Here is a 56,691-nt window from a genome sequence, read left to right on the forward strand (position 1 = left end):
CCAAAAGTTGTTTTGCGAAAAGGAGACTGACGAGGAAACCCGGAGGAGTCCGCCCAAATATGTGGAGAGAAGACCCCACCGCGGGCGCCCCCTGGTGGATAAAAGGGCCGCTCGGAGAGCCGCTCTGCTCTCGAGACGGACACAAACGGGGCACAAAACACTACACTGAGACCGTTCTGAGGGACAGGCTTCCGTAAAAAAAGCCAAGGGCGGACCAGGGTTTTCAAAACCGCCGCGCCGGGGGCGGGACCAACCAGGACTTTAAGTCAGCTGGGCGGCCTGGCGCCCACACACCGGCCGGAAGGAGCTGCCCGGAAGCGGGAGCGGCGCCGGCGAGATGACGCAAGAAGGGTCGCGCAGAGGGTGACGTGTGGCGTAGAAGACGCGGACAGCCTGCGCCTGTCAGCCCCCCCGGGGTTTGTAGCAGAGGAGGAGCGGGCGCCATGGCGGTTCTGCTAGAGACCACTTTGGGCGACGTCGTCATCGACTTGTACACCGAGGAGCGGCCGCGTGGTGAGGCTTGAGCCCTACTCATCTGTCGCCGGGGCCCCCGAGCTTGTCCCCCTACTTTCCTTTCTCTGCGCAGTCCAGGGCAGAGATTGACTGGAACTCGAGCTTCTGGGCTGCTGGTGCCCACGACTGGGCTATTTTATTAACCGGCCTTGGCTAGAAAAGTTTTTGTGACGAGAATTGTTTGAGCCTTGGCAGCCCTTCTCCCCTCTCTTTTGCTGGCCAGTCCGGTGGAAGGTGCTTGCCTTTGGGGCGTGTGTGTGTGATTTGAGCTGCACATACAATACCCGTAGCTTTTGTGCCTTTATTGTGTTTACTCGTGAGAGGAACACAGCAACGTTGCTTGGTGTGTAATCGGTTAAATCTTGATGAAGGCAGTTAGGGTGTGATTGAAGCAGCGAATGTGGGCATCACACCTGGGTGGAGGAGGAAGAGGTTGTCTGGAGTGTGGACTGAGCCTTCGAGGCACTGGGCTAAGTCCTGGGCTTGACTTCTTGCCCCTGAGGGTCTGATTTTCCATCGGGGGAAATAGACACAGGAACCCATTTTAGTTTTATATGTGTTATGGTAGAAGAATGTATAAGTTGCCATGGAAACCAGAGGAGGGCGTCTTCTTTGGTGGGGGTGGGAAGAAGCAAAGCTTCTATAGAACACTTGAACTAGTCCTTTCAAAGATGAATGGGAATGAGGGTTTTCTTAGCTTGGACTCTTTGTTTGGAATTTTCTGGAAACGGCAAGTAGTTTGGTGTGGCTGGAAGGACTGGTATGAGTCGTGGAACGGTAAACTCGAGTGTGGTCGGATACGCTTAGGTCAGGTCGTGAATAGTCTTGAGTGCCCTACTGATGATCAGAGTCCTTGAAGACTTTAAAAGCAGTATTGAGGCATGGCATACTTGTTTTGAGAAGATAATAGGCAGTAGTGTGGAGAAAGTATCAGAATCAGGAAGAAACTTACACTAGAAGAGATTAGTTACAAACAGGGTCCTATTCACATGGAATGCAGAACCTATCAAAGAAGGTGAAATAAGTCGCAATATTGTACAATAACTACCTCCTGCTGTGCTCCACTTTCCACCGCATGCAGTTATTCCTCCCTCTTCTCCACCTGGTAGAAACACTGCAAACTCTCCGGTACCATTTTTACCAATCTTTTGCTGTTCCTTCTAACCAGTATTCCTCTCCACTCTTGTCCTTCTGGCAAACTTACTGCTTTTTATCTAAATCTCAGATCAAGCGTCATCTCTTCTTTGAAGCTCTCCCTCCTTTCTTTTTTTTTTTTTTTTTTTTTGAGACAGAGTCTCGCTCTGTCGCCCAGGCTGGAGTGCAGTGGCCGGATCTCAGCTCACTGCAAGCTCCGCCTCCTGGGTTCACGCCATTCTCCTGCCTCAGCCTCCCACGTAGCTGGGACTACAGGCGCCCGCCACCACGCCCGGCTAGTTTTTTGTATTTTTTAGTAGAGACGGGGTTTCACCGTGTTAGCCAGGATGGACTCGATCTCCTGACCTCGTGATCCGCCCGTCTCGGCCTCCCAAAGTGCTGGGATTACAGACTTGAGCCACCGCGTCCGGCCGCTCTCCCTCCTTTCTAAGCAGAGTTACCTGAGGTTTCCTCTGCTCTGTCTTAGGTCTTTTATAAACCACATGACACGTTTTATTTTAACATTTACCTATTATCCTGGAGTTGTTTACAAGTCGTGTCCTCTCTCAAGAATGTAAACTCCACTGAGAGCAGAAACTATACCATAATTATCATCTCTATATCCTGAGTACCTAGTACAATGTCTGCTACTTTTAGGGCACACACTAGGGGTTCATTATAATGACTAATGGATATAAATGTATTGTATTAGTTAGGACCCTTTGTCCAAGTGACAGAAACCCAACTCAAACTGGCTTAAACAAAGAAAATAATTGGTTGCCTCATAATACTGGGGTAAGCTTAGTTTTAAGGGTGGTTGAATCCAGTGTTTCAAATAATATTTAGGGAATTTTGTTTTTTATCCATTGATTTTGCTTTTCTTTGAGTTCCTTTGACGCTCTGTCCATGTAGAACAGCACCTGGCAAAATGAATGGGCCTCTTTCCCCAGAGCTGTGAGGAAATAAAGGCGGGGGATAGAGCTACCCCACCCAATTAACAAGCAGTGGTTCTGCAAAGATAAGCGCGTAACACCAAAACATAAGTCCACCCCCTGTACATATTTGTAAGCATATGACTGGAGATCTGCTTACGTGTGTACCTGCTATATTTATACTCACTTATCAATCTATGATCAACATATCCAGACTTACCTACCTTCCTTCCATTCTTTCTTCCTTTTCTTTTTTAACTTATTATTATAGAAAATTTAAAACACAGATGTAGAGAGAATCATGTAAATGGACTCTCATGTCCACATGACCAGCTTTGTTTAACAGCTGTGAACACATAGCAAATCTTTCTTCATTTATAATACACCCACTTCCAGTGCATCTGTTTAATCTGTAATTACTTCAGTACGTATTTCTAAAATGTAAGGTCTCTTTAAAAAAACAAAAAAATGGAACTATGAGCTTAAGTACCACATAAGTGACAGGTTAAAAAAAGAAAAAAAAATTTGACAGGGAAAAGGGAAAAATACTAAAAAAAAGAGAAAAAGTTGTAAAAAAAAGGATAAAAAAACAGAACCACAAATCTCATCACACTTTGAAAAAACTAGCAATAAGTTTTTAGTATCATTTAAACTCATAAACTTTAAAAAAATTTAAATTAGGACCCAAAGTCCATATATTGGTTAAAATGTCGCATATATGTTTAATCTATTGGTTCTCCCCTTTTTTTTTTCTTGAAAAAAATATGAGAATAAATCTGGGTGCTTTGTCTTGTAGAATTTCTCTTGTTTTGGGTTTGACTGATTATTTACTGGGTGCGTTAACATATTCCTGTGTCCCCTCTGTTTCCTATAAATTGTTCTTTAGCTTCAGAGCCTTGGTTAGATTCCAGTTTAAGGTTTTTGGCAAGAATATTTCACATGAGATAGTGTGTTCTTTCAGCTGCATCACATTCAGGAGGCACTTGATATCTGGTTGACTCTTTCTGTGATGTTAAAATTGATCAGTGGGTTAAGGCCTTGTTGCCCTTGTAAATTGTTCCCATCAGATTTTGATGAAAGACCTAAAGATTTTGGCAGCCATTGATGATCATTGCCTAAATCCATTATTTTTGTTTTCTAGTAAAAGGACCACTCCTATATGTTAAACAGGAAGCCCAGAAATATATTCAAGAAAAACAACTGCAAGACTGATATTCAGCACTCTTGAACAGCTCAGCCCCATCTTATCACTCCAGTCTGTTAATCCTGTATTACTCTGTAATACCAGACTATTACAGAACTTTGGTCTTTTGGACCTCCCCTAAAACATTTAAATTTCCATTTCCAGACCTTTTCATAGTCTTCCAAACCTAAAATGCTCACCCTTCACTCTCTGCTAGTCCAGTTCTTTTAATGCTTGCCTTAACCTTCCCTGAGGTTTTCTAATTTCCCTAGCCAGAAACAATCTTTTGAACTTTTGTGGAATTTTTAAAACTACTTTTAACCATTTTACTATGTAAGTGGCACACATGTTATTAATTAGATATGCCCAGTATGTAACTACTTGTGTTCAGATGTAAGGACCCTAATTTAATGTAAGCTTTTTGAGGGCAGGAATTGCCTCATACATCTTACAAAAGTCTGCCTGCTTTCTAACTTAGTGCCTTAAGAACTTGTTAATGTGTCTTTCCATGACTAGACTGTGAACTTTTTGAGAGCAGGGACCACAGTTTAATGGCATTTGTGGTGGCAGTGTCAGGCATCTAGAAGGTACTCAGTAAATGTTTATTGGATAAGCAGATTAATTTATATGAGAAAGATTGTTCATAAGTGTATGGATTTTTTTTTTTTTTTTTTTTGAGACGGAGTCTGGCTCTGCCGCCCAGGCTGGAGTGCAGTGGCCGGATCTCAGCTCACTGCAAGCTCCGCCTCCCGGGTTCACGCCATTCTCCTGCCTCAGCCTCCCGAGTAGCTGGGACTACAGGCGCCCGCCACCTCGCCCGGCTAGTTTTTTTGTATTTTTTAATAGAGACGGGGTTTCACCGTGTTAGCCAGGATGGTCTCGATCTCCTGACCTCGTGATCCGCCCGTCTCGGCCTCCCAAAGTGCTGGAATTACAGGCTTGAGCCACCGCGCCCGGCCAAGTGTATGGATTTTTATAAAGGGCTGTTTATTATTAAAGAAATGACCTGGGATGTTTGACTTTTTCCTAATTGATATAATCTGTATCCATTTTTATATATTTTGCTAGATCCTTTCCTATTACAATATGCTCTTTAAGTGTTCTTTTTTCTCGTAATAAAATCAATCCATCAGTAAATTATTGCTTATCACAGATAAGTGTCAGTTTTCTGTATTAGCCCAGGTGCCCCAAAAGTCCTATAAAAGAAAGAAAAAGGTAATTAAAAATGTTTTTTTTTCCCCCTAGACGTATTGCCCTTTTATTTCATTTTATTTTGAGACGGAGTCTCACTCTGTTGCCCAGGCCGGAGTGCAGTGGTGTGATCTTGGCTCACTGCAACCTCCAACTCCTGGGTTCAAGTGATTCTCCTGCCTCAGCTTCCCTAGTAGCTGGGATTATAAGTGCCCACCACCATGCCTGGCTAATTTTTTTGGTATTTTTAGTTGAGATAGGGTTTCACCATATTGGCCAGGCTGGTCTTAGACTCCTGAACTCAAGTGGTCCACCCACCTCGGCCTCCCAAAGTGCTGGGATTGCAGGTGTGAGCCACGGCGCCCGGCCTACTGCCCTTTTTTATAGCTTTGGATGTTTGACTTTTGTTTTCTTTTAATGGTAATTTAGAAATTACATTTTACTGTGGTTTTACTTATTTAAAAATGTATTTGAGGATTACTGTGATAAATTTGGTATTTACTTTTCTTTCAGCCTGCTTGAATTTCTTGAAATTGTGCAAAATAAAATATTACAATTATTGCCTTATTCACAATGTACAGGTGAGTTGGTAGATATTAGTCTTTTCCTTTGTTATTGGAACTATCTAACAAACTCTGTGAATTAACAAAGAATCCTACATATTACAGAGGGATTTTATCATACAAACTGGCGATCCTACAGGGACTGGCCGTGGAGGAGAGTCTATTTTTGGGTAAGTTGTTTTATTTATTTATTTATTACCTCTGGAAGGGCAGAACAAATTCTTTTGTTCTTAAATGAGGAAAAATATAATTGCTTATGCTTCAATCTGCATTTTAAAATATGGTTTAAATTTAGATTTTTCCCCCAAGTTCCCTAAATGTCTAGAAAAAAAGTAATATTTTGAATCCTGTTGGCATTTCTGTAAAGAAGTAATTGGTAACCCTGTGTGTTACTAGTACTTCTGTATTTCATTTTGAGAGTACTTACATTTTATAACCTTGTATGTTTTTTCAGCCAACTGTATGGTGATCAAGCAAGCTTTTTTGAGGCAGAAAAAGTCCCAAGAATTAAGCACAAGAAGAAAGGCACAGTGTCCATGGTGAATAATGGCAGTGATCAACATGGATCTCAGGTTAGGAAATGAGTAAGAATATGAGGTTTGCGTAGAAGTGAAGGACTGGAAGGAGCCCACAGAGTTATTTTTTAAACTATCCAGTAAGACTTAGAGGGTTTCAGTCAGAAATATTTGTTAAGGAAAAAAATGCACTTTTTCTATATTAAAAAAATATTATTCTTTTTTTTTGTTGTTGTTGAGACGGAGTCTCGCTCTGCCACCCAGGCTGGAGTGCAGTGGCTGGATCTCAGCTCACTGCAAGCTCCGCCTCCAGGGTTCACGCCATTCTCCTGCCTTAGCCTCCGCAGTAGCTGGGACTACAGGCGCCCGCCACCTCGCCCGGCTAGTTTTTTTGTATTTTTTAGTAGAGACGGGGTTTCACAGTGTTAGCCAGGATGGTCTCGATCTCCTGACCTCGTGATCCGCCCGTCTCGGCCTCCCAAAGTGCTGGGATTACAGGCTTGAGCCACCGCGCCCGGCCTTAAAAAAATATTATTCTTTTAAATATAAAGCATTCCCATTGTGAAGAATTGAGAAAATGCAGAAAAGTACAAAGAAAAACATTACCTACACCTCCACCGTCCATGATTATCACTGTCCACATTTGTGGCTCGTTTTTCAGTATTTCTTTTTATTTTATTTATTTATTTATTTATTTATTTTATGAGATGGAGTCTCACTCTGTCGCCCATGCTGGAGTGTGATGGCACGATCTCAGCTCACTGCAACCTCTGCCTCCCGGGTTCAAGCAATTCTCCTGCCTTGGCCTCCCGAGTAGCTGGGATTACATGCGCCTGCCACAACACCTGGCTAATTTTTGTATTTAGTAGAGGCGGGATTTCACCATATTAGCCACGATGATCTCAATCACTTAACCTCATAGTCCACTCGCCTTGGCCTCCCAAAGTGCTGGGATCACAGGCGTGAGCCACCGCACCCGGCTATTTTTCAGTATTTCTTACTTTTTAAAAATATTATGTAGAGTACCTTCTATTCATTGCCTTGTTTAATTCTCCCAACAACCCTGTTAGAGTAGGTACTTTTATTTTCTACTATATGCACATGAATTTGAGTTACGACTTGTCCAAGTATTTTATTTTATTTATTTATTTTGAGACAGAGTCTCGCTCTGTCAGCAAGGCTGGAGTGCAGTGGCGCCATCTCGGCTCACTGCAACCTCCGCCTCTCAGGTTCAAGCAATTCTCCTGCCTCAGCCTCCCTAGTAGCTGGGATTACAGGTGCCTGCCACCACGCCCAGGTACTTTTTGTATTTTTAGTAGAGATGGGGTTTTGCCACGTTGGCTAGGCTGGTCTCAAACTCCTGACCCCGGATGATCCACCTGCCTCGGCTTCCCAAAATGCTGGGATTACAGGTGTGAGCCACCGTGGCCAACCAAAAAGTACTTTATTACTAAAAAATACTTCTGATCATGTGAGTCTTCAGTAACTCATGATCTTTTCACTGGTGAAGGGTCTTGCTTTGATATTGATGGCTGTTGACTAATCAGGGTGGTGATTGCTGAAGGTTGGTGTGACTGTGACAGCTTCTTAAAATAAGACAACTGACTGGCACGGTGGCATACATCTGTAATCCCAGTACTTTGCAGGGGCAAGGCAGGCAGATCAGTTGAGCTCAGGATTTCGAGACCAGTCTAGGAAACATGGTGAAAACCTCATCTCCCCAAAAAAATACAAAAATTAACTGGGCATAGTGGTATATAGCTGTAGTTCCTGCTTCTTGGGAAGCTAAGGTGGGAGGATCACTTGAGCCCGGGAGGTCAAGGGTGCTATGAGCTGTGATTGCACCACTGCACTCCAGCTTGGGTGACAGTGAGACCTTGTCTTGCAAATAAATAAATAAGACACAGAAGTTTGCCATGTTGATGGACTCTTCCTTTCATGAAACATTTCTGTGTATCATACAATGCTGTTTGATAGCATTTAGTAGAATTCTTTTAAGATTGAAGTCAATCCTCTCAAACCCTGCTACTACTGTATCAGCCAAGTTTATGTAATATCCTAAATCTTTTGTTGTCGTTTCAACAATGATCATAGCATCTTCACCAGGAGAAGATTCCATCTCAGTAAATCACTTGACTGGGTGTGGTGGCTTAGGCCTGTAATCCCAGCACTTTGGGAGGCTGAAGCCGGCACATCACCTGAGGTCAGGAGTTTGAGACCAGCCTTACCAATATAGTGAAACTCCGTCTCTACTGAAAATACAAAAATTAGCTGGGTGTGGTGGCAGGTGCCAGTAGTCCCAGCTACTTGGGAGGCTGAGACAGGAGAATTGCTTGAACCTGGGAGGCGTGGGTTGCAGTGAGCCGACATCGCACCACTGCACTCCAGCCTGAGCAATGCGGCAAGTCTGTCTCAAAGAAAGAAAAAAAGGGAAAAAAACCACTCTGTTTGCTTATCCTTAAGAAGCAGCTCCATATCTGATTGGGTTTCATCATGAGATTGCAGCATTCAGTCCCATCTTCAGGCTCTACTTCTAATTCTCATTCTCTTGCAATTTCTACCACATTTGCAGTTACTTCCTTCACTGAAGTCTTGAGCCACTCAAAGTCATCCATGAGGGTTGGAATCAACTTCTTCTCAACTTCTGTTAATATTGGTATTTTGACCTCCTTCCACAAATCACGAATGTTCTTAATGACACCGAGAATGGTGAATCTTTTTCAGAAGGTTTTCAATCTACTTGCCCATATCCATCAGAGGAATCACCATCTATGGCAGCTATAGCCTTACAAAATGTGTTTTTTTATTTTTATTTTTATTTTTAGAGATGGGGCCTCACTACATTGCTCAAGTGATCCTTCTGCCTCAGCCTCCTGAGTAGCTGGGACTATAGGTACACGCCACATGCCAGGCTGTATTTCTTAAATAATAATACTTGAAAGTTGAAATTACTCTTTGATCCTGGCTCCTTAAGGACTGTTATATTAGCAGGCATGAAAGCAGAATTTTTATTTTTTGAGACAGTCTCACTCTGTCACCCAGGCTGGAGTACAGTGGTGCAGTCTTACCTCACTGCAACCTCTGCCTCCCTGGTTCAAACAATTCTCTTGCCTCAGCCTCCTGAATAGTTGGGATTATAGGCATGTACCACCATGCCTGGCTAATTTTTTATATTTATAATAGAGATGGGTTTTCACCATGTTGACCATGTGGGCCAGGCTGGTCTTGAACTGCTGGCCTCAAGTGGTCCGCCTGTGTCAGCCTCCCAAAGTGCTGGGTTTACAGGTGTGAGCCACTGTGCACAGCTGAAAACAATATTAATTTCCTTTTGTACGTCATATCCATCAGAGCTCCTGGGTGACCCAGAGTATTGTCAATGAGCAGTAACATTTTAAAAGGATTTCTTATTAAAAGTGCAGTAATATTAAAAAGGATCTTTGTTCTGAGCAGCAGGTCTCAACAGTGATCTTAAAATATTTGATAAAACCTGCTGTAAACAGATGTGCTGTCATCCAAGCTTTGTTGTTTCATTTCTAGAGCACAGGCAGAATAGATTTAGCATCATTGTTAAGGGCCCCAGGATTTTTGATATAGTCAACGAGCATTGGTTTCTTTTTTTTTTTTTGAGACGGAGTCTGGCTCTGTCGCCCAGGGTGGAGTGCAGTGGCCGGATCTCAGCTCACTGCAAGCTCCGCCTCCCGGGTTTACGCCATTCTTCTGCCTCAGCCTCCCGAGTAGCTGGGACTACAGGCGCCAGCCACCTCGCCCGGCTAGTTTTTGTATTTTTAGTAGAGACGGGGTTTCACTGCGTTAGCCAGGATGGTCTCGATCTCCTGACCTCATGATCCGCCCGTCTCGGCCTCCCAAAGTGCTGGGATTACAGGCTTGAGCCACCGCGCCCGGCCCATTGGTTTCAACTTAAAGTCACTAGCCTGTAACAGAAGAGTCAGCTTGTCCTTTGAAGCTAGGTGTTGACTTTTCCTCTGTAGCTATGAAAGTCCTAAGTGGCATCATCTTCCAATATAAGGCTGTTTCATCTACATGGAAAATTTGTTATTTCATGTAGTCATCTTCATCAGTGATCTTAGCTAGATCTTCCAGATAACTTGCTGCATGCTGCAGCTTCTTTTTTTATTTTTATTTTTTGTGACAGGGTCTCACTCTGTCACCCAGGCTGGATTGCAGTGGCGTGATCTTGACTCTCTGCAACCATCGCCTCCCAGGTTCAAGCAATTCTCCTCCCTCAGCCTCCTGAGTAGCTGGGATTACAGGTGCACACCACCGTGCCTGGCTAACTTTTGCGTTTTTAGTAGAGGCGGAGTTTCAACATGTTGGTCAGGCTGGTCTTGAACTCCTGACCTTGTGATCCACCTGCCTCGGCCTCCCAAAGTGCTGGGATTACAGGCATGAACCACTGCACCTGGCCACTTGCTGTAGCTTCTGTGTCAGCACTTGCCGCATCACCTTGCACTTTTAAATTATGGAGACAGCTTCTTTCCTTAAACTTCTCTTTTTTTTTTTTTTTTTTTTGAGACGGAATAATCCACTGCACCTGACCTCTTTCCTTAAACTTCATGAACTAACCTCTGCTAGCTTCAGACTTTCTTCTGCAGCTGCCTCCCTCTCTCAGCCTTTATAGAATTGAAGAAAGTTAGGGCTTGTTTGAAATTAGACTTTAGCTTAGGGGATCGTTGTGGCTGGTTTGACTTATGTAGATTATTAAAACTTTTCTTCATATCATCATTTAGCCTGTTTCATTTTCTTATCATTCATGGAATAGCACTTCTAATTTTCTTCAAGAACTTTTCCTTTGCATTTACAACTCAGCTATTGTTTGTTACAAGAGGCCTAGCTTTCGGCTTATCTTGGCTTTCAACATGCCTTTCTCACTATGCTTAGTCCTTTTTAGCTTTTGATTTAAAGTGAGAGATGTGCCACTCTTCCTTTTACTTGAACATGTATAGAGTTAATTGGCCTAATTTCAATATTGTTGTGTCTCGGGGAATAGGAGCACTGAGAGGGAGAAAGATGGAAATGGCTGGTTTTTGGATTAGTCAGAACACATACAACATTTATGGATTAAGTTCACCATCTTATATGGGCACAGTTTGTGGTGCCCCAAAACAATTACAGTAGTAAGATCAAAGATTACAGATCGTAATAACAGATATAATAGTAATGAAAAAGTTTGAAATCTTGTGAGAATTACCAAAACATGAGCCAGAAACATGAAGTGAGCATATGCTGTTGGGAAAATGGCACCAGTAGACTTAATACACGGTTGCCAGAAATCCTTAATTGTAAAAAATGCAGTATCTGCAAAGCGCAATAAGATGAGGTATGCCAGTATAAGCTTTGTACTTTTTACTTAGTTCTAGTAACAAGTGTCTAAGAATTGGTGCAGTAAATGTGGACTCTTAACTTTTGTGTATTTTTTTGTCAGTCTCTAACTGATTTCAGTTTGAGTTATGTATTATTTTTATGGTATTTATTATGTGTCCTTCTGTATAGTTTCTTATCACTACAGGAGAAAATCTAGATTACCTTGATGGTGTCCATACAGTGTTTGGTGAGGTGACAGAAGGCATGGACATAATTAAGAAAATTAATGAGACCTTTGTTGACAAGGACTTTGTACCATATCAGGATATCAGGTGTGGTTACAATTTACTATCTGAATGTACTAGAATGTTTTAATATTGAGATGTTTGACACGTAGTGGTACGGATAGGAACGGTATGCATAGGATTGGTTTGTGGATAATTCTAATCCCAAAAGTTGAATTAATATAAGACTGTAAGAATCTTTATAATAAAAAGGACCTTCTGTACTTTTATACTTGTACTAATTATTTATTTATAATTATGTTTGGAGGAATTACTTATTTTTATTTATTTATTTATTTATTTTTTGAGATGGAGTCCCCCTCTTGTCACCCAGGCTGGAGTGCAGTGGCATGATCTTGACTCACTGCAAGCTCTGCCTCCCAGGTTCACACCATTCTCCTGCCTCAGCCTCCTGAGTAGCTAGGACTACAGGCATCCGCCACCATGCACAGCTAATTTTTTGTATTTTTAGTAGAGATGGGGTTTCACTGTGTTAGCCAGGATGGTCTTGATCTCCTGACCTCGTGATCCACCCACCTCGGCCTCCCAAAGTGCTGGGATTACAGGCGTGAGCCTCTGTACCTAGCTGGAGGAATTATTAGTGCTTTAATTTAATTTCTTAATTGAGAAATAGGGCAAAAATACTAAGATTTAGACAGTTATATTAGTTTACATCTTAAAGTAATGCAGGGTAATAAATATGGTATCACTCAATGTAAAACAGCAACACTCACTGTGAAAGTATATCTAGGTTAGTAATATCCATGTGCAATATGGGTTTTTTTTGGCCTTAGAGATAATCAAATAATTTGTTGTAATCTATTAAAATAAATTATGGATTCTGAAATAACTTAAATATAACATTTTATTTGGATTTATTTTGTAAGGATAAACCATACAGTGATTTTAGATGATCCATTTGATGACCCTCCTGACTTATTAATCCCTGATCGATCTCCAGAACCTACAAGGGAACAATTAGATGTAAGTAAAGCCCTCTTGTGATTAAATGTACATTCATATTAATGTATGTACATTTGTATGGATTTATCTTTTTCATCTATTAATTTTTTCAGAATTATTATCTTGCCTAATTGTATTAGAACAAGTTGAGTTCTTTTTCTTTTCCACAGAGATACTCATTTTTCCAGCTGTCTTCTCATTTCCCTAATTTCCTTTCTTCAGTTTCTTTTCTACTGAGACAACCTTAGCTCTAGAAGCTTACATGAACAACTTGGGAAAGTGTTTTTCTTATCATCTAACTCTAGGAGTTTTCGAGGCCAAATTAAACTATTATCTTATGAGGTAACTTTTCAACTGGGGATACTCTGGAGCCAGGCTAGAACCCAGAAATTTCTGTGAAACAGCACAGACTTTTCCCCCATATGTTTTAAGGTTTATGTGGCTTCCTCAAAGCTGAATTTGTCTTTATGGTTGGGATTGGTGATTAATTCTGAAATCATTTCTCTTCATTCAGCAGTTAGAATTGGAAAATAAATAGTGTCCATATAAGTATTTATTTGTATTTATTTATTTTTTTGAGATGGAGTCTCGCTCTGTCGCCCAGGCTGGAGTGTGTGGTGGCATCTCAGCTCATTGCAGCCTCTTCCTTCCTTGTTCCAGCAATTCTCGTGCCTCAGCCTCTTGAGTTACTGGGATTATAGGCGCATGCCACCATGCCTGGCTAATTTTTGTATTTTTAGTAGAGACAAGGTTTCACTGTGTTGGCCAGGCTGGTCTCGAACTCCTGACCTCAAGTGATCCAACCGCCTCGGCCTCCCAAAGTGCTGGGATTACAGGCATGAGCCACCATGCCTGGCCTATTTTGATTTTAACAGAAGCCCACTTTGGCTTATATTTTAGAATTGATATAAATCAATTTTTGAAGGTTCATAAGTTTGTCTCAGTTGCTGTTCAGTTAATTATTTTAAAGTTTTTTTTAGAGACAGGATCTCACTCTGTCACCCAGCTGGAGTGCGATGGTGTGATTGTAGCCCCCTGCAACCTTGATCAGTTACTGTTTTAGCATGTTTGATATACCTAAGAATAAAGTATGTCTTCTATGTTTCTCAGATTTTTTTTATTCTTGAAATATATACGTCAGTAACTTCTGTCTTACAGAGTGGTCGAATAGGAGCAGATGAAGAAATTGATGATTTCAAAGGAAGATCAGCTGAGGAAGTAGAAGAAATAAAGGCAGAAAAAGAGGCTAAAACTCAGGCTATACTTTTAGAGATGGTAAGATAATTATCTTTGTTCAAATTGTTCTGTAATATATCTAATAATACTTATTGAGTATTTATTTCTGGCTCTTCGGTGGTCTTAAAGTACTAAAAATTGAGTTATGATTTTTTTCTAGTTTAAATTTGATACGGCATAATAATACATGTGAAAATAAATTTGCCTCTACTGTCAATATAGTGCTAAGTTCCTTTTTAAACAGTGGAAAATGGATCTCTGACTTATTAATTGAATTTCAGTTGTTTAATATTCATCTCATTTTTAAAGAGTGGGCTGAATTTTATGTATATTAAAGAATAGTTCTTCATTGTACCACTCAAGATTAAACAGAATGCTAGTTGTAGGGCAAAATAATAGGTAGACACTGAGCGCTCTAAAATATACTGTTTCTCTGTATTACTAACAATGTGAAGTCATTTGGGGAATAATAATTCAGTAGATGATTAATTGACCTACTTGGTGTTATTTTCCGTTTCTTTTTTTTTTTTTTTGAGACGGAATCTTGCTTTGTCGCCCAGGCTGGAGGGCAGTGGCATCATCTCGACTCACTGCAAGCTCCACCTCCTGGGTTCATGCCATTCTCCTGCCTCAGCCTCCTAAGTAGCTGGGACTACAGACACCCACCACCATGCCCGGCTAATTTTTTTGTATTTTTAGTAGAGACGGAGTTTCACTGTGTTAGCCAGGATGGTCTCGATCCCCTGACCTCGTGATCCACCTGCTTCAGCCTCCCAGAGTGCTGGGATTACAGGCTTGAACCATTGGGCCCGGCCTATTTCTTGTTTTTGTAGAATAGGCATACCTGTCGTATCATAAATAATAAATATTTGAATGAATGGATAACAAAGTTACTGTTTTATATAATAGAACTTTCAGATTTGTAGTCTGTTTTAACATTTATTTAATTATTATTTTATAGAGATAAGGTCTCACTCTGTTGCTCAGGCTGGAGTACAGTGGTGTATGATCATAGCCGGCTGCAGCCTCCAACTCCTCAGCTCAAGCAATGCCCCTGCCTCAACCTCCTGAGTTGCTGAGACCACAGTTGCACACCACCATGCCCTGCTAATTTAAACATTTTTTGTAGAGACAGGATCTCCCTATGTTGGCCCGGCTTAAGCTTATATTACCATCAGCTGTCTAAATGAACAAATAGTAAAGGCTATATAGTTCAAGAAAACTTTGCTGAAATTTAAAAAATTAATTGAAAATACACATTTAAATGAGCACACTGTGTATCTCACAGTATTGACCCTGAACACCCAACACCAAGACAAATTCTAAGAGAATTACTACACTTGAAAGATACGTTGAGCAACTGGGCAGAAAGAATAAGTTACTTATAAGGAAATGAATTTAGATTGTTATCAGACTTTTCAACAGCAACACTTTGGAAGTTTATGCCAGAAGAAAATGCATTAACGTACTTTTTAAAACTTTTTGTTTTCAGATCATTTCAAATTTATGGAAAAAAGTACATAGAACTTCTATATACCTTTTACCCACATTCACCAGTTTTTAACATACTGCTACATCTGTTTTATGATTCTCTCTTTTTCTCTCTCTCTCATTATACAAGCACATAAAGACATTTTTTTTCTGGCCTATTTGACAGTGGGTTGCCTGTTATTTCCCTTTACCTCTTAATCAGTGTGTATTTCCTAAGAGCAACAGTATTCAATGTGTGTAACAATATGTACTTATTCACAATGTAGTTATCAAAATCAGAAAATTTAGAAGTGAGAGAAATTACAGTTTATAGGGCTGGGCGCGGTGGCTCATGCCTGTAATCCCAGCACTTTGGGAGGCTGAGGCAGGTGGATCATGAGGTCAGGAGTTCGAGACCAGCCTGACCAACATGGTGAAACTCTATCTCTACTAAAAATGCAAAAATTAGCTGGGCATGGAGGCGCGCACCTGTAATCCCAGATACTCAGGAGACTGAGGCAAGAGAATCGCTTGAACCCAGGAGGCGGAGCTTGCAGTGAGCCAAGATCGTGCCATTGCACTACATCCTGGGCTCTGTCTCAAAAAAAAAAAAAGAAAATGAAAAAGGAAATTACAGTTTATATTCCAGTTTTGCTAGTTGTTTTAACAATATATTTTATAATTGTTTCCTCCTCCAGACTAGAATCCAGCTCATGACTTATCATCTGTTGCATTTATCTTATAGAATATTTTCCTACATTATCAGTGCCTCATGGATTCCTTTTTTGGTTTTGTTTTTAATAAATAGACAATTTATATAACAATTTTAGGATTATAGAAAAATTGAACAGAAAATACAGAGAGTTTCTATGTACTCCCACCCTCTTTCCCCAGTCTTGCATTATTGTGATACATTTATTAACAATTGATGAGCCAATATTGATACATTATTAGCTAAAATCCATGGTTTACCTTAGAATTCAAGCTTTGTGTTGTACATTCTGTGGAACTGACAAATGTACGATAGCATATATCTACCCTTACAGGATCACACAGGGTAGTTTCGCTAAGAAATCCCCTGGGCTCCACCTGTTCATCCCCACCCCCAACACCCAGTTCTTGGCAACTACTGATGTTTTTACTGTCTATACAGTTTTGGCATTTTCAAGATGTCATATAGTTGGAATTATAGCGTATGTAGCCTTTTCAGACTGTCTTCTTTTACTTAGCAATATGCATTTAAGGTTCCACTGTGCATTTTTTCTTTCTTCCCTTTCTCCTTCCCTTTCCCTTTCTTCTTTCCCTTTTTCTTTTCCTTTCTTTTCTTTCCCTCCTATTTTTTTTGAGATGGAGTCTCACTCATGTCACCAGTCTGGAGTGCAGTGGTGCGATCTTGGCTCACTGCAACCTCCGCCTCCCGGGTTTAAGAGATTCTCCTGCCTCAGCCACCTGAGAAGCTGGGACTACAGGCACGCGCCACCACGCCTGGCTAATTTTTTGTATTTTTAGTAGAGACGAGGTTTCACCATGTTAGCCAGGATGGTCTCGATCTCTTGACCTCATGATCTGCCCGCCTTGGCCTCCCAAATTGTTGGGATTACAGGTATGAGCCATTGCGCCCGGCCCTTTTTTTTTTCAATTTGAGACAGGTTCTCGGCTCTGTTGCACTGTCAGTGGCACAATAAAGGCTCATTGCACCCTGACCTCCCGGGCTCAAGTAATCCTCCTACCTCAGCCTCACAGGTAACTGGGACCACAGGTGTGTTCTACCATGCCTGGCTAATTTTATTTTTTGTAGAGACAGAGTCTCACTATGTTGCCGAGCCTGGGATTTCATTCCTTTTTTTTTTTTTTTTTTTTTTTTGAGACAAGGTCTCACTCTGTCACCCAGACTGGAGTGCGGTAGTGCTATCATAGCTCACTATAATCTTGAACTTCTGAGCTTGAGCAGTTTTCCTGCCTCAGCCTCTTGAGTAGCTGGGACTATAGGCACACGCCACCACACCTAGCTAATTTTTAATTTTTTTTGTAGAGATGGAGTCTTACCCATGTTGCTCAGGCTGATCCCAAACTCGTGGGTTCAAGTGATCCTCCTGCCTTGGCCTCCCAAAGTGTCACAGGCGTGAGCCACCATGCATGGCTGATAGCTCATTTCTTTTAATTGCTAAGTAATATTTCATTGTATGGATGTATCACAGCTTGTTTATTTTTTACCTATTGAAAGATACCTTGGTTGCTTCCGAGTTTTGGCAATTGTGAATAAAGCTGCTGTAAACATTTGCGTGCAGATTTTTGTGTAGGCATAAAGTTTCAATGCATTTGGGTAAATACCTAGGAGTTCAGATGCTAGATTGCATGGTTTAGCTTTGTAAGAAACTGCCAAACTGTCTTCTAAAGTGGCTTTACATTTTACATTCCTACCAGCAATAAATGAGAGTGCCTTTTGCCTCACATTCTTGCCAGCATTTGCTGATGGTATTGTTTTGGATTTCAGTCACTCTAAAAGGTGATCTTGTGTCCTTTGATTTTATTAACATGTTTCATCTTCTGTTTTCTAAGAACATCAGTTTCTCTTACTTTATTTGTATTTGTTTGTAATATACTGATAATTCAGCTAGTGTTTTGTAAAATTAATTTTGAACCTCATAGCTTTTATGAATGTTTTAAATTTCCTAGTAGTATTTTAAAGTTAGCTTTGACTAAGTACTATAGCAAGTTCTTTTTTGACTCATTAACTTTTTTTTCCTCATTTGTGCTTCCTTTCTGCCATTATAGGTGCTTTGGAGGAGTTTTACTAATTTGCTCTTCTCCTTCTGTGTTTTGATACTCTTTTCTTTTTTCTTTTTTAGAGGTAGGGTCTTACTCTGTTTCCTAGGCTGGAGTGCAGTGGTGTGATCATAGCTCACTGCTGCCTCAAAAACTCTGGGACCCAAGCAGTCCACCAACCTGAATAGCTAGGACTACTCACACTGCCATGCCTGGCTAATTTTTAAATTTACTATAGAGACAAGGTCTTACTGTGTTGCCTGGGCTGGTCTCAAACTCCTGGCTTCAAGTGATCCTCCTACCTCAGCCTCCCAAAGTGTTGGGATTACAGGTGTGAGCTATCATGCCTGGCTGTGATAGTTCTTATTGTACATAATGTTGTCTTTTGATATACTTCAGAAACATTGAGATTTTACTGGCTCTGTCGCTTCTTACTGTTTTTTATTTTCAAGATTTTGGGGGGAAGAGTGTGTTTATCCAAGAGGAGACACTTTATAAGTGATCTTGTCAGAAATAATATCTGAGAAAGTGTTTGAATATATGTATAAAGGAATGTTTTGCCCCATCTAAATGTGATAGAGTTGCATACATATATGTTAAAACTCTGATGATATGCAAGGAAATGACTAAAAAGGAACACCAAAAAGCAGGGTATTCATTGTCTCTGATGAGGAGGCAGAGAGATAATGGGATCAGGTGACATTTTAGTTCTTAAGCTAGGTGGTAGCATCATAGTGGTTTTTATTTTTATGCTTTATAACTTACATGTTCTTTACATAAATTCTTTTTTTTTTTTTTTTTTTTTTTTTTTTTTTTTTGAGACGGAGTCTCGCTCTGCCGCCCAGGCTGGAGTGCAGTGGCCGGATCTCAGCTCACTGCAACCTCCGCCTCCCGGGTTCACGCCATTCTCCTGCCTCAGCCTCCCAAGTAGCTGGGACTACAGGCGCCCGCCACCTCGCCCGCTAATTTTTTTGTATTTTTAGTAGAGACGGGGTTTCACCGTGTTAGCCAGGATGGTCTCGATCTCCTGACCTCGTGATCCGCCCGTCTCGGCCTCCCAAAGTGCTGGGATTACAGGCTTGAGCCACCGCGCCCGGCAACATAAATTCTTATCCTTTAAAAAATATATATCAAATACTTGAAAAAAGAAGAAGTAGGGGTAAAATTGGGCTTTGAAGCCAGATAAATCTAGGTTCAAATCCCAGCTCTGTGGTTTACCATTGTGTGGCCTTGGGCAAGTTACTTGTTTAACCTTTTAAATTTCACTTTACTTGTCTTTATTTTATTTGTTTTATTTATTTATTTGATGGAGTCCTGCTCTGTCACCCAGGCTGGGGTAAAGTGACATTAGCTCACTGTAACCTCCGCCTCCTGGGTTCAAGCGATTCTACTGCCTCAGTGTCCCAAGTAGTTAGGAAATACAGGTGCACACCACCATGCCCGTCTAATTTTTGTATTTTTAGTAGAGATGGGGTTTCACCATGTTGACCAGGCTGGTCTTGAACTGCTGACCTCAAGTATCTGCCCCCCTTGGCCTCCCAAAGTGCTGGGATTACAGGCGTGAGCTACCATGCCCGTCTACTTTACTTGTCTTTAAAATGGAAATTGCAGGATTGTTTTAAGAATTAGCGTAATAGACATGAAGCCCCAAGCACTGTTCACACAAAGTATGAGTTATTTAAATATTAGCTGTTACTGTTAATATTACTGTTAAGAATAGGAACAGTGTAGTTCAAATTTTGAAATCTTTTTGGATTTCTTTTCCAGAGCCTGCAGTTTATGATATAAATTCAGATGTTTTAAGGAAATCAGCATTGTGGGATTGGATAGGATTTAGAATGGAAACTAAATAGGAATTGATTTATGTTTTTGTTTGTTTATAATTTAGGTGGGAGACCTACCTGATGCAGATATTAAACCTCCAGAAAATGTACTGTTTGTGTGTAAATTGAACCCAGTGACCACAGATGAGGATCTGGAAATAATATTCTCTAGATTTGGGCCAATAAGAAGGTAATCCTTAGAATTAGTGAAAGAGATATTTGGAAAAACTAGGTATTAGTTGGTGGTTTTCTAATGACATATTTTGATGATTCTGTGAATTCTAGGTGAATTTTGTACTGGTAAATTTTTACAGGTGCGTCTGGACAGTAGGGAAGAAAAGTATGTATGTGTGTGTATACATACACACATACAGGGAAGAAAAGTATATATGTGCATACATACATACACATACACATACAGATAAATAATTGAATCTTCCACTCCCAACACATTTTTATTCTAAAACAGGAAATGAATGGAACAATTTAAATCTAGTTCTGTAAGACTTTCAACAGCCTTCTTTAATATTTAAAATATTTGTCTCATTCAACTCCTGGAATTATCAGCAATTTATGTCAAAATTAATTTAAGTTTTCTAAAATTTTTATTTTGGTTCGTTTTCCCTGCATTAATGAAAAAGTTTGTGAAGCTAGTATTTCTGTGAGGAAGGGGACTATTTTGTAATTGATTAAGAAGTATTATATTTAGGGTTTCCTTTCGTTTCAGGGATTTTGTTTTTGTTTTTGTTGTTTTTTTTGAGACGGAATCTTGCTCTGTTGCCCAGGCTGGAGTACAGTGACGTGATCTCAGCTCACTGCAACCTCCGCCTCCCAGGTTCAGGCTTCTTCTGCCTTGGCCTCCTGAGTAGCTGGGACTACAGGTGTGCGCCACCACGCCCAGCTAGTTTTTGTATTTTTAGTAGAGACAGGGTTTCACCATATTGGTCAGGCTAGTCTGGAACTCCTGACCTTGTGATCCATCCGCATTGGCCTCCCAAAGTGCTGGGATTACAGGCGTGAGCCACTGCACCTGGCCTCGTTTCAGGTTTTTAAAATGAGACTTATGACACTTGGGGAAAGGGACAAGCCAGGTGCTTTGAACTCCAGCTTACTGGCCTTTTCACTTGGTTATTATGGTATATTAGTTGTGTAATTAACATTGTGCTTACAGTGTTAAATTTGAGCTTGATTTATATTAAAATTCAAAAATTTCAAAGCTTAAACTTACTAAACATTTATATGTGCATGAGTATGCATACATTATTCTACAGTAATATTAGATATTCTATAATTCGTCTGTATTTGGACTAGAAAAGTGTTGTGATTTTAAAAGTTTTTAGCAGTAGGTTACTTTTGCCAAAGGAAAATTAAATATTTTTATTCTTCCTTCAGTGCTTAAGGGAATTTAGGACTGTAGGCCTACATGGGGCACTTAGAGTAGAATTTAGATAATTTAATTACTGCTCTGGTGAACTATTTTAAAAAAAGAATTGTTATTAAATGAATTTAGAAAAATAATCTATGAATTTAACTTTGCCTTGTAATAACTGACTTATTTCTTCTTCAGTTTTGAAGAGTGAGAGTGAATGCTTTCTTCCCTTTTTTTTTTTTGAGTCACTTTTAAATACTTTGTTTCAGTTGCGAAGTTATCCGGGACTGGAAGACAGGAGAGTCCCTCTGTTATGCTTTTATTGAATTTGAAAAGGTATGTCATAATACATACATAAGTTTGGTATTTATTTGCTTTGCTATAGTATTAAAATGTGAAAAATTATATAGCTTTTTCTAGTTTCTAGAATTGCCCTTTCTTTTGGCACTCCCCAAAGTTTATTGTATCCATATAGGGGATAAGTTCAACATCTGTTGATGTTAACGTATGTACTTTTACTTTAGGTTGAGGTGCAATCTGCATGAAAGTATGTTTAGAACTTTTTTTTTTTTTTTTTTTTTGAGACAGGGTCTCACTCTGTCACCAGGCTGGAGTGCAGTGGCGCAATCTCGGCTCACTGCAACCTCCGCCTCCTGGTTTAGGAGTAGCTGGGATTACAGGTGCCCACCACCACAACCTCCTAATTTTTTGGTATTTTTAGTAGAGATGGGGTTTCACCATATTGGCCAGGCTGGTCTTGAACTCCTCACCTCAAGCGCTCCACCCGCCTCGGCCTCCCAAAATGTTGGGATTAGAGGCATGAGCCACCGTGCCCAGCCAATCTTAGAACTTTTTAAGTTCTAAGTAAAGCCCTTCAGAGACTCTTAATAATTTTTCACTGTTACTTAAGTGGAGATAAAATTGCATAATAGAAAGAGAACTGAACTGGGTGTTAAGATTTAGATATTAATCCATCTTTTGTCACTAGCCAGCTATTGTATGATATTTGGCAGTTTAGTTAACTCTTCTTTCTAGGTCTTACCTTCTTATAAATGAAACTTGGATACTAGATTAGATGGTCCCTTCTAGAGCTGTAATAATGATAGCTTATGTTGCTCAAATATTTACTTTAAGCTAGGCATTATGTTACTTTTGCTGCGTTTAATCCTCACAGTTATGTAAGATAGGGACCATCCCCTTTTCCAAATAAGTTAACTGAGACACATGATGCTAATGTGACTTGTTCAAAGTCACACACCTAGTGAATGAATGTCATAGCTGGGATTTGAACTCAGATATGTCTGACTCTGCTCCCATTGAGTTTACACTATGCTATGGCATGCTTTTTTTTAATGCAACTTTGGACTCATGTATTCAATAGTAGCTCATTCTAAGTTTTAATTATTACAAAGCATTTATGGGATACCTTTTATGTATTCACACACAGCAGTAAGGCCTAGGGATACAAGATGAATCATGGAGGGTTGAGGAAGATAGACACATAAAGTTATATGTAGACACTGTGTCAGATATACCAGAAATGATACTTGAAAGGAACATTGGTGCCAGGAGAAAGACCTTTACCTTTGGTTTGCTGTGAAAACTTGTAGACCTGCACTAGCATTCATTCTATCATTGACACTATACAGTCTATTATTTGTTTGCTGACAAAATTTCACTTCATTGTAGCACATAGACTAATGACTGCCCATGTTTTCAGTTTTTTGCAACTATGCCATTTTCTTTGTTTTTTCCTTTTTGTTTTTTTGAAACAAGAGTTTCACTTTGTCACCTAGGCTGGAGTGCAGTCGCATGATCTCAGCTCACTGCAACCTCCGCCTCCCAGTTTCAAGCAATTCTCCTGCCTCAGCATCCCAAGTAGCTGGGATTACAGGTGCTTGCCACCACACCTGGCTCATTTTTGTATTTTTAGTAGATACTGGGTTTCATGATTTTGGCTAGGCTGGTCTTGAACTCCTGACCTCAAGTGATCCACCTGCCTTGGCCCCCCAAAGTGCTGGAATTATAGATTTGAGCCACTGCACCTGCTGTTTTGGTTTTTTATTGATCTCTAAGGATTTGTTACATTTTCTGGATGCAAGCTCTTTTTTGATTATGTGTGATACAGATATCTCTGCTCTGTGGATTTCTTTTTCCTTTTTTTTTTGAAGAGACAGGATCACTCTGTGTTGCCAAGGCTGGACTTGAGCTCGTGGGCTCAAGTGATTCTCCAATTTTTAGCTCCTGAGTAACTGGGACCACAGGCATGCCTTTTTCCTTTCTTAATGGTGTCTTTTGATAAACAGATTTCTAATTTTAATGGTTCAGTTTGTCAGTATTTTTCTTCCTTTTTAATGGCCTATTTAAAAAATCTTTGCCTACTTCAAAGACATGAGGATATTCTCCTGTATTATTTTTAGAAGCTTTGTTGTGAAATTGTTTCCCATTCAATTCTGTAACTTGCTTTTGGTGTATGTGTATTACATTGTTTCGTTTTTCTTACATTGGATTGCCAAGTGACGGCACCATTTATTTAAAAGGTTGTCCTGGCTGGGCGTGGTGGCTCACGCCTGTAATCCCAGCACTTTGGGAGGCCGAAGCGGGCAGATCACGAGGTCAAGAGATGAGACCATCCTGGCCAACATGGTGAAACCCCGTCTCTACTAAAAATACAAAAATTAGCTGGGCATGGTGGCACACGTGTGTAGTCCCAGCTACTCGGGAGACGGAGGCAGGAGAATCGCTTGAACCCGGGAGGTGGAGGTTGCAATGAGCCAAGATCATGCCACTGCACTCCAACCTGGCGACAGAGCAAGACTCCGTCTCAAAAAAATAATAAATAAATAAAAGATTGTCCTTTTTCTCTGAGGTCTCTACTGATGAAAAAAATAAAATAATAAAAAAAGTTGTCCTGCCCCACAGCTCTGTAGTACCACTTTTGTTATAAATCAGGTATCCATATATGTATAGAGTCTGTTTCTAGATGCTCTACTGTTGCACTGATCTATTTGTCTATTCATATACCACTGTTACATTGTGTTAATCACTATAGGTTTATAATGTCTTGATAACTTACAGTGTGAGTCTTCCAACTTTGTTATCTTTGAAGATTGTCATAGCTGTTTTTGACTTTTGAATTTATATGTATATTTTTGAATCAGTTTTTCAATTTTGAAGAGATTTCTTAACTATTATTTAGGTGTTAGTAAATTGAGTATTTGTAAATACTATCCTCCTGAAAAAGTGATCTCAGAGCTTTCTCTTTGGGGAAATGGCATGGTGATAGAATTATACCTGCCTGAAAATAATCAGTCAGATTCATGAAGCGTACACTGATTGCCTACGTTTTAGATACAATGCCATATGATGTTCTAAATGATGTAGTTACAAAGACGAATCAAGCTTTGTCTGTATCTTCATGGAGTTTATAATTTAGTTATTGACACATGTAATAAATATAGCTATTTTATCTGCTTCTCTTTGGGTTATCTCTAGTAAGAATAAATTTCCAGGAAAGTAAAAGAAAATTGATCAGTACTAAGTAGAAGTATGTCACTGTCAGTGTCAGAAACAGGGATTTAGAATTGTGAAGTTACTGACAGGAAGGATTCTTGCGTAGCACAGACCTTGGTATTGCAGGCTCACAGTTCATTATCTAAAACCCTTGAGAATAACTAGGCTTCCTAATTTAGAATTTTTCAGAATTCAGAAAGGTATATGCATACACACACATATACATTACATCTGTGATTATGTAATACCTTTCTGGGTCAGCATTCCATAATCCATCACAAAAGTATTTCTGCAGTGAAACAAATGACTATTATTACTAAGTGGATTAAAAAAAGGTCATAACCTACCATTAGGTCCGGTGTTACTGCGAAAGTAATTTTAACACCAAACTTATGAAAACAACTTTAATTTTTCAGGATGTTGTTGAATTTTGAGTAAAAAGAATTGTGAACTTGTATAATACAGTCAGTAAGTGTATATTTATCTGTTGACTGCAGTTGGACTGCCTCTTTAAAATCCTGGCTCTGACTCTTGCCAACAACTTCTATACTTCTCTAAACTTCTGTTTTCTCATTAAGAAAATGGATAGTACCTCATGGGGTTGTTACCAGAGTGATTTGAGAGAATAGATACAAAGGATTTAACAGCATCGGGTGTGTAATAAATATTCAAACATTAATTTTTGTAACAACAAACTTTTTGTATTTTCAGTATTCTAGCTACAGAAATTTTTCCATAAAGATTTATGCTTGAGTTTTTATAATTATTATCAGGAAGAAGATTGTGAGAAAGCATTCTTCAAAATGGACAATGTACTTATAGATGACAGAAGAATACATGTGGATTTTAGCCAGTCTGTTGCAAAGGTTAAATGGAAAGGAAAAGGTATGATGGTTTATCTTCTTTTGTTTTTGTTCTACCTTTTATTTTTTTTTGAGCTGGAGTCTTGCTCTGTTGCCCAGGCTGGAGTGCAGTGGCACGATCTTGGCTCACTGCAACCTCTGTCTCCCAGGTTCAAGCCATTCTCATGCCTCAGCCTCCCAAGTAGCTGGGATTACAGACATGTGCCACCACGCCCAGCTAGTTTTTGTATTTTTAGTAGAGATGGTGTTTTACCACGTTGGCCAGGCTGGTCTTGAACTCCTGACCTCAGGTAATCAGCCTGCCTCAGCCTCCCAAAGGAATTAACAGGCGTGAGCCACCACACCTGGCCTTGTTTTTGTTCTGCTTTTCTTGCTTGTATGAGCCTTTTATTGAGTGCTATTAATTAGGAGAAATATTAATTGATGTAACTCCTGCCATTTATAATTTTACAAACCTGCTGTCTAGAATCTGAGGTAGAGTGTGTGTGTGTGTGTGTGTGTGTGTGTGTGCATATGCATGTGTGCACCTGTGTGTATTTTAAACATGAAAAATTATATTTTCTGTGTTTGACTGTATTATAAATTACTAATAGCCACTGCAGACATGATATGTTTCCAAAGTAATTATTTTGACTTTATGGTGTTTTGAGTCTTTTAGGTGCACAACTTAAATTTTTTTAAGTTTGTTTTAGTTGTCGTATGATGCAAAATAGAAAAGGTCCATGGAAGGGTAGATAAAAGTCTCATTCATTCCTGCTCCTCATCTATCTAATTTCTCTTCCAGGTAACCATTATTACCTGTTGGTACTAACTTTCTCCTACATTCTTTGAGTAAATATGTGCACATATGTATGTGTATGTGTGTGTGTGTGTGTATATATATATATGATTTCCTCCTTTTTACAAAGGAAAATACAAAGGATGCAGTCTATACATACTGTTTTTGTACCTTGCACTTTTCAATTAACAGTTTATCTAAAAGATCAGTTCATATCAGTATATAAAATGAACCAGCCATGTTAATGGGTTTTCTGAATTTTTACTCTTTCATATCCATAGCAGTATGTTCCACCCTTGTACATATTACATTTCCCACATATACATATATGTCAAATACATTCCTGGTAGCATGTCAGTCTTAAAGTTGGGTCTCTCGTATGTTGAAATAATACGAGTTTTTGGTTTTTGATGCAGTGTTTTTAAAAGGTTTCACTTTGGTAGTTACTCATGTAATGCTGAATTTTACTGGGAATTTTAGGGTTACTTTCTTTTTCTATAACACTCATTTCCCATGACTTTAATGAACATTTTTTTGGTCTGTTTTTAGTAAGAAAGAAAAACACTAGTTGTGAATTGCTGAATTGTTTGGTAGATTCTGTTACCTTATGGGAGTTTAGAGAAGGAAGAAATTATTAATGTGACTAAAGTAGGCAAGGAATGCTCAGTGGAAGCCGTGATCTCTGTGATACGGAAGAGGGTAACTTGGATTGGAGTTCTATGTACTATTAGTTTCTTCCATGGAACCTTACCTCCTTCTAGAACAGATGGCTAGTTTTTGACAGTGCTGTTTGAGTGATTTGTGAAAACTAAATTGAAGTACTCAGATTTTTTTCACATAGGATAATTACAACTTTGTGAACAAAAGATTCCAATAAGTGTATTCGGAAGTCTTGGTGAGCTGCTGGCCTGATGCAGTATAGTTCTGGCCAGTAGTAATGCCAAGTGACTCTTATGTAGAGCTTTGCTTGCAAAGAGCTAGTTTAATTGTATCATTTGGGAAGTGTATGAAATAAGTATTATAATTCCTCATTATAGATATGGAATTTGAGGCATAATCTTGAGACATGATTTACTTAGAGTACATACACGGAAGATTTAGACAGACCCTAAATTTGCTTTGTTTTTTTACCCTCTCAATCCTGTCTTCTTCTCAGCTTATCCACCCATTGAATAAATAATACTACTTTCTTATTACTTTTAAATAAATTTCTTCATGTTTTTTCCTAAGATAAAATGTCATATAGGAGGGAGAGGCTTTGATTTTGTATATGCCATCATAAACATACAGTTTATTCTCAGTTAATTTTGAGATAATTATATATGCAGTTGATTCAGATTTATAACTTTAATGTGTGTAATGTGTCATTCACAGCACTAAGTACTTTCCTTTATAGTCTGATGATTCCAGTAACTCTGTGAAATGTTGATATTATTTTCAGTTTATAAATGAAGACAATGTAAATAAAGATAATGAATTGCAGAGAAGTGGTGTTTTACCTAGGACCTCCCACTACAGTCAAGAACCTCTTACATTAATGTGCTGCCCTTTCTGTTATATGGTAACTGCCTCATCCATAGTGAGACTTATTTTAATGGCAGGCAGATGGCAAATAATTTTTCGATGATAAATGATGGCTGTTTGTTACCGTTACCAGTTATTTTAACTCTTGCAGTAGTCTGTTTCACATTTATGGGAAACATTGCTGGCCATTTTTGTTTCTGGAGTCTCTGGAATTGCCAAATAGATTGATCTTGTCTTTTTTGCTTACCCCGTAGGTCCTCCTTTAAAACCCTGACAATCAAGGTATATATAGGATTCCCAGTCAAAACCTCTCTTTATAACTCTAGTTTGTTTTACTTGTACATTTAATCTAGGACCCTTCTGTAGGAAGCCTTTCTACAAAAGCGTTTCCTGGTGGTATAGTTGAGGGTTAGGAAAGGCAGGGCAGTCAACAGGTCTGGGATGTGGATACGAATTGAATTCTCATCTGGTAGGAGACTTGAGAATTGAATTCTTATCTGGTAGGAGACTAGGCTTGAGAGTAGAGAGGCTGCATGGAATGCTCTTCCTTTCTAGTGCTACCAAGCTAGTTAGGATGTAGCAGTAGGTCCTATTTTCCTGAAGGGATTTTTGGCACTTGGGAGGAATAAAGTTGCCCCTAAGTTAGAATTTCAAAGTAGAGACAGTTTGTCTTTGGTGCTATTACCCACTTTCTCCTCTCACAGCTGTTTGGTGATCTTCTGCACATCCTGCCCTCTTCTGTTTGCCTGATGCTCTGTTGCCATTTGGCAGTAGAGTATCTCTTGTTAGATAGATATAGATATAGATATAAATATAGATATAGATATAGATAGTTTTGAAACAAAGTTTCTCACTGTCGCTCAGCCTGGAGCACAGTGGCACAATCGTGGCTCACTGCAACCTCCGCCTCCCAGGTTCACGCGATTCTCCTGCCTCAGCCTCCCGAGTAGCTGGGATTACAGGTGCACACTATCTTGTTAGATCTCTAAAAGGTCTCTTAAAGTCTCACTTCTCCCAAACTTAAGTCTTTCAGATCTTAAACTCAGATCCCAAATCCTCAGCTTTCTGTTGGACTTACTGTTCTCATGGGCTCAATGGCTCTGCTTGAACACTGCATTTGTGTGTAATTTATTTGAAAGTTTGATGTTGTAATATTCACATATATCGTTAGGTGGCAGCATGTGGCTACGTAGCAAAATGGATATCTGATTTCAGTTAAATTAGTAATGGCAAAGGGAACAAGCTTTTGTTCCCTTTCTCTGTCTCTCGGTATATGCCATTTATAAAATAGCTCTTATACCTTTTATAAAATAATTATTGTTCTTGATTAACTAGATGTTTTTTTTTACTAAACTCCTTTTTTCTTTTCTTAATAGGTGGGAAATACACCAAGAGTGATTTCAAGGAGTATGAAAAAGAACAGGATAAACCATCTAATTTGGTTCTGAAAGATAAAGTAAAGCCCAAACAGGAGTATCCTTACCAAGAATCACTTAGTTAATATGTATTGACCATCTGCTATGTGTAGAGTACGGTGTGGTGTGTTATGAACAGTCACAAAAGCTATAAAAGACAAAGTTCCTGAATCCAGATTGTTTGTGAGGAAGTAACTTAGTTTATCACTATCTCTTTTCAAGATCTTACATATACTTTGTTTTTTCACTATACTCTAGTGTATGGAGTAAGTTAAGGTTGAAAGAAATCTGTAGCCTAATTCTTTTATTAATACCTTCTTACTCTAGGTTAAGTACTTTCCTACTTACCATATTCTCAGAAGATGTTCAGGTAAGATTTGTATTTTCTTTTTGGGGAGACTTTCCTGTAAAAACCGGAAAGCCTACTAGACAGATTCTAAAGGAGCTGTAACACTAGTTTTGTATTTTCTATATGTAATTGTAGTGTTTTCTATTCCTCATAATCAAAAATTTATTATTGGTAAGCTGAATCTTTTGTGCTAGCCATTCTTATGTTTAACTTCCTTATTTAGATAACAAAATCCTGTTCTGTTACAAAGTTACTTCTTTCGATATGGTATGTTGTAATTTCAACAACAAATATTTATTGGGCTTCTACTGAGTGTAAGAGTTCACTTTTATAGAATTAAAAAGATCCTTTGACTTGACCATTTACTTCAGGTTCTTCCAAGTTTTAGGTTGAGATATGTAAAAAGTATTGAAACATACAGTTTATATTATGACATTTAAATTTATTCACTAATTTTTGCCATTATAAATATATCACTCCACACATTGCAAGAGTTATTTCTTTTGTGATTCTTTCTGGTAAATGGGGTCTTTGTTTCCTAGTTTCTATTGGTATTTCAGGGATTTTTTTTCTACACATGTAGACATTTCTTTTCCAAGTACTCGTCAAGAAAGATGAATATCAGGTTGACCTGGTCTATATTCATGTTTTAAGATATGTTGACTGTCTGCAATGCATAAAGCATTGTGAGGTGTTAGAGTTGTATCAAGTCTGAAGAAAGATGATAAAATCAGCATGAGGAGAGGCTTTCACATGCAGACAGACCAAACAAGAAGCTGAGATTTGGTCAGAAAAAAATCAGCATTCAAGGGCATATGATTGAAAGCTCAAAATCATAAAAGGTATGAATGGAATACGTTTGATATTCATTTGCCAAATCTTTGAAATTAAATATAGGCTTGTTACTAATAACTGTAGCTGGAAGAAGGGGAATTTTAAGTTTTCTTTAATTTTAGTTCATTGAAATAACCACACATATACCTATATGGAATCGTGTAGCTTCTAGCCTTTTGAAGTTGATGCAAAAGAGAGAAATGCCATTAGGGGCTAGTCTGATGTGGAGATAAGTTGTATTAAGACAGTTAAGAAGGCATGGTGTCATCTACTTTATGGGCCTTAAGAGAAAGAGAAATTACTGAAAAATATAGGTTATTAAGAAGAAGAATCAAAAATAGAAGTAGGAGAAGGAAGTAACTTGGCCCAACTAGACCTCAGGGAAGAAATTGGAGAAAAGAGGGCAGTGAGCTCACAGATTTGTGGTTTATTCAAAGGGAGAGGGATTTGATATCTTCTAAAAGTGTTGATTTTAGTGGTAAGTACAAGATAGTGGGTAAGTGAGAAAGCAGGAGATATAACAAGTGTCTTAAGGGTATGACAAGTAATCAACAGATACTTAGCATCTGTCACATACCCAGTTTAGCAATGAAAGATACTCAGTTCCTGCCCACACAGTGCTTACATTTTATTGTTGGAGTGGGGAAAAGAACAAACACTAAATAATTACCATTCTAAATATGTCTAAATTATTGCAAATAAATATTGCAAAGGGATATGGGACTCATAATAAGGGTTGAGAGGTTAGAGAATACCCTCAACACTGAAAAAAGTGACAAAGCTGCGACGCTAATGTGGGAGATAGGAGGGCTGAGGTGGAGTGCTGTGTTCTTTTGTATGATCCATCATTTAAGAAATAGGCTGGGTGCAGTGGCTCATGCCTGTAATCCCAGCACTTTGGGAGACTGAGGTGGGAGGATGGCTTGAGCCCAGAAGTTTGAGACCTGCCGGGGCAATATAGTGAGACCCTGTCTCCATTTCTTTTCTTTTAAAAAAAAAAAAAAATTGGCCGGGCGCAGTAGCTCATGCCTGTAATCCCAGCACTTTGGGAGGCTGAGGTGGGCAAATCACCTGAGGTCGAGAGTTCAAGACCAGCCTGGCCAACATGCAGAAACCCCATCTCTACTAAAAATACAAAAAATTAGCCAGGTGTGGTGGCAGATACCTATAATCCCACCTACTCAGGAGGCTGAGGCAGGAGAATTGCTTGAACCCAGGAGGTAGAGGTTGTGGTGAGCCGAGATCGCGCCATTGCACTCCAACCTGGGCAACAAGAGTGAAACTCCATCTCAAAAAAATGAAAAAAATTAAAAAATACAGTTTTTATCTTAACCCAGTACAGTCATTGTATAATCATTCATACACACACACAACACACACACACACACACACACACTTGAACCAAAAGGTTAATAGAATAAAAAAATTTTTTTAGGTGGCATATACTGTATTTCTGTATTTTTTTTTTTAAGTGCTGTTGTGGCTCACTAAATAGATTTTGTACCCCATTGATGGATTATCAGTTTGAAAAACACTGCTCTGAGCTGGGCGCAGTGGCTCACGCCTGTAATCCCAGCACTTTGGGAGACTGAGGCGGGTGGATCACTTGAGGTCAGGAGTTTAAGACCAGCCTGGCCAGCATGGCGAAACCCTGTCTCGACTAAAAATACAAAAATTAGCGGGTGTGGTGGTGCACACCTGTAATCACAGCTACTTGGGAGGCTGAGCAGGAGAATTGCTTGAACCCTGGATGGGGAGGTTGCAGGAGCCAAGATCGGGCCACTGCACTCCAGCCTGGGCAACAGAGCAAGACTGAGTCTCAGAAAAAAAAAAAAAGAAAAACACTGCTCTAAAGAATTTGGACAGAGAGAGCAGCATGTGCAGAGCACACATTAGAATGAAATCATAGGCAGGAGCTATGGAATGTGTATCTGGAAAAGGCAAGATCCAGAAGATGCCCTGGAAACAACGTAGCATAGTAAAAAGAGGGAAGTTGGAGATAATGGAGTCTTAATCAAATGGTACAAGCTGACTAACCCTCTTTAGCCATCTCATGGAAAGCTAGGAGGGACAATGTCTTTCATTTGATCTTATGTACAAGTGAGACATTCCTGCGGAAAGTGTTGAGCTGTGGCGTTGTGAAGCAGACACGAGCCTGTAGTCCTGAGGGAAGTGTGTCTGCGTTTACTGTGGTTCCACATGTAGCTAGCATAGCTCTGCCTGTTGGGCTTCCTCATAAGCTTTCTTAGGAAAACCACTATTCCAGCCCATGTCAGCCTTCCTCAGAAACCACATTTGAGGTTGAGATTATTTTCAGCAGAAATTGTAAATATTTTATATTTTCTCTTATTCTATTATAGTATATTTAAGAAAATACTTATCTCTGAATTAAAACATTAAAAAAATTTAACACATTTATATGAAATTTAAAAAGATTCACTCATAGCTTCATCACTTAGACACATGATTCTTTTTATTTCTCCTTGTTTCTTTCAAGCCTTTGTCTTATGTAAAGTTATAATCGTTGTATGGTGTATGTAGTTTTTGCTTGAATCTTTTTATGTTAATTTTCATAAACACCTTTCTAGGGCTTTTTTCTGTAGCATTTATCATTGTTGATAACTTCCTTTATAATATATCTTATTGAAGTACTATAATGCATTTAAGTATGTCTTTATTACTAGATATTTTGTTGTTTCCACTTTGCTACTAAAAGTAGTCCTTTTATGCGTATATATATTTTTTGGGGACTGAGTTCCACTCTGTCACCCAGGCTGGAGTGCAGTAGTACAACGTTGGCTCATGAAAGTCTCTGCCTCCTGAGTTCAAACGGTTTTCTTGCCTTAGCCTCCCGGGTAGCTGGGGTTATAGGTTGCGCCACCATGCCCGGCTAATTTTTGTATTTTTAGTAGAGATGGGGTTTCACCATGTCAGCCGTGCTGGTCTCAAACTCCTGGCCTCGAGTGAGTTGCCCGGCTTGGCTTCCCAAAGTGCTGAGATTACAGGCGTGAGCCACCACGCCTGGCTATTATGTATATTTGTGTTCATTTAACTTTAGTCATAAATTCTTATTAGAATTTAAACATGATGGGCAGGTGTGGTGGCTCACACCTGTAATCCCAGCACTTTGAGAGGCTGAGGCAGGCGGATCATGAGGTCAGGTGTTTGAGACCAGCCTGGCAAACATGGGAAGCCCCATTTCTACTAAAGATACAAAAAATTAGCTGGGCGTGGTGGCGTGTGCCTGTAGTCCCAGCTACTCGGGAGGCTGAGGCAGGAGAATTGCTTGAACCTGGGAGGCGGAGGTTGCAGTAAGCCGAGATCCTGCTATTGCACTCCAGGCTGGGTGACGGGGCAAGACTCTGTCTCAAAAAAATAAAAAAAAGAAAAGAATTTAAACATGATAACTTGATATGCATTGCTGAATTTCCTCTTGTAGGATTGAACTAAAAGAAGAGACATACGAATATACCTGTTATCTTGTATAGCTTTTCTGGGCATTGGAATTTATAATAATTTTTTCTAGTTGAAGATGTACCTCATTTTCTAAATTTAAATTTTTTAAATTATTGACAAATACATTTATTTTTTCTTCTTCTTCTTCTTCTTTTTTTTTTTTTTTTTTGCATACTAGTCGTTATTTTAAGATTGTTTAGGATTAGGATTCTTTCCATTTCTCCTAACTATATAATGAAAGAAAATTTTAGTGTTGCTTTAGAAATGTACTCTACTCTTTTGAGATGCTGTTTGCTTTAAAGTTACTTTTAGCCTTATGACCTCTTTTGTTTACCAGATTTTAAGTTTTGATGTCTTACCAGTATTATTTATCACATTTATCCTTAACTAACTGCTGCAGTGCAAAATATGATCTTATATTAGATGAGCAGTCCGAAGACTCAAAATCAGGTCACTCACACACAAGTAAAAAACACAAGAAGAAAACCCGTCACTGCTCTGAAGAGAAAGAAGATGAGGACTACATACCAATCAAAAATACTAATCAGGTACCTCTAATGTCCAGACTTAGATGTGAAGAAATAAATATTTTATCCCTCTGTAAATAATGTCTTAGTGATATAATTTAGGCGGTGAGGGATAATTCTAAGCAGAGACGGGTTTGTTCTAAGAAGCAGAATGGTTGCACTGGGGTATTGGATTTTAATTTTCAAAAATATTTATCACAAATGATAAAAGATCATTTTTGACATAATGTATTAAATACTTCCACACTGTGAAGCAAGAGTGATTTCCATACCTGTGGATACTCATTTATTCCCATCAGAAACAAGTGTGGTGGTGCTGATAAAGATTTTGTCATTTATCTGCTTAATTTATCACCAAGTGTTATCAATAGCACATAAGGGCTCTTGAGTTTTTAAGTCCTATAAAACATTTATATCCTGCCATCTTATATTGTATATAAGAAAAACAGCACTGATAATTAACTTTAGCATGCTAAAAGTTCTCCTGAACAGCACATTTAAAAAAAAATAATAAAAATTCCCGAAAGAAAATTTATTGTCAAGAAGAGTGATTATTTCCAATCTGTGGTTTGGTTCTTAGTTAAATAAAAAACAATTTACAGGCCAGGTACGGTGGCTCACGCCTGTAATACTAGCACTTTGGGAGGCCAAGGCAGGTAGATCGCTTGAGCTCAAGAGTTCGAGATCAGCCTGGGCAACGTGGTGATGAAATCCCCGTCTCTACAAAAAATATACACACACACAAAAGTTAGCCAGGCGTGGTGGTGTGCACCTATGGTGTCAGCTACTTGGGAGGATCACTTGAGCCCAGGAGATAGAGAGGCTGCAGTGAGCCCAGATCGTGCCACTGCACTCTAGCCTGGGCGACAGAGCCAGACCGTGTCTCCAAAAAATTTTTATTTTATTTTATTTTTTTTTATATCAGAGCTCCTTGCTTTTGTTTTACCACATAGAGGCATTTGTGCTGAACCCTGGTGGATGAGAAGGATTTCAGTGGGCTGAGGTGAGAAGGGAGGGAACTCAAGATGGTGAGAATGTCAAGCAAAGATGGAGAAATAGAGAAATGTAGTACAATAGGCAGTCAAGGATTTGCTGTCAGGAGAGCTAGATTTACATTTCTATACTGCTTGCCATCAAAGCGACCTTGACAAGTTCTTTAACTTTCAGAGCCACAGTTTCATCCTCTGTGAAAAGTGAGAAATACTTCACAGGCATGTTGTTAAGATTCAGTGAAAAAAAATGCGTGTGCAAACATTTTCTATGCTGGCTATTATTGTTACTACTTTTTTTTTTTTTCTTAACTGATAAAGCAAATTACTAGTTTTAGAGTTACTTGAAATAGTTTCTCTCTGTGGTTATGATATTATGACATTAACTAGATTCATATTTCAGTTAAATTGTTTTCTTTCTTTTTTTTTTTGAGATGGAGTTTTGCTCTGTCCAGGCTGGAGTGCAATGGCGTAATCTCGGCTCATTGCAACCTCTGCCTCCTGGGTTCAAGTGATTCTCCTGCCTCAGCCTCCCAAGTAGCTGGGATTACAGGCACCTGCCACCATGCCTGGCTAATTTTTGTATTTTTAGTAGAGACAGAGTTTCACCAAGTTGGCCAGGCTGGTCTCGAACTCCTGACCTCGTGATCTGCTCACCTCACCTTCCCAAAGTGCTGGGATTATAGGTGTGAGCCACCACACCCGCCTTGCTTTTTTTTTTTTTTTTTTTAATGTTTAAGGGTTGCTTTAACAATATTTTGTTTTGTAGTTTTAAAAACTGTTTCCAAAGTGAAATCTATGAAATGGTACATTTAGAGAACCTAGCTTCCATTCTTGTTCCCTCCCCTTTTCCTTCTTCCCTCTGTGGGTAACTATTTTATATGTTTTATGGGTTATTGATTTTAAAAAATTTAGCAAGTAAATATTTGATATATGTACTTAGCTCTTTGCTATAATCCAGCAGAGATAGAATTTCTTCTTTCTATAGCCTTTTAGCTGTTTAAAGATTGCTATCATTCATGGCTCATCCCATTTTTAGGCCATACTTTTGTTGGTTCCTGCAAATATTTCTCACATGAATCAGTGGTGATAATAAAAGTAGTAGTAGGCTAGGTGCAGTGGCTTATGCTTGTAATCCCAGCATTTTGGGAGGCTGAGGCAGGAGAATCACTTGATCCCAGAGTTCAAGACCAGCCTGGGCAACATAGGAGGCCCTGTCTTTACAAAAAAATTTAAATAAAAAGAAAAAAGTAGTAGTAGTTAACATTTTTTTGGTCCTTACAATGTGAGGTGGGTTCGTTTATCCCCCTTTCACACAACAAAGTGAGAACAAAAAATTGTTACTTGCCCATAGTTTTACACAGCTAGTAAGTAGTGGAACCACAGTTTAATTTCATACTTGGACTTCTAACTACTCTTGCTCCTCTTCTTACCTGGGGTATATTCTCATCAGTTTTCTTTCCTAAACTCTAATGTTATTTTAATAAAATTTGTCCCATAGTATAATATTCCAATGTGATCTAATAGGAACACATTTCCTCCTTCTTAAATGTCTATACTCTATTACTTTAGTCTAAGGTCACATCAGTCTTCTTTACTGGTGGCTGCATCACATTCCTATGAATGTTTAGCATGCTTTCCACTAAAAACTCCGAATTCTTTCCCCCTCCATGTGCTGCTTTTAGCTCCAGCTTTTCATCCTGCACTTGTACGTGGAACTGTCAATGAATTTAAACCTGAGATAAATAAACATTGGTGTGTTTGAGATAATCAGAGGGCTACAAAAAATCAGACTGGTTGTGTTTTTTTGTGTGAATCTTTTTGATTCTGCTGTTTGATTACTTGAAACCTTACAGCAGCAAATATCCTTTTCATTTTGCTTGAAGTTTACTTCAAGCATCAAGATTTTGGGGGAATGCTATGAGTATTTTTTAAAAGATTTTAAGGCAATTTTAAGTTTTAATTTTAGGGCAATATTACCTATAAAATTATTAAATTCTGAATAATGATCTCCTAACTTCTCCCCTTAAAGTATATTAAATTTTAAAAAATTATATACTTTGATTTAATGATATAGCTACATTAATTTTCTCTTCTTTTTCTTTCTAATAAAACTCAGCATCAATATTTAAGATTTTAATGGCCCCTGATTTTTTTATTATTTTGATTGTTTTCCTTTTTATTTTTTTAAATTCATTAAGGAGAATTTTCAGTACTAGACAAATTTCAGCTATAGTTCATATTTTCCTGTTGGTGTTTTGCTTGGTGAGTCTGGTTTCCCAAGAGTATTTTAACTTATTTCTTCAAATTCTTTGTTTTTTATTGAGTAGCTAGCCTTACTAATCAATTCGAAAACGTTTAATTTTCCACCTCATGTCTTAATTCCAGAGATGGTTTTTGTGTTGTTGAGGTTTGGGTTTTACTGGGGTTACAGGAAATGAGTGTTCAACTGGGGGTTGCCTTGCTGAGAAGTATTCATGCTGGTTGTCAGTTTTCCATTGGGGTTTTCATAATGTTTGTATTCTTGACTGTACTTTTGCTGTCATTTTCGTGATTAATGTTATCTTGGCGACTAAGATTTAACCAGATCTTTGATTTAGTCCCAGAGACCTGAGCAAGGATAGCTTTTAATTAGATTAGACTTTTTTGATTACTTATATCAAGTCATTTGCTAGGTTAAGTTAATTGCTTTAAATTGGTCATTTTGTGTTCTTCGTTTTTTTTGTTTCTTTTTTTTTTTGCCACATGGTAGTTTAATCATCTTGTCTTATGTTTTGAATGTATAAATAATATAATTTTTAAAAGTTCATACTGGAAAGGACTTAGAGCTTATCTAATTCGTTTAGATATGAAGATACTGATCCCACAGGACCTTAGACCTTTGTAGTGGGAGAACTAGAATTTTAACATTTAATTGGTTCAGTCAGGTGTTGGATTTTTTCCCCATTATTCTATACCACTCCCCCATTTTTAATTTTGGATGTCAAGTTAAATTATCTCCAATCTGTGCAGATCTCTTGAGTCTTAGTTTCCCTATTTCTAAAATGAGGATATTGCACTCCTAAAGCTCTTAGCACTGTGTTAGCGTGTTCTTAGAGGATCTGCTCTTACATGGCTTCATTCAGCCACTTTAACTTTTCCCCTTCATACAGGGCTCAGTTTTCTTTGTTTTCCAGTTTTCACTTACACTACTTTCATTAGCCTTCTTGCAGCCAATTCAGACGCAAGCTGACTTACCCTTTGAGGCTCATCTGAAATCCTAACTTCTCCATGAAACCTTCTCTAATTATTCTAACCTTAGGAGTACTTGTTTGACACATCTCCTAAATGTCAAAGACTGTTTGAACCCAGATCTACCTGACTTCAAAGCTTATGTAGCTTTGAAAACTACTCCCAAGTAGAAGTGATTTTAAAGTTTCAGTCCAATTCAGATATTCAGCTTCCTCAGTTTTTTAAAAGAATTAAGTGCTACATAATCTTTTTTATCTTTTCTATTTTAAATACTCAAAGCACTTAAGTGTCGTGCCCATTTGTGTAATAACATACTAAGGATTTTATGAAGTTATACATCAGCCAGCGGTCTCAGCATTTTAAAAGTTTGTCTCAACCAATGCAGAAATACCTACAAGATGTACAGATATAATAGTATATGGATATTTCTATTTTGGATATGTTATAGGAAGCGCAAAAATTCTTTTATCTAGGAATGCCATATTTTACTAGAAAATAGATGGTAAAGGGCTAAACCAAAATGCCTACTCATTATTTCTACCTCAGGGACTCTTATAATATGACACGAACTATTGGGATTGTGTGGAAAATCACAAATCAGTTTATAATATTGTATTCCACAAACACTGTGATTATTACTGTAACAATCATGTTACATCTGTTTTCACACACTGTCAAACTCAAGGTGTACAGTATCTAGACAGTATATGGAATAACATAATTTGCTTAAAACCCAGTTCTTAACCATTGGTATTCATCACTCTGGATTTTAAGCCTTGACATTTATGTCTGCTACAGTAGTATCTGGTGAAAGAGTTGAGACCCTTGGGAGTTTAGTCCTTAGAATTTTGCCTTTCCTTTGGGCAATCTTAAGAAAGGTTTTTTTTTTGTTTTGTTTTTTGTGTTTTTTGAAACGGAGTTTCACTCTTGTTGCCCAGGCTGGAGTGCAGTGGTGCGATCTTGGCTCACTGCAACCTCTGCCTCCCAGGTTCAAGCGATTCTCCTGCCTCAGCCTCCCGAGTAGCTGGGATTACAGGCGCCTGCCACCACACCCAGCTAATTTTTTGTATTTTTAGTAGAGACAGGGTTTCACCAGGTTGACCAGGCTGGTCTTGAACTCCTGACCTCAAGTGATCCACCTGCCTCGGCCTTCCAAAGTACTGGGATTACAGGCATGAGCCACCACACCCAGCCAATCTTAAGAAAGTTAAATTTTACAAAGTATGTCTTGAAAGAGCATTGGTTGTGGTCTAAGAGTAGAATTAAATGTAGCACTTTTATTATCTTTGGGGCATAGGATTCTACTAGTGTTTAAAAACTCATTTTAAAGAAATATAATAATTTTAATATAAGCCTAGTCAGCTGGGTGAAGTGGCTCATGTCTGTAATCCTAGTACTTTGGGAGGCCGAGGTAGGAGGGGATCACTTGAACCCAGGAGTTTGAGACCACCCTGGGCAACATGACGAAACCCTGTCTCTACAAAAAATTGCAAAAATTAGCCAGGGGTGATGGCACATGCCTGTGGTCTCAGTTACTTGGGAGACTGAGGTGGGAAGGATCGGTTGAGCCTGGGAGGTTGATGTTATAGTGAACCATGATTGTGCCACTGCATTCCTGCCTGGGAGACAGAGCAAGACGTTGTCTCAAAAAACATTCTCCTCTCTAGCTTCTGTGTTTCTAAACATGGAAGATGTATTTGAACATGTAGAGAGGAGCTGTTATAAAATAAAACACTTTAAAAATTAATTGCTCAGACGCAAGTATACATTATCCATTTTCTTTTTTCGAGACGGAGTTTCACTCTTGTTGCCCAGGCTGGAGCGCAGTGGGGGCAATCTTGGCTCACTGCAACCTCCGCCTCCCAGGTTCAAGTAATTCTCCTGCCTCAGCCTCCGGAGTAGCTGGGATTACAGGCATGCGTCCCCACCTCTGGCTAATTCTGTATTTTTAGTAGAGTTTCTCCATGTTGGTCAGGCTGGTCTTGAACTCCTGACCTCAGGTGATCCAACCACCTGGACCTCCCAAAGTGCTGGGATTACAGACGTGAGCCACCGCACCCAGCCTCCATTTTCTTGTTTAAGACTTACTGACTTGTCTAAGATCTCTTCCTGCTAAGTTATTTCAATGATATCTTCTTATAGGATTCTTGCAGGAATTTTAGTAGTTTCATTGCAGATTAATAATGGGACCACATTTTGGGGAAGTGAAGTGTGGGGAGGTGGGAATAAGACTATACATAATCAGATTTTTTTATATTGCAGGATTGCTCTAAAGACGTGTTCTGATTTCAGTTGAGCTGTTTCCGTTCCATATTTTTGGATCTGATCCTTCATTTCAGCCAAAATAGTAGATACAAAGCAATGTCATTGTTAAGAAAAATGGTTAAACCTTTTTCTGAATTATTTCATTGCTTTGTAATTTACAAGATTCTTGACATTGGGGTAGTGTTCACATTTAAGCTGTTATAACAGCTTGCTAATGGTAGACTTTTCTAAGTTTTATTCATTGAAAATGCCCACAAAATGATTATTTTACTGATTCACTTGTAATTCCCCCTTCCTTTGACAGGATATCTATAGAGAAATGGGATTTGGTCACTATGAAGAAGAAGAAAGCTGTTGGGAGAAACAGAAGAGTGAAAAGAGAGACCGAACTCAGAACCGAAGTCGCAGCCGATCTCGAGAGAGGGATGGCCATTACAGTAATAGTCACAAGTCAAAATACCAAACAGATCTTTATGAAAGAGAAAGGAGTAAAAAGAGAGACCGAAGCAGAAGTCCAAAGAAATCCAAAGATAAAGAAAAATCTAAGTACAGATGAAAGATGAAGAGGCAGAATTGAGTGGCTAACATATTTACTCTTGTCTAACTTAAGAATGCCAGGAAAGCAGATGCTTAGATTTTGTGTCAAAGCTTGTTATTTTTTTCATGTTAGGATTATGGCCCTTTAGATTAATACTGATTATATAGGGCACTGAAAGATACAGAATTGAACATTTTCTTTGTATACTTTTTTACAGTAATTTTATTGTTACATATAAATGGTAGTCTTCATTTTTGAAGTCTTACATTTTCACTCTTTTTTTAATGAAGTATTTCATACTACAAAAACACATAAACATGTATATATAAAGTAAAGGGATAATAAATGTAAATATCTGTGTACTCATCAGCCAGCTTAAGATACAGAATATTGCCTACATTTTAGAAGTCCCCTAAGGCCCTCTCCCTCTCAAATAATTATTTGGAATTTAGTGTTTGTCATTTGCCTATTATAGTTTTACAACATACATATGTATCTGTAAGCGAAATGTTAATTTTGTATGTTTCTGAATTTTATATAAATGGCAAAATGTTTGTTTACTTCTGTGACTTTCTTTCATTTTTATTGCTATATAGTATTATATGAATATACCACAGCTTATTCATTCTTCTCTTGATGGACATTTGAGTTTTGTTTATTTTTGTTTTTGCTGTTGAAACAATGCTGCTGTGGACATTGTATCTAGGAGTTATATTGCTTGATATATTGATAAAATAATGATAAATTTGTATTCTGAAGTGGCTGTACTAGTTTATACCCCTCTTGGCACTGTGAGTTACCTTTGTTTCATAGCATCTTCAACACTTGTTAAGTTCACACTTGAAAATTTGCCAACCTATTGGATGTTAAGTGGTATCTGCCTGTGACTTCCAGCAAGATTACTGTTATCTCTGTTCTTCCATGTGTAAGATGTCATTTTTTTCCTGGCTGCTTTTAAGGTTTTCTCTCTATCACTGGTTGTAAGAAGTTTGATTATGATGTGCTTGCTATAGTTTTTTTTTTTTTTTCATGTTTCTTCTGCTGCAGCTATTTTACCTGTGGGTTTATGGTTTTCATAGAATTTGGAAATTTGGGAACAATTTTTCTTCTATTATGTTTTCGTCTCTCTGCTCCTCTCCTGGGGCTCCGATGACTTGGATGTACGTTAGGCCCCTCAAAATTGTCTCCCTGTGTGCTGATTCTCTGTTCAGCTTTTTAAAAAGCCTTTTTTTCTCTGTGTTTCATGTTGGGTAGTTTCCACTGCTGTGTCCTCATTGTTTATTAATCTTTCCATCTAAAGTATCTAATTTCCTTTTAATTGTATCCAGGTATTTTTTACCGCCGACATATTTTTAGTCTTTAGAAGTTCTATCTGGGTCTTTATCTCCCATGTGTCTCCTTCACATGCTCATGCCTTCCTCTTTTTTCTTTTTTTTTTAAACATCTGGAGTGTATTGATAATAGCTTTTCAGTGTACTTGCTCATTCTGTCATCTGCATCATTTCTGGTCTGTTTCTACTGATTGATTCCCACCCTGCCCCAACCCCCACCCTGCCCATATTGGATTAACTTCCTTCATTGCATGCCTGGTAATTTCTGTTTTTAACATTGGGTGCTGGAGTTCTTTTATTTAAGTATCTTGAACTCTGGGGACATAAAGTTACTTGGAAACAATCTGATCATTTTATAGTTTGCATTTAAGCTTAATGAGACAGGACTGGGACAGCCTTTAGTTTAGGGCTAATTTGACCCACTACGAAGGTAATACCGTTTTGAATAATATTCCTGGTTACACGGTTTCTCCATTTCGTCTGCTGGGAACATGAACTATTCTGAGCCCTATTGAGCTCCGAGTTGTATCTCCTGTTCCTTACCTCACATGCATACACTGCTTGGTGTTTAGCTGAAGACTCGAAGGAAACCCAATATTCTGCCCTGCAAATCTTACCTTGGTTCCCCTAAATTCTCTACCCAGGGAGGTTCCCTTCCCTAGCCTTACTGCTATAGCCTAGAAACCCCATGTAGAAGCTTGTGCAGTTATAGGGCTTTCTTTGTTTTCCATCTCTCAGGAGTCACTGTTCTCACTGGCTGTTGTCCAACATCTGAAAAACTTCCTTGTATACATTTTATATAGGTTTTTAGTTTAAGGCGGAGAAGGTAACTCATGCCTCTGTTACTGCATTTTGACTAGAGTAGAAGTTAACTTTGTGTTTCCTAAATGTTAATGAGGCTGAGCATCTTTTCCCATGTTTATTATTCATTCCTGATTGCTCTCTGTGAAAAGCTTGTTTCATGTCTTTTGCCCATTTATATAGTAGATTATTATCTTTTTATATTTAATAGATTGTGGATACTAAGATACTAGGGAGTGCTTTCTCTCCCCCTCTGTCTTTTGTCTTGGAAGAAAAGAAAAAGATTTAAATTAATCTGTTCCTTAAAAGCTGGCTAGAGCTTGCCTATAAAGTTGTCTGAACTTTGCAGTTTTTGTGTGAGAAAATTTCCTAACTATTGATTAGGTTTCAAAAATTATGGAATTATTAGCCTTTCTGTTTATTTAATGTTAGTCATTTTTATTACATTTTTCTGGGAATTTGTTTTCATTGAAGTTTTTATTTTTTGATAGCATTGCGCATAGTTTAGCTGGTAGATTTTTACTATCCTTTTGCTTTGTTGATGAATGTCCTTATGTTTTAGTGTGTCTCATAAACAGCATATAGCTAGATGATGATGATGATTATTATTTTGAGACAGAGTCTCACTGTGTCGCCCAGGCTGGAGTGCAGTGGTGCAATCTTAGCTCACTGCAACCTCCACCTCCCGGGTTCAAGCGATGCTCCTGCCTTAGCCTCCTGAGTAGCTGGGACTATAGGTGCTTGCCACCAGGCCCAGCTAATTTTTTTTTTTTTTTTTTGAAAACAGGGTTTTCACCATATTGGCCAGGCTGGTCTCAAACTCCTGGCCTTGTGATCTGCCCACCTCAGCCTCCCAAAGTGCTGGAATTACAGGCATGAACCACTGTGCCTGGCCAATTATTTTTTAATCCAATCTGAACTTTAACTGATTAGTGCATTTTTATTTGTACTGATGTATTTGGATTTATTCCATACCACCTTATTTTCTGCTTTTTATGTTTTTTTCTTCCATTCTTTTTTTTTCGTTTGGAATAAAAAATGGTTTTTAATTCCACCCTCACCCCTCTGCCCTGTCTTCCTTGTTTTGGGGAATTGCCTTAGAATATTACATCCGTTCTTAAAAAGTGTAATGTTGTATCTTTATCTTCCACTCTAATTGAGAGTATTGGAACTCTCTAAGTCGCTCCTGTTGCAGCTTTCGTGTTAAAATCATTCAGTATTTTAGTTATAGCTTGTGATTTTTAACCTTAAAATTAGACCTTGAGCTGGACTCAGTGGTGCACACCTGTAGTTCTGGCTGCTGAATGACTGAGGCGGGAGGAGCCCTTGAGGCCGGGAGTTAGAGGCTGCAGTGCACTGCAGTTGTGCCTGTGACTAGCCACTGCACTCCAGCCTGGGCAACACAGTGAGACACCGTCTGTTAGAAAAAAATTAGACCTTGTGATTCTTACCGTTTTTGTACAGATTACTGTTGGTTTAGATTTACTTTATATGTTAGAAGTGTGTCTTTACTCATTATTCTCGCATCTCAGACCTTTCACCTGGAATAATTTTCCTTCTTTCTGAAGCACATCCTTTGATGTTCCTCCAGTGACATCTGTTAATGGCAAACTCTTAGTTTACATTTATCAAAAATATTTTCAGTTCATTCTGTACAGTTGATTTTATATGTACATAATTCTGAGTTTTTTTGTTTTTTTTTTTCCCCCAGTACTTTGAAGAATTAGTCTACTGTCTTTTTACTTTTGTTACTACCGGGGAGAAATCTTTTGTCATTCCAAATGTCATTCTTTTGGATATAATGTGACTTTTCTTTCTGATTGCTTTTTTGCTGTGGTTAAACTTTCAATTTTGAAATCAGTTGTAGATTGGCATGCAATCATAAGAAATAATACAGAGAGAATCTGTGTACCCTTTGCCTAGTTTCTCCCAGTGATACCATCTTGTAAGATACTAGTATAGTATCACAACCTAGATGCTGACATGGACACAGTGGAGATACAGAAAATTTCCATCACTACCCAGACCCCTCTTGCTATCCTTTTGTAGCCACATCTACTTCCCGGCCACTTCTGTTTTCTCCTTCACCTCTGTCAACCACTGATCTGTTCACCATTCCTATAATTATGTCATTTCAAGGATTTTATGTAAGTGGAATTCTGTATTATGTAGCCTTTTGGGGAGCCATTCATAATCCGGAAATACATAATCGCAAATGCTGTGATCATGAAGGTTGAAACCCTGATAATCATAATCCCAAATATGTAATTCTGGAAAGAATAATTTTAAAAGCTTTTAAAAGATATTTATTTACATTTTGTTTGTTTTGAGATGGAGTCTCACTCTGTTGCCCAGGCTGCAGTGCAGTGGCACGGTCTCAGCTCACTGCAACCTCTGCCTTCCAGATTCGAGTGTTTCTCCTGCCACAGCCTCCCATGTAGCTGGGACTACAGGTGTGCACCACCACACCCAGCTGATTTTTGTATTTTTAGTAGAGATGGGGTTTCACCATATTGGCCAGGCTGGTCTCAAACCCCTGACTTCGGGTTATTTCCTTTTTTTTTTTTTTTTTGAGACAGAGTCTCGTTCTGTCACCCAGTAATGCAATCTCGGCTCACTGCAAGCTCCGCCTCCTGGGTTCACGCCATCCTCCTGCCTTAGCCTCCCGAGTAGCTGGGACTACAGGCACCCGCCACCACGCCCTGCTAATTTTTTTTTCGTATTTTTAGTAGAGACGGGGTTTCACCGTGTTAATGAGGATGGTCTTGATCTCTTGACCTCGTGATCCTCCTGCCTCAACCTCCCAAAGTACTGGGATTACAGGCGTGAGCCACCACGCCCAGCTGGTTACTTACATTTTTAAAAGAGGATTTGAGAAATACAAACACAGGCCACTTTACACAATAAAATAGGCAACAATAACATACATATTTTTGCAAGCATAAACAGTTATCAGTTCTACTAATGACAGTCACATGGATATGACAGTTATGAATGGATGAGTGGTATTTATAAAGAAATAGATCAAAAAGGGAAGTGTATCAATGCATAGCCCTATGGTTGGTAATTGTGTGCTCAGCTTTATAACTGCAGTCATTTGAAATACTTTTAAGAACAACCAATGTCTTCCACCGGCTTCACTCAGATGCTAATCTCTGGAAACACTTGCACAGACACACTCAAAACTTTAATAAGTTTCTAGGTATTCCTTAATCCAATCAACTTGACACCTAAAATTAGGTCCCAAAGGCCACCTCTTAACTTGGCACCCATACATACCTCCTTAAACCATACTTAATTTCCAAATAAAGACAATGAGAAAGTTGTAGTTCTAACATGATGCCAGCATCCTCTGACTGTGATTTTTGGGATTTTAGACATAATGGATTTTAGATTAGGCATTTTGATCTTTTGGGATTTCACCATTCAGGATTAAGGTGTTCGAGATTGTGTCTTACAGGATTATAAACCAAACCCCTTTTTGGGATTGGGTTTGTTTTGCCCCAGTCAGCCTCATTCTTCAGAGATTCTTCCAGGTTGTTGCTGTATCAATAGTTCACTTTTATTTTATTTTCTTTTATTTATTTATTTGGGACAGCATCTCGTTTTCTTGCCCAGGCTGGAGTGCAGTGGCGCGATCTCAGCTCACTACAACCTCTGCCTCCTGGGTTCAAGCAATTCTCCTGCCTCAGCCTCCCAAGTAGCTGGGATTACAAGGGTGCACCACTATGCCTGGCTAATTTTTATATTTTTAGTGGAGATGGGGTTTCGTCATGTTGGCCAGGCTGGTCTCGAACTCCTGGAGTGCTAGGATTACAGGTGTGAGCCACTGTGCCTGGCCAATAGTTCACTTTTATTGTTGAGCAGTATTTTATGGTATGACTATGAATATACTGTAGTTTGTTTAACCATTCACCCATTGAAGGACATCTGGGTTGTTTACAGTTTGGGACCATAATGAATAAAGCTGCTGTTAGTTTCTTTGTGAACACAGTCTTCATTTCTTCTGGATAACTGCCCAGTAGTGCAGTTGTTAGGTCATATGATAATTGCGTAAAGAAACTGCTGAACTGTTTTCCAGGGTGAGTAAGACTGCTTTACATTCCCACCAAGAACATATGGGTGATCCACTTTATTCACATTCTCAGCAACATTTAGTTGTGTCTCTGTGTTTTATTTTAGGCATTCTGGTAGGTATATAGTGATAGGTATATAATTTATTCTGGTTTTAATTTTTATTTAATTGGTAATGTTGTTGAGTATCTTTTCATGTACTCATTTTGCCATCTGCATATCCTGTTAGGTGAAATGTTACTTTATATCTAATTGGATTTTTAGTTGTTTTATTTTTGAATTTTGAGAGTTCTTGATGTATTCTACATACTAGTTCTTTGTCAGATATGCTGCTTGCAGCTGTTTCCTCCCAATGTATAGCTTGTCTTTCTTTTTCTTTTTTAAGACAGTCTCGTTCTGTCACTCAGGCTGGAGTACAGTGGTGTGATCACAGTTCACTGCAACCTCAACCTCCAGGGCTCAAGCAATCCTCCCACCTCAGCCTCTTAGTAGCTGGGAATACAAGTGCCTGCCACCACACCCAGCTAAGTTTTTTTTTTTTTTTAATTATTAGTGGAGATGAGGTCCCTGTGTTGCCCAGGCTGGTCTCAAACTCCTGGTCTCGAGCAATTCTCTTTCTTTGGCCTTCCAAAATGCTGGTATTACAGGTACGAGCCACCATGCCTAGCCTCCAACATATGGCCTATCTTTTAATCTTCTTTTTTTTTTTTTTTTTTTTTTTTGAGGCGGAGTCTCGCTCTGTCGCCCGGACTGGAGTGCAGTGGCCGGATCTCAGCTCACTGCAAGCTCCGCCTCCCGGTTTACGCCATTCTCCTGTCTCAGCCTCCCGAGTAGCTGGGACTACAGGCGCCCGCCACCTCGCCCGGCTAGTTTTTGTATTTTTAGTAGAGACGGGGTTTCACCATGTTAGCCAGGATGGTCTCGATCTCCTGACCTCGTGATCCGCCCGTCTCGGCCTCCCAAAGTGCTGGGATTACAGGCTTGAGCCACCGCGCCCGGCCTAATCTTCTTAACAGAGTTTTGTAGAGTACAAGATTTTAATTTTTCTGCAGTTTATCAGTTTTTCCTTTTATGGATCGTGCTTTTGGTGTCAAAAGTAAGAACTCTGCTGAGCACTAGCTTCCGAAAATTTTTCTCATACTTTTAATTTTTTTTCTAAAAATTCTCTAGTTTTACATTTAAGTCTGTGATCCACTTTGAGAATTTTTTTTTTTTTTTTTTTTGCTTATGAACATTCACTTGTACTGGCACTATTTGTTGAAAAAGGTCTCTGGCTGCTTTTAAGGTTTTCCTTTGTCTTCAGTATTCTAGAATTCCACTATAATGTGTCTAGATAGGGATTTCCTTTATCTTTCTTGTTATATCCTGTGTCTGATGGCTTCATGTTTTTTATTATTTTGGAAACTTCTCTGCCATTTTCTCTTCAAATAGTCTCTCTCCACATTATATCTATTATTTACTTTTGTAATCTTAGTCAGTTTTATGTAAGGCTTTCTCATTTTGTTCTTTGTATCTTATGTTTTCCAGATAGTGCATTCTGAATAATTGTTTCAGGTCTATATTCCAGGTCACCCATTCTTTTTCATATAAGCCCAGTCTCCTATTTAACCCGTCCACTGAATTTTTAATTTCAGTAATTTTTTTTAGGAGTTCTGTTTGATTCTTTCTTGAATTTGCCTTGTTATTTTTGACTTTCTGTTGTTCTTTGCTCATGTATTTCCACTCTGTTTTATTTACATAATTATATTGTGTTTTTGATAATTCCAGTATCTTAATTTCTTTTTTTTTTGAGACGGAGTCTTGCTCTGTCGCCCAGGCTGGAGTGCAGTGGCTGGATCTCAGCTCACTGCAAGCTCTGCCTCCTGGGTTTTACGCCATTCTCCTGCCTCAGCCTCCCGAGTCGCTGGGACTACAGGTGCCCACCACCATGCCCGGCTAGTTTTTTGTATTTTTTTTTAGTAGAGACGGGGTTTTACCGTGTTAGCCAGGATGGTCTTGATCTCCTGACCTTGTGATCCGCAGGCTTGAGCCACCGCGCCCGGCCCAGTATCTTAATTTCTTAAGAATTAAAAAAGTTTTTCTGCTAACCCTTGTGCATAGTGGCTTATTTCCTTGTGTGTTTCAGATTTTTTTTTCCCCTTAAATTGGGAGGATGTACTTTGGGACTCATAAGGTATCTAAAATGAAGATGCTTTTCTCCAGAGAGGATACATATTTACCTTTCAAAATCCAGGTGATGCAATCACTCGAGGCTACTTTCATTTCTGGCTTGGACTTTCCATGTGCAAGCATAATGTATTTTTGAACCCTAGACCTTGATGAAAGTTAACAAAATATCAAGGAAAACGTATCTAGCATTAAGATCTCCCATCTATACCCCCATCAGTGCAGAACTCGGTAAAATGCAGGTGTTGTTTTTTTGTTTGTTTGTTTTTCGAGATGGAGTCTTGCCCTGTCACCCAGGCTTGAGTGCAGTGGTGAGATCTTGGCTCATTGCAACCTCCACCTCCACCTCCCAGATTCAAGCGATTCTCCTGCCTCAGCCTCCCCAGTAGCTGGGACTACAGGTGCCTTCCACTATGACCAGCTAATTTTTTTTTTTTTTTTTTTTTTTTTGAGACGGAGTCTTGCTTTGTCGCCCAGGCTGGAGTGCAGTGGCGCGATCTCGGCTCAATGCAAGCTCCACCTCCTGGGTTCCCGCCATTCTTCTGCCTCAGCCTCCCGAGTAGCTGGGACTACAGGCGCCCGCCACCTCGCCCGGCTAGTTTTTTTGTATTTTTTAGTAGAGACGGGGTTTCACCGTGTTAGCCAGGATGGTCTCGATCTCCTGAACTCGTGATCCGCCCGTCTTGGCCTCCCAAAGTGCTGGGATTACAGGCTTGAGCCACCGCGCCCAGCCCCAGCTAATTTTTGTATTTTTAGTAGAGACGGGGTTTTACCATATTGGCCAGGCTGGTCTTGAACTCCTGACCTTGTGATCCACCTGCCTCGGCCTCCCAAAGTTCTGGAATTACAGGCGTGAGCCACCGTGTCCAGCCTTAGGTGGTTTTTTTTTCCCTAGCCCAGTCTTTCTCTGATGAATTTTCTCTGGGTGAGCTCTTCTATTATAGTCTCCTGGCTTCATGTGAAGATCTTAGGCTCAACTTCCCAGTTCTCTTTTAGGTCCAAAGCCTTGTCTTTATAAATATCCCTCATCACTGACCTGAAGTCCTTAGTCCCCAGCTATGCAGGCAGGGGCATCCTCGCTAGTGGCCTGCTTACCATTTTGTTAATATATTTGTGAGTCATGAGGAATTTCCCTGTCTTGTAGTCTCATCAATGCATGTAAAAGTATGATTGCTGGCCAGGCGTGGTGGCTCACGCCTGTAATCGCAGCACTTTGGGAGGCCAAGGTGGACAGGTCACCTGAGATCAGGAGTTCAAGACCAGCCTGGCCAATATGGAAAAACCCTGTCTCTACTAAAAATACAAAAAATTAGCTGGGCGTGGTGGTGCATGCCTGCAATCCCAGCTACTTGGGAGGCTGAGTCAGAAGAATTTCTTGAACCCGGGAGGCGGAGGTTGCAGTGAGCCGAGATCACGCCATTGCACTTCAGCCTGGGCAACAAAAGTGAAACTCCATCTCAAAATAAATAAATAAATAAAGTATAATTGCTGTAATTTACCTAGCATGTGGATGTTGTATGGAGGAAGTGGGAGGGCGTGGTTACAGTTCAGAATATCTAGTTCACCATACAGCTAAGAGCAACTGTCTCCCTGCTATTGTACATAATTCTTAGCCATTAATAGAAAACATTTTAAATACATAAGAAACTATCACTCTGAATATAGAAAAATATGTACTGTTCATACAGAAGCTTCTAAAATGTAGTCTGAAAGAGTGAATGCCCAAGGGAGAAATGCTGGTTGCAGGTGATGGGGCCATGACAGGAAATAACATCCCCACACCTGAAGATTGAATTCAGTAGATCCAGTGGGAAAAATCAAAGTGGTAAAAATGTTTGAACCTATCATTTCAAGACAAAACTTTCCTTAATTGCAAATGCTGCAATTAGGTGTGAGAAACTGGTTTTAACAAAGATGTGTGTACAGAAACATAGAGTTTATCATGCATCCTTGATCAGATACAGCACAGTCTTGGCTTCATGATACTACTACTAATCTATGGTAAAGTGGCCATGTTTCCTATTTCTTCTGTTTTGCTTCTCTAGGTTTTAGGTGAACTCTTAAAACCAGTCTCCATTTATATATTCTACTGGCTTTTGCTAACCTGTCCCTGCCAACCCCTCCCACAAAGAAAGATTGAGTGAGCTCTTGGTAGTCAGATTTTTTTTAAGTTAAAAAGCTATTTGGGGCCGGGTATGGTGGCTCACCTGTGATCCCAGCACTTTGAGAGGCCGAGGCAGGCGGATCACCTGAGGTCAGGAGTTCGAGACCAACCTGGCCAACATGGTGAACCTCTGTCTCTACTAAAAATACAAAAATTAGCAGCGAATGGTGGCAGGCACCTGTAATCCCAGCTACTCGGGAGGCTGAGGCAGGAGAATTGCTTGAACCCGGGAGGCGGAGGTTGCAGTGAGCAGAGATTGTGCCAGCACTCCGGCCTGGATGCCAAGTGGAAATGCATCTCAAAAATAAAAAATGAAAAATAAAAAATAACACCAAAACTATTTGGAGCCTAAAATTTCTTAGTTATTACAACCTCACTGTAAGGTTTCAGCTTAATCTTTCTTACCGGTTGAATTTTCAAAGATTTTGATTAGAACTATTAAAGGCTAAATAAAAGAAATTTTAAATACACTCAGCAATCATACTTTTACAAGTGTCTTTTAATAAATTGGTTGCTTTTTAGTTACTGAAAAATATATTTCATCTTTGTTTTCCACTCATCATAAAAACATTTAATCTTAAGTGACATTTCTTACCCATCTAGACTGAGTCACAAAGAATGTATAATAGATAGTAAAATCGAAATCACAGGAACCTTACCTTTCAGTGGCTGTTGCTATGAAACCATGTTTTGATGGGAAATTTGAGAGAACCCTGGGCTTCCTGTTATTAAATGACAGAATGTGGAGATCCCCTTCATTTTCAAAATTCTTTTTTTTTTTTTTTTCATGACGGAGTCTCGCTCTTGCCACCCAGGCTGGAGTGCAATGGTGTGATCTCGGTTCACCACAACCTCTGCCTCCCAGGTTCAAGTGATTCTCCTGCCTCAGTCTCCCAAGTAGCTTGGATTACAGGCACCTGCCATCATGCCCTGCTAATTTTTGTTATTTTCAGTAGAGACGGGATTTCACCATGTTGGCCAGGCTGGTCTTGAACTCCTGACCTCAAGTGATCCACCAGCCTTAACCTCCCAAAGTGCTGAGATTATAGGCATGAGCCACCACGCCCAGCCCAAAACTCTTTTTAAAACAAGTCATTTTAATTACTCTTCTGCTAATGGGAAAATCTATGGTCTTATCCTATTTTACCCACACTTGACTACTAATTAGGCTTAATTTTGCTAGGGGCACTGTCAAGAGTTGATAATTTTATGTTTTTGCCTCCTCTGCTATTCCTTGTTTATTGAATGGGCAGATGGGCAGGGTTTTTAAGTGACGTTTTTATGGGCAATTAAAAAGTTGTATTGGCCGGACACAGTGGCTCACACCTATAATCTCAGCACTCTGGGAGGCTGAGGCACTGATCCACCTCAAGTGGATCACTTGAGGTCAGGAGTTTGAGATGAGCCTGGCCAACATGGTGAAACCTCATCTTTACTACAAAAATTAGCCAGGTGTGGTGGTGCATGCCTATAATCTCAGCTAATTGGGAGGCTGAGGCAGGAGAATCACTTGAACACAGGAGGCGGAGGCAGCAGGGAGCTGAGATCACATCATTGCACTCCAGCCTGGGCAACAGCACAAGATTCAGTCTCAAACATTTTTTAAAAAGTTGTATTGCTGTTATTTACTTACATGAGTAGAGTACTAGGAAGCTGGACATACATAAAGGTTGCAAATACAGTATCATTCTAGCAAGAGAGTTTGTATAAAAAGAGAAGTTAGGCAATGCTTCTTTGCTGCTGTGAATCTAGAACAAGACCAGTGACCTCTGGCTCCTGAAAAAGAGAAAAGTTGTGTTTGCTTGGTTTGGTGGAGAGAGCTGGGGAAACCTGAGTCAGGAACAAAGGCATATGAAGGTGGTAACAAGCCAGGTGCAGAGGGAGAGCAGGGTGGTGTCTGACTATCGCCAAGGCTGGGAAGGCAATGAGTGTCAGGAAGGATGAGGAAATCGGGAAGGGGAGAGTCCCAAATGCAAAACTGAGAAGCTTGGATTTGCTTTGCCAGGCCCCCGGAAGAAAGTGGCACTGGGATAGTTGAGAAAAGTTACTCTGGGCGTTGTATGTAGGACCTTTACCATGGGTTGGCACCACATTCCTCACGTGGCATTGAACATGATTTCATTCAATACTGATTCCACACATCACCCCAAATGCAGACATACATCAAGCGCGCTTCCCAGAGGAGATGATGCACATGCTGAGGACTTCTCTTCTGCTTTTGATATCCAAGTTGGTGCATTGTTAGAACATAGAATGGGCGCAAAAACAACAACGTTAAAGTCATACAGTCTTTGTTACATAATCACTCATTTGGCATCACAGAAATAATACCAGTATCTTCAGCATGACCAGGGATGGATGTGGTTTTAGTAAACCTGATAGGGTGTAAGCAGGATCAGAATGGAGCCCACAAGGTCGACTGGCCTGTGCTGCATTCATGGGCTGACCTGGAAGCATCTTGGGCACAGGCTCTTTGTTGGATTCATGGCATGTCTGGCATGCAGGAGAGAGTGCCTCACATACAGCAGGAAAGTAGCCTCAAAAACACTGCAATCTCAGCAGGCGGCAGTGCGCACTTTTACCTTCACGGTAAGTGATGTTTCATTGCTGCATTGATCATTTTCTACTGCCCACTCTCTAAGAACACACCAAAAACACACACTCACGGTCTTTTCCCCTGGCATATGCTTATAGGAAATAACACGACAGGCATGACCATGATACGTGCTTAATTTCTAGGTCTGTCCTAGATCTCCCTCTCACTGCACAACCCCAGCACGGGCAGGCACAGGCAACACTGCATCATGTGCAGACAGCTGCCCCACGGGCTGCCAGCCCATCCTTCAGGCCCAAGGATTCACTCCATAGCTCTTTCACTGTCTTCCCATTAGACAGCGAGAGTGTGCTTAGCTGTGAGTAAATCATTATCACAACTAAGAACTCTGAGGGAAAGTATTTGTGGGCTCGAGGGGTGTATTAGTTTCCTAGGACCGTCACAACAAACTAACACAAGCAGGGTGACTTAAGACAAGGCCGGGCATGGTGGCTCACACCTGTAATCCCAGCACTTTGGGAGACCAAGGTGGGAGGATTGCTTGAGGCCAGGAGTTCAAGACCAGCCTGAGTAACATAAAAAGACCCCATGTCTACAAAAATTAAGAAATTAACCAGGTGTGGTGGTGCATGCGTGTAGTCCTAGCTACTCAGGAGGCTGAGGCAGGAGGATTGCTTGAGTTCAGGAGTTTGAGGTTACAGTGAGCTGGTTGTGCCACTGTACTTCAGCCTGGGTGGCAGAGTGAGATTCTGTTTCAAACAAAACAAAGCAAAACAAAATCTATCATCTCACAGTTCTGCAGGCTGGAAGTCTGAATCAAGCTGTCATCAGAGCCATGTTCACTCTGAAGGCTCTAGGGAAGAATCCTTCCTTGCCTCTTCCTAGCTTCTCATCGCGTTCGCTGGCTTATAGCTGTATCATCCTCATCTCTGCCTCTGTCTTCACATTGCCTTCCTCCTTGCGACTCCCTCCAAATTTCTCAGTCCTTTCTTTTAAAAAGACACCCCAGCTGGGCACAGTGGCTCACGCCTGTAATCCCAGCACTTTGGGAGGCCGAGGCAGGTGGATCACCTGAGGTCAGGAGATTGAGACCAGCCTGGCCAACATGGAGAAATCCCGTCTCTACTGAAAATACAAAAAATTAGCTGGGTGTGGCGGCAGGTGCCTGTAATCCCAGCTACTCGGGAGGCTGAGGCAGGAGAATCGCTTGAACTCGGGAGGCAGAAGTTGCAGTGAGCTGAGATCACGCCATCACACTGCAGCCTGGGGGACAAGAGCAAGACTTAGTCTTAAAAAAAAAAAAAAAAAGACACCTGTCATTGGGTCATTGGATTTAGGGCTCACTCTCATCCAGCATGAATACTTTTTAACTTGATTATATCTGCAAAGGATCTATTTCTGAATAAAGTCACATTCACAGATATTGGAGGTTAGGATTTGAACATATCTTTTTGGGGGCACAATTTAACCATTTAACCCACTACAGGGTGTAAGGCGCTTGCAGAGCTCAAGAAAAACTACCCAGCACTTTGGCTAGAGGTTAGCAAAGATGTTGAGCAGATACTGAGTTGAGCCTTAGAGGCCAACTTTCTAAACATAGAATGTTGCAGGCATTCAAATGTGACCACTTATAAGCCCACATCATTAGCCCAGGAGTAGGAGTTTCATTTGAACATGCGATCATCACTCATTCTTTGCCTTCAACCCAAGGTTCCTCTACCTGTTTCCCATAGTGCTCATGTCTTTTCATTCAGTCTCTCTTCCTAGCAATGGGTAGCGTGTTAGTACAGGCCATCTTATAGTTCCCTAGGGGCTTTTTGTAAGAGAACTATAGTTTCCAGAAAAATGGGTCTCTATACACCAGGCACTCTTCTAAGTACTTTATAGACCCTAATTCCTGTAATTCTTACAGTATCCTTATGAGGTAGGTAAGATTATTTATTCCCATTTTACATGTTAGGAAACCGAAGTACAGAGGTTAGATAATTTGCTCAAAGTTACACAGTTAATAAGTAGCAGAGCACTCTGGCTTCAAGTTCATGACACCAAACTGCC

The 56,691-nt window shown here is 39.6% G+C and overlaps 1 protein-coding gene and 1 non-coding gene across 3 annotated transcripts; one reads left to right on the top strand and one right to left on the bottom strand.

Annotated features, from left to right (window-relative positions):
- Positions 1-353: 353 nt before the first annotated feature.
- PPIL4 (peptidylprolyl isomerase like 4) lies at positions 354-42,300 on the top strand. Of its 2 annotated transcripts, XM_033235107.1 has the most exons (13): positions 354-513; positions 5,467-5,534; positions 5,622-5,686; positions 5,971-6,088; positions 11,543-11,685; positions 12,525-12,621; positions 13,759-13,875; positions 19,961-20,085; positions 21,534-21,600; positions 25,551-25,662; positions 29,319-29,415; positions 34,397-34,544; positions 41,313-42,300. In XM_033235107.1, the coding sequence occupies exons 1-13, from the start codon at positions 444-446 to the stop codon at positions 41,562-41,564; spliced, it is 1,479 nt and encodes a 492-aa protein (XP_033090998.1). In that variant the 5' UTR covers positions 354-443; the 3' UTR covers positions 41,565-42,300. The 2 variants fall into 2 exon arrangements, with proteins under 2 accessions (XP_033090998.1, XP_033091000.1); XM_033235109.1 differs by lacking the exon at positions 5,467-5,534 and having other exon boundaries at positions 379-513; positions 41,313-42,297.
- Positions 29,752-29,813, bottom strand: LOC117098152. Its single transcript, XR_004443209.1, has one exon. It is a non-coding gene; the product is annotated as a U7 small nuclear RNA (small nuclear RNA).
- Positions 42,301-56,691: the final 14,391 nt, after the last annotated feature.

This window comes from Trachypithecus francoisi, unplaced genomic scaffold, assembly GCF_009764315.1.
Source record: "Trachypithecus francoisi isolate TF-2019V2 unplaced genomic scaffold, Tfra_2.0 Lachesis_group15, whole genome shotgun sequence".
NCBI lineage: Eukaryota > Metazoa > Chordata > Mammalia > Primates > Cercopithecidae > Trachypithecus > Trachypithecus francoisi.

Bases quoted from the DNA above. Each gene is read 5' to 3' on its own strand.
- PPIL4 (XM_033235107.1), top strand. From the start codon at position 444: ATGGCGGTTCTGCTAGAGACCACTTTGGGCGACGTCGTCATCGACTTG. The intron at 5,687-5,970 runs GTAAGTTGTTTT...ATGTTTTTTCAG, and splicing joins GGAGGAGAGTCTATTTTTGG to CCAACTGTATGGTGATCAAG. The intron at 12,622-13,758 runs GTAAGTAAAGCC...TCTGTCTTACAG, and splicing joins CTACAAGGGAACAATTAGAT to AGTGGTCGAATAGGAGCAGA.